At 39.5% G+C, this 72,089-nt stretch overlaps 1 protein-coding gene across 4 annotated transcripts; it reads right to left on the bottom strand.

Annotated features, from left to right (window-relative positions):
- Window positions 1-37,099: 37,099 nt before the first annotated feature.
- Ythdf3 (YTH N6-methyladenosine RNA binding protein F3) lies at window positions 37,100-71,033 on the bottom strand. 4 transcript variants are annotated; one of them, XM_052718849.1, is made up of 5 exons: window positions 70,888-71,033; window positions 70,448-70,472; window positions 64,770-64,855; window positions 49,355-50,953; window positions 37,100-40,019 (listed from the first exon to the last, which is right to left on the bottom strand). In XM_052718849.1, exons 1-5 carry the CDS (start codon window positions 70,909-70,911, stop codon window positions 39,987-39,989), a joined length of 1,767 nt encoding a protein of 588 aa, XP_052574809.1. In that variant the 5' UTR covers window positions 70,912-71,033; the 3' UTR covers window positions 37,100-39,986. The 4 variants fall into 4 exon arrangements, with proteins under 4 accessions (XP_052574809.1, XP_052574810.1, XP_052574808.1 ...); XM_052718850.1 differs by having other exon boundaries at window positions 37,100-40,154; window positions 70,888-71,032; XM_052718848.1 differs by lacking the exons at window positions 70,448-70,472; window positions 70,888-71,033 and adding an exon at window positions 67,168-67,313 and having other exon boundaries at window positions 37,100-40,154.
- Window positions 71,034-72,089: the final 1,056 nt, after the last annotated feature.

Genomic DNA, 72,089 nt, shown 5'->3' with positions numbered 1-72,089 from the left:
ATGGTGTGGGCTGTATAAAGGGGTATGGGTTATATATAGAGCATGCACATAGTGGAAACATGGCCTTTAGTGATGACTTGGCATTGGCACTGAGTCATTGAAGTCAGGAGGAACCTGGTTCTGGAATGTGGGCAGGAAGGTGGGGAGGAACCTCATTCTGGAATGTGGATGGTTCCTAACATTCCTCCCTTTTGTTTATTATAAAAGGTAAATAGGAAATGGGAAGGGGTGACTGGTGAGGTGGGAGTAAGGATGCTGTGCTCTTTAGACTGCTTCCTGATGTCTGGGGGCATTGATATCTTTAGAGACCCAAAAAAGCTAAAATTCTGACCAAGGCCTGGAAGAGCAGGCTGTTTCACATGCTGCCCAGGCTCTCTAAGACCATCGGGGGCTAGGGAAGTGCAGGCCACATTGGAGCAGTTTGCTATCTTTAATTGATTGGAAATCTGCTGGGACAGATATATATTAAGGACAGAAGGAAAAGTTAAGGAGTTTAAGGGACAATCTTTTCTTAGGTGTACATTTGAAACTTTTAGGCCCATGGTCCTCATAGTTGGGGGAGAGGAGTCCCAAGACCAGGGAAATGTGGGAAGATCCCACCCTCAGGAATAAGCAGAATAGACAGGTGGAGAAACAGGCTCTTAATTGACAGTACTTATCTGTAGTCCATTTGACCTGAGAGAGGTAGGTCAATTCAAGTCAATTCCTGAAGCTTACCAGAATTTTTTTAATTTTACAAAAGGAAATGTTTTAGACACATTAGCATTACCACTATTTGTAATCTGTACTGAAATCCACATTGTAGAAAAGGCAGTATAGTCACATCTTCAAGTCATGGTAGAAACTTAGGGACCTAAAACTGATTCTGGGGTAAAATCATTAACACTTTTTCAGAGGGCTGGATATATAGATTGGACAGAGATGTTTTTAGCACAGTGAGAAGCACATTTAAGTCTATACTTAGAAAACAACCAAAAGAAATTTAAAATCTTGAGCTTGTGACTATGATACTAGTAGTCACTACTTACCAGAGCAAGATTAATAGCTAATCAGAACTCCATTGACTAATGTTAAAACTCTGAACTTTTGAAGTCATAATATAACAATAATATAGAAAAAGGAAGAAATCTGAAACAATTTTCATTTTTACATATACCTTAAATCATTTTCTTATACCTTTACAAATTGCATTTACATATCTTAAAACACTTTCTTGGACCTTTATAACTTGCATTTACATATCAACATACTTTTTCAGACCCTTACTTCAGTTTTCATATCCTCAGACCTTACACAAACTTTCATATCTTAAAACACCTCTTTAGACCCTTACAACTTACTTAAGCTTTCAAATCCTCAAGCCTTACATAAATTTACATTGTTTTCTGTCCAATCATTTACCAAGAGACACAGATGGTTGGCTTCTGAGAGCAGTCATTGTAAAAGGAGTTTCTTTAAATAAAGGAATAGTAAAAAGTCACACTAAAATCTGTTTTGTGAGTTTATTTTCAGAGTCTGGTAGCAAGGTAAACTGTGTCTAGACCTAGTAGTAACTCTAAGAAAGTGAGGCTTGAGGGTTGATTTTTACATATGAAGAGAAGTGAGAAGACAGCTTAAGCCTTGTTTGCTGCTGTTAAACTGACAAAGCTATCAATAGCCTAGTCATCAACACCAGAGATCTGAGAAGGATAAATTTCACCAGAGTAAGCAGGAAATAGAGAGCAAGTAGCTCCCAAAGCTATTAAATGTGACAGAGACTTACCTGCTACCTTGTCAACCACCCTAGGTTCCTCCATGGTATCTGGATTTTTGGGGGGACAGAGGTTCCAGGGCAGGCAGCATCAGTCTTGGGCCACCAGACCAGAAGATCAGATTTTTCCCATGGAGTGGGAACTTGGGGGACTGACCTACCTTGTGTAGGCAAAGTGGGGCAATCAACTCCCCAGTGTCCTGTTTGTTCACAGTAATCAACAGGGTCCCAGCAGCAGGCAAGGTGAAGGGTCATTTCCCTGTGGCCAGCTTTGCCACATTTAAAGCTCCAGGTAGAGATCTTCTGTGCCCCATTATCTACCTTCTTTGGGAGAGATCTTCGGGCTGATGCCAGGAGCTGGCACTTTTCTCTGTCAAGGGAAGCTCTTTCTAACTTTTTGTAGGAGACCAGCTCTGACCTGCTCCCACCTTTCAAAGGGTTCTTGGGTGTAGGAGAGAGAAATGAGGAAACATTAGTTAGAAAGATAGAAAGAGATGATAAGAAAGACAGAGACACAGGATAGGTTTCAGAGGGCCCTGGGTCAATAACCAGTTGCCCAGAAGTTTATTCAAAGGGGCTTTTTATAATATGCCAAGGGGACAGACAAAAGACCTCCCCCTTTCAAGATCAAAGCCAAGTGTAGACCCTTCAAAACACCTGGTAACCACACCCATGGCCAAATCATCCCATTATGCAGCCCTGCTCGGTAAAACAAGCCCAGATTCTCTGACACTGAGTAAGGTCTCACTGGATAGCCCCTGTGGACCACCACAAATGTTCCTGCTCCTCCCTTCCATTAAACACTTCAAATGCTATATTCAACAGATCTCTGAAAAGTTTTAAGGACCATTATCTATTAAGTATAAACTAAACAAACTTTGCTTGCTCTTAGTTGCTTATTTTAGGCTTAACTTTGAAAACATACAAGAGGCCAAATAAATCTAGTCTTGTAACTCATTACAATAGTACTTAGCATGACTACAAGTATATTTCTGGGCACATTAAAGAATTTGATCATTTATAAGGTGACTATTAGCTTGCATGTTTTAATTGTCTTTAATAGTTTACAATAAGTTAGTAGCTTTTATAAAATTAGGATTTTAACAGCTTTATTCCTGTTAAGTTTGAGCCTTGAAATTTGAGTTGAAGATTTAACTGAAGATCTTTTAGCATAAAAATAAACCATAAATTCAGTAAACTTTTCTTTTTATTTCACTCTTATAGAAAATTACAGGATTTTTTGGTATGATTCAGCTTAACTAATAGCTAAAGTTTAACAAAGTGAGCAAAGATAAAGAAGCTAGACAAATATTACTGTGAACCTGAGTAACCTTAGGAATTTAAAATTCTTATTTATTAAATAGACCTTATTTATCAATATGATGTTACTTATCTAAATTTTCTAGAAGCTTGGTGTTGAACAGTTAGCAAAGACGTAAGTTTAGACATACAACTTAGATCAGCTTTTGTTAATCTGAATAGACCTTTATAACCTTAAATTTTTATCATCATATATAGTATATACTAAACCAGAGTTGAATCACATAGTATGTTGTGGCAAATATAATCTTAAATTTTTATCATCATAAAAAAAAATCCATACTAATTCAAAATATTCTGGAGACTTGTTGCTTCCTTAGTCTAAAAAGAGGAACAATAATAAAGAGGGAGCTCAAGTGTGTCCATTTTTTGACCATTGATCTGTACTAAGGCCAAGCTGTTTGAGGCAAGGAGGAGGGAGGGTTGCAAAAAGAAATCCAGCTGAAGGAAATTTCTATAAGCTCTATGAGGGAGCTGAGGGAGCAAACGCTGTGGGACTGCAGATGGGAGCCGAGATAGTGTAGTGGGGCTGAAAGCTCGCAATAAAGAATTGATAGGCTCTGATTTGGAGATAACTTTAATTTTTATTATGTGTATGTGTGCGTGTGCATGTGTGCATGCGTGTGTGTGTGTGTGTGTGTGTGTGTGTGTGTGTGTGTGTGTGTGTGTGTTTACATGCACCATGGTGCACATGTGGAAACCCGACGACAATTTGTAGAGTCTGTTTTTTCCTTCAACCATGTGAGTGCCAGGGATTGAACTCAGATCATTAGTTCCAACAGCACTTTTATCCACTGTGCCATCCCACCAGCTCAAGGGTAACTTTAATGTGAAAAAAAAAAAAACCTATATAGTACCCAAGAATTGAAATTATCACCAACAAAAGACCAACATGGAACCCCAAGGGTATGGCTAAGACTTCTTTGAAGACAATGTAGTTACACCCTTCTGGACAGCAGAGAAGCTTTCTGATCCACAGTCAAGGCAAGCAGGAAACAATCATATGTAGATTCTGCTCATCTACAAGATCTGAGTTCAGTTCCAAGAACCCACATTAGGTAGCTCACAAGTGCCTGTAACTCCAGGCCCAGGGGATGAGGATTTGCAATCACATAACATCTTCTCACACTAACATGCACAAATGAAAAATAAATCTGTTTTAAATAGAAAATAGAGCTGGGCATGGATGGCAGTGCACACCTATGATCCCAACACTTAGTAATTGAAAGCAGAAAGACAAGAGTTCAAAATTATCCTTAGCACTGTAGGGGCAATCCTGGGCTACATGAGACTCTATCTCAAAACAGAAACCATAAGAAAAGAAAACACATGGCTGATTTGAAAAGCACTGAAGTAATACAAGTAAAGGTATACCACACCATGGTCTTCCAATGATATTCTACCTAGGTCCCTGTCTTAGGGGTTTTATTGCTGTGAAGAAACACCATGATCATGGCCACTCTTATAAAAGAAAACATTTAATTAGGGCTGGCTTACAGTTCAGAGTTTGGTGGAAAGCATGGTGGTACCCAGGCAGCCATGGTGCTGGAGAGGTAGCTAAGAGTTCTACAGCTGGATCTACACACAGCAGGAAGTGACCATGACATAATGGCAAGACTTAAGCTTCATAGACCCCAAAGCCCACCCCACAGTGACACATTTCCTCCAGCAAAGCCACACCTACTCCAACAAGGCCATACCTCCTAATAGTGCCGCTCCCTATGGGCCTAAGAGCCATTTTTATTCAAACCACCACAGTCCCTTAGTGTCATCATAAAAATCTACTGTAATAGTTATTGGTTGCTATGCAATTATTTCAAGACTTAGTAGCCTACTATTACATTTCTCTCCCTCCATTTCTCTCTCTCTCTCTCTCTCTCTCTCTCTCTCTCTCTCTCTCTCTCTCTCTCTTCGTGTGTGTGTGTGTGTGTGTGTGTGTGTGTGTGTGTGTGTGTGTACCAGGAATCCTAGATAAGCCTCACAGCAACTTCAGTATCACAGTTTCTCATGAGGCCTCCATCAGGGTGTTGTCTAGGGCTAACTGTCTCATCTGAAGACTGAGTTGGAAAAGGATTTGTTCCCAAGATCCCTGGGGTGATTGTTGACAGGAATAGGTCCCTTAAAACCTATTGGACTTGAAAGAGACATTTTGTTTAGTAGTGTAGCTGACTGTAAGTTGTTCAAGCTCCTGTAAAAATCTGCTCATTCATGCCCCTGTAAGGAACCCTAATTAAACTCATTGGTTCACCAAAAAGGTATCAAAGCAGAAAGAGAACTCTCTGGGAAGGGGAAGATATATAATAAATATGTGCTAGTAAAAACTGTTTTAAAAAATGAACTGTTAGATGAAGGCTAACGGACTAACTCAAGTACTTGCCTAGCATCTGAAGTACAAAATAGAGCCTCAGGTGGCTGGAGTTTACCTTCAGTTCCTTGCTCCATGAGCACCTCCAGTTTATTTTCTCAGTACACACACATGAAAAGACTCAAAGGAAGTACAACACAAATGCTAGACTTTTAGTCTACTTCTATGAACTTTACAGTATCACACTCTTTAGAAGCACAGTGATGTCCAGCATACAGCTAAGTTCACAAGGATGTGAACAGCAAGAACTTGGACCAAGGTGAGACTGACAGCCGTTATCTGCCACAGTGGCTGGTGCTTTTTATTTCAATCTGGAACAATATATTTCCAAAGTCAAAATTATGTAGGAAATGACTACAAAACTAATACCAAATGAAGAAAAGCTCTTTGCAATTAATATTGGCTATGAAATGTTTCCTGGAATGTCTGTAAATTAATTTTATAGACAGATATGAATAGATAATGTGTGGTAGCATCTACCTGGTATTTATACATGTTACACATACACATTACATACAGCGAGTCCACAGCTTACAGTGGTTTGACTTATAATTTTGGTTTTGCTTTATAATAGTATAAAGGCAATATACACCCAGTAGAAGGATCAAATTTTAATTGATCTTTTCTCAGGCTAAAAATTCACAGTACAATATTCTCTCGTGATGGTCACTTCTGAGTTTCTGCAAGTGTACTATAATTCTGAGCATGTTTAAAGCAGGCTGAGCTATGAGTTCAGTAGCCTTGGAATATTAAATACAATGCTGACTTACAATATATTCAACTTAGGGTGGATTTATTGGTAGATAACTATATCATGAGTCAAAATTCATCTGTATAATATATTCCCCAATCATATGTACTTATAAATTATTTCTCAGAATTTTATATTAAATTATGTATTTCTGTAACCACACTGTTGCACTATATTGACATGATGAAAAAGTATACATCAAGTATATAGTTATGCCCACACTGCATATAGGACTATGTAAGGGCCATTCTAATATCTCACATTCTAAAAGATTTAAGCCTGATAATAATACATATCTATGGAAGCATGGTAGGACTCTATTATATTTTTTTAAGACTTATTTATTTTATTTTTGTGTGTATGGGTTTTGCTTGCAGTGAGTTCCTTTGGAGGCCAGAGGAGGAGCCATGCATCATGTCTGCCTATATGCCACCATGCTTCTGCTATGATGATGATGAACTGAACTTCTGAACTGTAAGCCACCACCTCATTTAAATGTTTTTCTTTATAAGAGTTGCTGTGGTCATGGTGTCTCTTCCCAGCAACAGACACCCTAACTAAGACAGAAGGTAAGTACACTTTGCAGCAACAAGTTTGAGTGACTGAGAAATGTAAGCGGTAGTGTGCTTGGTACATGGTGGCAAAGGAAAGAATGTGAAAAACCAGCCTGGGTGGGGGTATCAGAGATCTGAGTGTGTGGGACCCAGAACTAGAGAATGGATTTGGAATTTAGGTACAGAAATGACACAACTAATAAACATTTGTTAAATCTCTGATTCTGTGCCACAAAAGAACTATTGTCTAAGCTCAGCAGGAATAGCAGGACCAGTGAGGAAGCTGTATGGGTAGACAGAAGCTGCCCAGTGATGTCTCCAAGCAGATCTCTAGTAAGGCCATTAGAAAGAAATGGGTGGTTTCATCAATCATGTCTGAAGGGTTAGACATAAATAGAAAAAAGGAAGACTTTTTGGAAGGCAGGCATTTACTGAGTCTAGGCAGAAGGGAACAGTGCCCCTGGCCTATGAGGACTTCCTATCCAAAGTGTGACACTTCTTATTCAGCTAAATAGGATCCATAAGGTTGTATCTCAAGAGACAAAAATCTGTTGAAAATATCAAGTCTAGTGTAATCAGAAATAGGTATCATTTGAGCCAAGGGAGATTAATATGGGAAAATTTGAAATGAAGAAGTAATGGTGTCCAGGAACAAGCCCAAAGTGTTGAAACATATGAAGAGCAAGTGGGTATGGACAAGAATGAGAAACAGGAGGAGGAACTGGCAGTGAAGATTAAGTAGAAAGTAAATGTGGTGTCGGGGAGTTCAGGAGAGGAAACTCTTTGAAGAAAAGGTAACAGCATCAAATGATGCTGACCTCAACATTGAGACATGTCCTTCTCATATGGTAGGTCAGAAGTTGTTGATGACCTCAGTGTGGATAGTTTTTAAGGGAGTCTTAGAAACTGATATAGAAACTAAGTATGTTGAATAGGTAAATGCAGGCTAAAGAGGAAAAAATTGATTTGAGAAATACTGGAATGAAGGGAAACTTAGCAATGGCACTACTGTCTGAGTAATTCACCCAATAGAGCTTTCAGAAACAGTAGACAGATAAAGGACATTTCTTATGAATGATAATATACATCTACTAAATGTACATTTATTAAGTTATCTATTATATGTAAATCACTGATAATATTCTGCAAAGCAGAAGATGAACTGTTATAATTTTTACCATGTGACAGTCACTTATCTCTTCAGACAAAAGGAAACAGCCCCTTCCAAAACTGTTGTTGGTTGTTTTTTTCTCTTTTGGGGGTCCACTACCCAGCTCCCAAAAAAATCACACATAGAGGCTTATTCTTAATGATAAATGCCCAGCCTTAGCTTGGCTTGTTTCTTGCCAGCTTCCCAATTCCCTTTTGCCTCTGGGCTTTTTCCTTTTCTTACTTCTGTATATCTTACTTTCACTCTAACTCCATGGCTGGCTGTGTGGCTGTGCAGCTGGCCCCAATCATCCTCCTCTCCTTGTTCTCTTGCTCGTTCTTCTTTTCCTCCCAGATTTCTCCTTCTACTTATTCTCTCTGCCTGCCAGCCCTGCTTATCCTTTCTCCTGCCTCACTACTGCCCATTTAGTTCTTTATTAGACCATGAGATGTTTTAGACAGGCAAACTAATGCAGCTTCACAGAGTTAAACAAATGCAACATAAAAGAATGCAACATATCTTTGCATCATTAAACAAATATTCCCCAGCATAAACAAATGTAACATATCTTTAACTAAAATTCTACAACACAACACAGTACGTGACAGTCATTTGTCTCTTCAGGCATAAGGGACCAGCTCCTTCCAATGTAGCACATGACAGTCACTTGTCTCTTCAGGCATAAGGGGCCAGCCCCTTCCAACACAACATGGCATATTCTAGGACAGAGATAGTTATATGAACCCAGACAAAGGGCAGCTGTTCAGGGGTATCACTGCTACGGTAGAGCCTAAAGACAATTATTAAGCACCTACTATATGCTAGACTCCTTCAAACACTGCAGATATCCACACATTTGCTCCTGAAACAGTGAAAAAGTGGTATTATTATCTCCATTTTACAGACTATGAAATAGAGACACATAGTTTAAATCCCCCAAGATCATTCATCCACCATCTGGACACTGCAGCCAGGATTCAGAGCTGTGGGTAATACTTAGCACTATATCTTTGCCATCACAGCTTAAGGTGTGACCCCAAAGCAGTAGCAGTTTCATCACCTGAAAACTTGTGAGAAACACAAATTTAGGATCTTACAATGGCTCACCAATCTGAAATGGTAGAAAAGGCTCAATGATGCCCCTTTAATAAGCCCTCCATTTGTGATCATGGTGAAGTCAGTGAACTAATGCAGTCCTTGATATTATCTCCAACGTTATGCAAACTGACAAGTAAACTAAGGTGGTTAAGAAGTCAGAAGGCAAGAACAGCAGAGGGGCAAGAAAAAGCACAGCCTATGTGACAGCTGGGAGTCATGAACTAATCCCCTTTCTGCACCCACCAGTCACTGAGCTGGCATTCAGTTCTGCGCAGCAGCATTGGCACAGCTTGGCACAGGTGTGACTTGTCAATACCCTTTCTCCCCATGCCTTGCATTTGCTGCAGTGGGGGCCACTCTGAAAGCTTGCTATAGGATGCCCATAGAAACCACCTTGACACCCACACTCCATCTGAACACAGACCCCTTTTCCCTAACAGAGTAGGCAGGATGGATGTTGACAAGTCAGTGAATCCTCTTTTCCATTCTCTTAGCAGGTAAGTCTGGAGCATATGTCAGGAGTTGGAGTGAAGAGGGAGAATGCCAGCCAGAACCACAAAGGAAACCAATATTTAAGGGACACATATGAGACAGGGAGGCAACAAAGAAGCCTGGAATCCTGGTGCCAGCAACAGCAGAATTAACACTGCAGAATTCAACTTCATGTGAGCCAGGGGACTGAACATTTCCGGCAAAGAATGCAAACAACCCTGAAGATTCAAGGAAGGTAAGAACTGCAAAGGATGGATTTAGTAACACATTACTGGAACTGCTGACTCCACTGAATGCAGTTTCCATTGCCAGCATGAAGGGCAACCTACAGGATGCTGAGTCCTTGAAGACTACGGCAGAAGAAGAGAAAAATACAGAGGTAGCTGAAAGAAAGCAGACAAGAGAAAGTTGCTGAGTTCTCTCTTGGGGCGGGGGGGGGGGGGGGGGGGGGATCAAATACCTTTATGCTCTATTGGGCCAAAAGAAGGCATAGATTAAAGGCTGAAGCGAGGTGGGATAAGCAACAGGGTACTGTCTCTCAGCAGGGAGGACCCAGCACCCTTATGATGGAGTTCATTTTGGTAGGAGAAATTCTGGTCTCATTGCAATGGAAAACCAAGAGGGAAGGGGTGGGGAAGCAGCCACGCACGCGTGCAGACAGTGATTGGAAGGTGACTGGGGCAGCAGCCTGTGATGTCTGTGGTCTAAATGAAGCAGCAATGACAGTCATGTGCTCCAGGGAAGGGAGAGAGATGGAGACTCAGGAGAATGTGAAGTAGGAGTCGTGAAGAAGGACTGGATGAAAGACTGGAATAAACTGGAGATAGTAGAATCAAGTACCAGACACGCAAGCCTTGGGAGGATTCTCTGTTTTGTTCAAATATCTCTCTTATTGTTTCATAAGAATGAACAGAGCGAGCTTAGACTTTCCCTAGATCACAGGAGCAGGACTATCTGACTGCCTCTCAGTATGGGCTCCTGGAAGGGAGTGAACATGCCGAGCAGCTGCAGGCCCCTGTCCTGTCACTACCACTCCCCTCTGGGCTCTCCACAAAATGCTTATTTCAGCTGTAGTCCAGCTAGCTTCTCACCCTTCAAGACTGGCTCTTTAAGCAAGATAACACAAAGCTCATCCACAGACATGAAGCACGGGGCGGTGTGGGCCTCTTCCTCTGACACCTTTATTTGGGGGCAGATTGGATTTCTCTTCCTGGTTGTGATCATCTCTAAAGGGTGAGGCTGATTGTCTGGAGCGAGAATCTAGTGGGTAGAGTTTGGATCGTTAGCAGATGGGCACACACACACACACACACACACACACACACACACACACACACTTGGTTCAGGATGGGGCTGGAAAAGTCAGATGGTAAACATGGCTTCATGAACTGTGCTATCCAGGATCTGTAAGAAAATCTGCAAAATCCAGAATTAATATGAATGAAAGCTCCTGAAAAGCTGCTGCATCTGTCTGTGAAGGAAACTCCCGAAAGGAATCCTGTCTGCAGAGACTGACCACTGATCAGCACTTCAGTCCTGTGGAGGGGTTGAAATGTTACAGGTCCAGAAGCTAACCACCTTATCTTGAGCTAAGTTCTAGTCCTCTGGAACTGCCATTGCTTGGCCCCCAGGTATCTAACATCTTGATAGCTGATAAAACCCTTTTAGAATCTATTGACTTAACAGGCAATTAACCTTCTACCAATCCAAAAGCTAAGACTGCTGCCAGATAGCATCTTAAACCTATAGGAAAGCCTCCACCATTTTGATTCCTTGCCTCTCGGATGGACCCACTAATATATTTCAAAGTAGTCTTGCTTTATGACTTCCTCTGTTCTGTAAAACTACAAAAACTTGAAAGTGCTTACACGTTGGAAACATGGAATTTGGGGTAACCTAAATCTGTGTTCCCCAGGCAATGGTCACTCAGAATCATCCCAAAATAAACTATCTTTTATTCCCTTTCAGACAAGAGCTGTGCTTTTTGTGTCATTACTAACTTTGGTATGAAAACTTCGAATATGTATTTCCCAGAGCAAGAGGATAAAACATACTACAGCCTGATTTTTTTCTCCTAATTTAGGACTTTTAAATATTTAGACAATGGTTGTATAAGCATCTATTGTTCTCACACCTCAGATCTCATGCGGGTTGTAGTAAGGCTGAGTGTCCACACAGGTGGTGTAACTGCCCTGTCCCAACAGGTTTAGTTTGGGCTCCCCTAACGACCTGTGAAAAATGGTACTGCAGCTGCTGGGGCTCAAAAGTCCAAGTTCTGGTGTTTCCAGATCTGGGAAATGTTCTCTGAGGATGTGGCTTCCTACACTGTGACTGCTCCTCTCCAGGCCTTTGACACTGGGCACAGCCATCACTCTAGTTGGTGACTAGAATTGGCAACTGTTGCTTAAATGAGGTCTGGAAATAGGGTCCTTCATTCCTGGAAAAAGAGGCTATTCCAGGCTTTTCGGACCCCTCCAGCCATTAAAAAATTCAAATTCAACTCAGAAAAGGAAACTTCTTTTTTTTTTTATTTTTTTATTTTTATTTTTTTTTTTTTTATTTTTTATTTTATTTATTTTTTTTTTTTTTTGGTTTTTCGAGACAGGGTTTCTCTGTGTAGCTTTGCGCCTTTCCTGGAACTCGCTTTGGAGACCAGGCTGGCCTCGAACTCACAGAGATTCGCCTGGCTCTGCCTCCCGAGTGCTGGGATTAAAGGCGTGCGCCACCACCGCCCGGCTAATTTTTATTTTTTTAAGAAAATTTTTTATTCATTTTACATACCAATCAAAGATCCCCTCTTCCCTCCTCCCACCCCTCCAGCCTCCCTGTCCCAACCCCCCTCCCCATTCCCTCCTACAAGAAGATAAGGCCTCAAGATAAGAGGGATTCTATGAGCAAGGGCATCAAGATCATGATGGGGAAACCTACAGAGACAAACAAACCAAACTAATGGGAACTCATGAAATTTAGATCAATGGCTGTGGAGCCTGCATGGGACTTGACTAGGCCCTCTGCAAAGCGAGACAGTTGTGTAGCATGATCTGCTTCAGGGGCCCCCTGGTGTAGGATCAGAATCCATCCCTGGTGCATGAGCAGGCTTTTTGGAGCCCACCACCTATGATGGGACACCTCACACAGTCCTGAGGCAGGGGGAGGGACTTGGACCTGCCTCTACTAAATATACCTCCCCATAAAAAAAGAAACTTCTGACTCACACATTTCAATCACAAATTTCAACTATCTTCCCATTCCCCATACTTCCTACACTCCATTGCACTTTCTTTCATAATTCCTAATACAACTGGCACCATTTACTGCTCTGACAGTCTTCAGCGACTTATCCAATCATTTATCTGTAGATCCTTTAGCTTTTCCACCTATAACTTTGGTAGAAAGGATAAAACTTGCTTGGAAATATGAAATAACATCTTCATGGGTCTTGTGTTTGGAAGAATCCATACTTCAGTGCAACAACTGACTCAGGGACTTGGCTCCCAAACTCTTACTTATTGCAGATTCTGATCTTAAATGATTTTTCTATCCATCACAAATTCAACTTTCTTTTCATAGTTGGAACATGAACAGATTATTGCATTATTAAAAATGTAAACAGTGCTCCACAACGACACAATGATATTATTCCTTTCAGAGTGTCAGGAGGCTGCCACCACATCTCCCTCGCAGAAGCTTGTTGACATAGCTGCTCTGCACACAAAGATGCTTCTTCTAGGTCCTTTGTGAAATCACTCCTGAGCTTTTGGGCCAAAGGCAAGTAGGTGTTCACACTGTTAATTTAATGTCAACATTACTCAATCTACCACATCCCTCAACTAAGGGAGACAGACTTCCTCCAGGATCATACTCTTGCCATGGTACCTGTCCTCATGGTTAGTTATAAGTATGCAAAAAAAAAAAAAACCTAACTATCCACTTACTTGCAATCTGTTAAAAATACTTAAGTGTGGACAGCATTATTCCACATGCTAGGGTCCCAGACTTCATGAAAAGGGGAAAGTGAGCTGAGCCTCTTCCATCTCTCTCTGCTTCCTGACTGCAGACACAACATGACCATCCTCCTCAGTCTCCTGCCACCATGCCTTTCCACCATGAAGGACCATGCACTCAACCTGAGATCCAAAAATACACCCTACTGTTTCCAAAAGAGAAGCTGCTTAATGGCTTACTTATCGTGGCTTATTCTGCCTGCTCTCTTATAGCACCCAGGACCACCAGCGCAGGGGTGGCAGCATCCACAGTGAGCTGAACTTTCTTCCTACATCAATCATCAATCAAGAAAATGTACCACAGGCCAATCTAATGGGGACATTTTCTCAGTTGAGGCTCCCTATTCCCAAGTGACTTTAGCTTGTGTCAAGTTGACATAAAACTAGTCAGCACAACACATATACTAGAAAACAATCTTTTTCACATGTGCAAAGACTCGAAGCTTAAACAGGAACTTATGCTTCATGAAAAAAATTTACATGAAAATGTTTTTATGAAAAATTGCTTGATTGTGTTTTCTAGAAAACTGAAGAACAAATCCAAGAAAGACTAAAAACAGCAGAGCCACGGGGGAAAATGGAATTAAATAAGAGAGCAGTGAAAATAAATCTCAGTGGCCAAAATGACCAGAAATATCTGAGAAAAGGCAATCCAAATTAAAAGAGAAAGCAGAGGACAAAGAGGAGGGAGTTTCTCACATAGAAGGAATACTTCGAACAACAGATGAAAGTAGTAAGTTCTGTGAAGAGTTTGGTCATGTAGGTAAATTGGGCATAAGCCTCTTTTATCTTTTGCAGTATGCCTGGGAATGAACTCAAGACCTCAGGTGCCAAGTAAGTACTCCCCACTGAGCCATAAGCCTAACCCAAGCTTCTACCGTTCACAAAGGAAGATGTCCTTAGGCAGAGGAAGGGAATAGTGGTGTGTGAAAATTCTAACACCAAATTTTAATTGAATGTGTCGGTATGATGGAAGGAATAAATATTACACTTGACCTTGTCACTTGGGACAGAATGTAAGTGTTACCAACCTTAACTATGTAAAAATAATACTATCTCTTTACTGAAGTCCGAAACCGAAAAGGTATAGAGCAGAGTGTTGACTTTTGCTTCCTACAAAATGAGAAGCAAGAACATCCTCTAAGGATGATAATATCTGCTGTCATTTGAATTTCAAATGCTCCCTCTAAAGGTCCAAGAGATAAAGCTTTGCCCCTACACACACAGTACCATTTTTGAAAGGTGGTGGAACCTTTTCAGAAGTTGTACCTATTGAGAAGTCATCAGGCTATCTTCCCTTCGACCATGACATCAATGCATTTTGCTCTACTGCATGTATCTGTCATTTGCTACCTTGCTATTTTAAACAGCCACCCTTAGAGTAAAATGTGACCTAGAAATATTACTAGATAAACTAAGGCAAGGCTCATCTGTTTGGTGCCATCAACACAGTAAACTCAAGTCCTCTAAAGGGAGCTGTTTCACAGTTCAGCTCACACCCATTAATAGTATGAAAATTCACATATTCCAGTGGTAGAATCATATATGTGTGTTGAAAATCCAGCCAACTAAAAGCAACTGACCTTGATCACCTTTTAACAAAACAGCTTAAAGAAACAACAAATGCATCATGTGCAATTTGATCCAGCTGACAACAGTTTTGAAGCAACTTGGCCTGTAACCAGTGCATTTCATAGCAATAATACATTCCTTTGTCCTTCCCACTGGCCTCACAGAAAAGTTGTAGTGAATTGCATCTCTATACCAAGGCTGTGTTAAGCCCTGCATTGTGCCTTTGAATTCCTTTTCTCCTTCTGTAATTGTGAATCACCTTTCTGCTAACTAGCATGCCTAGGTTGTGTATTCATTTCACAATCCTCTCTTCATAAGCATATCCCCTTACTTAGGAAAACTCTAGAAACACATTGACAGCATAAGCAAAGCATCAGCACCAACAAGATGGTGGGACAGAGCCCAGTATGGTGGCGCACACCTTTAGTCCCAGCTGTCGGGAGGCAGAGGCAGGCCGCTCTCTGAAGTCCAAGGACAGCCTGGTCTACAGAGTGAGTTCCCGACAACCAGGGCTACACAGAGAAACCCTGTCTCAAAAAAAAAAACAAGACAAAAAACAGGTGGCGGGGAAGACGTGAGCAACACTTTCCAGGCATTCTACGACTTGACAGCAGATCAGCTAGAGAGTAGCTCGTCATCAAAGTGAGTGAGCCAGGAACACACTGAAGTTCAATTTTATTTTATTTTATTGAAGTTATTTATCTATTTTACATCCCGACTGTGGTTTCCTCTCCCTCCTCTCTTCCCTCCCCCCCACCTCCCCTCTGCATCCCTCTCAAATCCACTCCTCTGTTTCTGCTCAGAAAGAGGCAGTCCTCCCATGGGTATCAACAAAACATGGCATATCAAGTTTCAGTAAGACTAAGCACCTCCCCTTGTACTTAGGTTGGGCAAGACAATCCAGTATGAAGATAGGTTCCCAAGAGCCAGAGGAAGTGTTAGGGACAGTCCCTGCTCCCATTGTCAGGAGTCCCACACATAGACGAAGCTACACAACTGTGACATAGAGAGAGAGAGCTTAGGTCAGTCCCATGTGGGCTCCCTGGTTGTTGGTTGAGACTCTGTGAGTCCCTATGAGCCAGGTTAGTTGTTTCTGTGGGTTTTCTTGTGATGTCCTGGACCCCCCTGGCTCCTACAATCCTTCCTCCCTCTCTTCATCAGGATTCCCCACGCTCTGCCTAATGTTTGACTGTAGGCCTGCATCTGTATCCTTCAGTTACTGGATGAAGGCTCTCTGATGACCATTGGGGTGGTCACCAAACTTATCACAGGAGATGACAGCTCACGCTCTGTATCCACTAATGCTAGGAGTCTTAGCTGGGGTCATCCTTGTAAATTCGTGGGAGTTTCCCTTGCATCAGGTTTCTACCTGTCCCCGAAAGGCCCCTCCTTTCCAGTCATCTCTTTCAGTACTCTCCCCCTCTACCCACACCCTAACCCAGTCCCGAAATTTCCCATTCCCACCCACCCCCAGTCCACCCAGGAGATCTCCCCCTTCTTCTCCTCTTCCCAGGGAGATCCATGAGTCCCCTCTTGTGCCGTCCTTGTTACCTAGTCCCTCTGGGTCTGTGACTGTAGCATGGTTATCCTTTACTTTACAGCCAATATCCAATTATGAGTGAGTACATCCTATGTTTGTCTTTCTGGGTCTGGGTTACCTCACTCAGGATGATTTTTTTTCTAGTTCTGTCCATTTGCCTACAAATTTCCTGATGTCACTGTTTTTAACAGCTGAGTAGTACTCCATCTGAAGTTCAGTATTGACAGGCCACGAATAAGACAGTTACCTAAGAACTTTGGTGATTAGAACTGAGGATGAGAAAGAGCCTATCAGCGCAGACTCCACTGCAGCTCAACTGTGTGACACACAGGATGGCTGAGCGACACAGGCACCACAACAGGTGAAGAATGTAGGGTCCGCCTGAACTTAGCCAATGGTGCTCGACAAGTGTTCTCTGTTTCTCAGTGTCAAAGGGGGGTACCATAATGGAGAACCACACCTCCAGCTTCAGGAACCTACATCATCCTCTTCCATGAAACTCAACCAGGTCCTGCCATCCTTTCCTTGCCAGGATTACCTGGCAATATGGTGTGGTCCTGGCTGATCTTCAGTGTTGGGTCAGAGTGTTGGGTCAGAGCCACAAAATGAAGTGGAACTCCCTTTCTAAGACTGCAGCCAGACAACAGAGCTGTCACGTGTGAACTCAGTCTTCACGTTCGCACAGCAGGCACAGCACCTACAGAGCTGTGTCCCTAGTCCCTGTTTCTCGTTTTTGTTATTGATACACATATATCTGGGCATGGTGGTGTACTCCTTCAATCTCAGCATCTGAGAGGCAAAGGCTAGCAGATATCTGGGAGTTCAAGGCCAGCCTCAGCCACATAGAGATTTTAAGGTCAGCAGGGCTACCCTGTCTCAAAACTATACACACACACACACACACACACACACACACACACACACACACACACACACACACACAGAGGGAGAGAGAGAGAGAGAGAGAGAGAGAGAGAGAGAGAGAGAGAGAGAGAGAGAGAGAGAAGAGAGAGAGACTTTTTTCCTGAATGATTTTTAGGTTTATTTTGTTACTGTTTCTCTCCCTTTTCACTCTGAGAGTCAAATTCTTTCATTCTCCCATCTTTCTTCCTAAAATTACAGCCTTCACTTCCACATTTCTCCAGCTACTCCCTTTTCTCCTTTGCTTTCCGTCTCCAAATTCTTCTTTAATTTTTTGCTTGTTTATTCCCACCCTCATCACGCCTACTGTTGTTAAAATTGTGGTATTATAGTTGGCTCTTAATACTCACTTTCTTTCTATATCTGGTTCCTTGTTATCTGTAGCTGATGCTATTTATTCCCCCTTCTCTATGCAGTGTTGGGGATCAAGCATGACACCTTGAATGTGTTGTGTAGATGCCGAGATATGCTCCCGATGCAGCTAAGAGGCGATACACCTTGCTCTGTGCATAACCCCCACACACCTAAATTTCAGTGTGAACACTTGAACTCAAACTATTGGGAAGGGATGGCCAGAGAGATAGTTCTGCTCATTAAGCACCTGCTGCCACACCTGGCATGAGTTCTAGTCCCAGGACCTCCTGGCTAGAAGGAGAAAGGCGACTCTAGCAATATGATTTCTGGTCCCACAGGCATGCTGTGGCATGCTTGCAACCCCTACCCCAAAGAGTAATCAATAAAATTTAGTTTAAAAAAAAAGAGTTGAATTTTAAAAAAAAAAAAAAGAAAAAAAAGAAAGAGATGCTCTATGTGACAACCAAGATCTAAGTAAGGAGGACGAGAACCCACTCTTAGACAAGCACCCCTGCTGCACCAGCAGCGACGTAACAGAAAGGCTATGGACACTGCCTGTGAGGGACTGCAGCAAAGGCTTCTCCCATACCCTGTAAGACCCCACGGTGTTCATAGGATTACAGCAGTAACTCCAGGGGCCAGTGAGATGACTCAGTAGGTACAGACACTTGCTGCTGAGCCTGAGGACCTGAGTTCCATCCCCAGGACCTGCATATCGAAAGAGAGAACTAACAAGTTATCCTCTGACCTCTATTCACACGCTAGGGCAGGTGAGCACACACGCAGGCACGTACATGTATTACACATACACAAATAAATAGATGCCAACGTTTTTTTAAAAGACATTAGTAATCTCAGAAGGTGCGCTCAGACTCTACTACAATACATGTCCCTGAACTACTAGAAGTATCCCACTCTTGTCAAACCTACAGAAAAGTTGAACCCTTGCATATGGAAGGGAATATACTGAATCAAGCTGTATTAATCACTGCCAACGAAGTAACAGAGGCACTGGAACTCACATCGAAGTATAAACAATATCTGTAATCATCAGGGTCCTCTAGATGAACAGAATGGACAGAATGGATATAACTTAAAGGGGGCATTTATTAGATTGGCTTACGTGATATTGTCTGGGTACTCCAACAATGGCTGTCTTAGAACAGAGAAGCCAAACACTCGGTTGATCAGTTCAGAAGGCTGGTTGTCTCAGCAGTCTCAATCTGGTGTTGAAGGCCCAGATGATTCTTACAGAGCTGCTGGTCTTCAGTCCACACTGATGGCCTGAAACTGGGTCCTAAAGTTAGCACAGGAATGCAGCAACTGTAACGACAAGGTAGATGATGAACCTATCAGAGATAGCAAAAGAGTGAAAGCATGCAGGAAAAGCAAGGCATTCCTCCTTTGTCTTTATCTGAGCTGCAAGTGGAAAGTGCCCTCCAGACATCTGGATGGGTCTGCCTATTTCAAATAATCTGATCAAGGAAATCATTAATCAGGCTGGAAAGAGAGTTTCCACTCGCATGGCGGCTCACAACCATCCAACACTTCATTTCCAGAGGATCTGATGCCTCCTTTTGCCTCCACAGGCACCAGGTATGCACATGGTCCACATACATACATTCAGGCAAAATGCCATACACATAAATAAGATAGATACATCCAAAAATGTAAATAAAACAAATGAAATCATTCACAAGCATGCCCAGTAGCTTGTCTTTTAGATGATTCCTGGTCCAGTTGACAACCTACTTAAACATCACCACATCCATCCAAACAGAAGTGAAACACCAATTTAGAAATACAAGAAACATGAAAATACAAGTGTCATGACTCTCCAAAAGCTGTAATTGTCTCCAAAAATCAGTAATTGCAACTGATTCCAAGGTTAGTGCAGTAGAAAAATTCTTGATAAAGAATGATCATTGCCGGGCGGCGGTGGTGCATGCCTTTAATCCCAGCACTCGGGAGGCAGAACCAGGCGGATCTCTGTGAGTTTGAAGCCAGCCTGGTCTACAGAGCGAGATCCAGGACAGGCACCAGAACTACACAGAGAAACCCTGTCTTGAAAACCAAAAAAAAAAAAAGATTCTTTCCAAAGACCACCAGATTCTGGGAGACTTCAGAAAGACCCGAACAATACAGGTAATTCCTACCCCCACTAGTTACCGACCAGAACTAGATAAGAAGACCCTACTACTGAAGCTGCCACATGCCCTGGTAGTAGACATGGAGAAATCAATCTAGAACTCAGAAGCATTCTGATTGCTAGCCCCCAAAGTGTCCAAAGGTGCTATGTAGGCTTCTGAAGGACAACTTATCAACTGCCTTACTCTTCTGTGGGCTGGTTAGTCTGGTGCAGAAGAAGCATGTCTGTTACAGGGTATCCAACTTCTTTGCTATTGGAGTTGAGGCTCACTCCACAGGAGGAAAGTTACATCTGACATTGTAAACCTGGTAAAAAGCCTGTGTCTGTGGAGGTCATGGGCAGGAGTTGGGAAGCTATTGTTGTGATTTGTTGTTGTTACATTAGACAGGATTTATTCCATTGGTTTTTATGATATGGACTGGATAGTCCAACAGTTCGTTGCTAAGAATCTGGTAGCTGCTCAGTCGACCACAAGGCTGCATGTCTTAGCAATACACATCTGGTATTGAAGGCCTGGAGGATTCCTGGCACTGGCCTTCAGATCACATCAGAAGGTTCTGATGTAAAAAGAAAGAAGGCAGCGGCCGTGAAGTAACAGAGTAGCTGTTGTGATTAGCAAGGAGCAAAGACAATACAGCAGCCCACATTGTTATTCAGCTAAATGGACATGGTGTGCCCCTCAGCTGGCCTTCTAAATTATTAATGCATGCCCATAGATTAGTGCTGCTCTCAACTCTAGTCAGAGAAGCTTCCTTTTTGCACTGGACAGCAGTTACTGTAGAGATATAGCTAGTCAAAACGCTGAGAATAAATAAATAGGCCATCTAAATCACACCCCTCAAGAATTCAGGAGCAGTTTGTGAGATCTTTCTCCTCCTGGGGATTTAGAGACAGTTACTGGTTGCTAGCAGGAGGTGGGGGTGTGGAGGGAACACATGAGAATTCACACACCTTCCTGAGAAGCTACTGGCAGTTAACTGGTTGCTGGGAGGAGACATATTATTCAGTGATGTACCATCATTATGTTGCCCATGCATGGTTTTGTAAAGCTCCTCTCACCCATGCTCATGTAAGCAGCCTTAATCAAAGTCACTGTTGTCCTTTGATGGTCTCTGACCATCAAAAAGTAAGGAACAATCTCTTTGGCCATGATGCCCTGCCCACATGCATGAGGTCAAAAAGTGCACCTGCAACCATGAGCCCGAGTGGATTGTTCCTCCATTCAGTGCTTTTCCTCAGATGTTTAGGTCATTATGACAGATCCCATTAGTACTTTTTGTTTTACTCTAAAACCCCTTTCGCCAAAATGTGATAAAAAAAATCTATGAGTTTGCAGCCTACCAGGTACTGGGAAGGAAACTTCACTTCCTTTACTCTAAGTTATCTCACTTGCTCACAGGCATATTGATAGCACTCTTGTGGGGTTGTAAAGGGCAATGCACTGGGCACACACCAAGAGCTATTGCCGCAAGTCCACAAGATACAGTTGCTAGTTTCCGCTCCATCAAATTCCTGCCAAGCTTTCTGACCCCAGGACTGCAGATCACCCTCTTTCTTTCATCTTACGCTAATTCTCTCCCTGAGTTGACTCTTCCTCTTAACCATTTCTCTAAGTTCATCCCAAAGCCAGACCCACGTGCTGATTTTGGGTTTCTTACAGAAACAACCCACTTCAAAGAATGACTTCTTGTGGTTTCTAAGCAACAACAAAATGTAGGGACCTAAGCAAACAACCATGCTGTGTTCACTCTCACCTTTCTGTAGGCTGAGCCAACTCAGCGGGGATGTTCCGCTGTGAGTGGGGAATGACCAAGCCATTTACAGGTTCTCTAGGGTGCTGAGATGGGTCTGGCTCTATGCACGCAGCATCATGTGAGCTCCGCCATAGGATAGCAAGATTTACATATGTCCAAGTGGGTATCCTTAAACTATAAGACTGGAAGCTGAGAGACATTTTAAAACTTGGGGTCATTAGGTAAGATGATCCCATCCACTATGTTCTTTTGGTTACACAGTCCCAAGGCCTCATCAAGGGGAAGATCATCCCTATTTCCAAAAGAGGGGAGCCAGGCATGACAAAGGAACTATGGCCATTTTTATCCATTCCAAAGAGGTTTAACAAAAGCATCACAGAAAGAACTTGCTACTATATTGGCATACTGACCTTCTCAGCAAAAGCTTTGCCATGGTACCTGGGAAAAAAACTGACCTTTTCACTGCACACTGGGCCCCTACACAAATCACCTTTCAGTTTTATTCAGGCACACTTTCTTGGGCTCCATTTCCCAAGATAACTGTCTTAGATAAGAAGAGAGACGAGTAGGCAAGGTTTAAAACACGAGACACCAACTACCACTTGTCCTATTGCTGATAAAAAAGAAAAGGGGTAGCGGGGAGGGGACAACAATCTGGAAGCTAACACCAAACACATTTTCAGTTCCTTGCTGGGAGGAACTGTAGCAGCTGACACTGAATTTTTACAGCATCTATTTCTGCCATGCATTTCACTCACCTTGGGGTGGCAGTTTTTCACACTGTTGTGTGGACCAGGTTCAGGGAGCAGGTCACAGAGAAGTGAAGTATGCCAGGTCTGCTGTAGATCAAAGTGCTTCTCAAGAAGAAGGAGGACCAGCCTGACTAGATCGCGTTATGTAAATGACAACAATTAGATTCTGGCAAGTATTATCAGACTTGGACAGAAGCCATGGGTTGACTCATTTATTGTTCATTCAAAAATTCCTGTTGAGAAGATTCTGATACTGGGCATATGCAGCTTACAATTTCAAAGCCTAAGCATGATAAGAGGCAGGAGGAGAGAAGCGCATCCGAAGAGGGTAACTGGTAAAACTGCAGGACCACACATCTTCCCTGAAGCACAGCACCGCCTTGACCTCTCTGCTTTCCTTCTAGAAGATAAGTCCTCGGGGCTGCAGAGGGGGTTCAGTGGATAAGAGCACTGGCTGCTCTTCCATAGGACCTGCGTTCAATTCTCAGCACCCACATGGCAGCTCATAACTGTCAATAACTCTGGTTCCAGGGGATCTGACACCTTCACACAGATATACATGCAGGCAAAACACCAATGCACATAAAATTTAAAAAAAATTAAATTAAATTTAAAAAAGATAAATCCTCATGCCTACAAGTGGCCACAGAAAAAAGTAAATGAGAATATGGCTTCTGGATTGGTGAAATATCTTAGGAGGTAAAGGTTCCTGCCACCAAGCCTGAGTTCAATTCCCAAGGCTCACATGGTGGGAGGTAACAACCTCCTACAAGCTGTCCTCTGAGTTGTTCCACGTGTGCATCATTTTCTCAGGCCACCAGATACATACACATATAAAACAAAGAAATATCATTTTAAAAACTTTAAAAATGCCATTTCCTGCTAATTAGATTTTAAAAAAAAATACATAGTGTAAACATAACCTGAATGGCTACAACATTTTCTTTTAACTGTTTTCCCAGCAGGGTGCCTGAAGCCAACATTTAGAGTCACCTTTTAGGAAAACCACTAGAGGGCTCTGGGAGACAAGTGAGCAGGCTACAGTACCCAGCCACAGACAGGATTGCTCTTCCAAGTACTTGCCTGAAAGCATGGCTCAGAGTGAACGATGCAGAGAAAATGCGTTCACAGAAAACATGATGTTTTATATAAATGTCAAGAACATATGGAGAAAGCAATCACCATGGTCAGAAGTTGTGGTTTTTATGGGTATCCCCCAAAGGACTACATTAAAGGTCACGTTATAAGGTGGTAGGACATGTAAATTGGGCCTAATGGGAGGTCCTTGGATCACTGGAATAAGCTTTTGAAAGTCTTTCTCATGTTTCCTGGCCCTGAGGTAAGCAATTCTGTCCTACTGTGTGCCCCCTTGCCACTATGATTACTACCTCTACCGAATACATCAATAGTATCAGTTACTCAATGCTGACACAGAACAGCATGAGCTGAGGCACCAGATGCCAGCCTAGGCAAGAAAGAGAAACCCTATCCCAAACTATTAAGCCACAATTGGGAATAACGCCATAGGGATTAGCAGACTTTGATAATCCAGATTTATGCAGTGGAATCAATTCATGTCTAAAATCTGGATAAAACTATCATTACCTTTCTGACATCAATTGTGGTTATAGAAGTGATGGGGATAAGAGGGAAGATGGGGAAAGCCTTGATTTTTTTTTTTTTGCAATCTCTCAGTTTGACATAGCCAGTCTCCAATATGATAAAATGTTTCCTGAATATTGATAATTGAGATGAGAAAGCTTAAATCAAAGCATTGTATTTTGGATAGTAGATAGTGATCAAGTAGGAATGGACAGCAGAGGGAGCTGTTCAGATCCCCAGAACACCTGTTTAAAAAAAAAAATCAAACCAAAAAACATAGTGGCATGTGGTTATAATTCCACCACTGCAAACACATGCAGATCCTTGGGGCTCCCTGGCCAGCCAACCTAGAAAAAAATATGTCAGGCCAGCATTCATTCCTGTGGAATAATACCCAAGACCTTCACACACTTTGGCTTCAACAGGTGCATGCATACACATACACATTCATGTACACACACAAACAAAATTTTTAAAAAGCATAATTTGTAGCAAAAAAACAAACATAATGAAAAATGCAGTCAAGTCTCAATAGCTCCCTCTGCTGTCCATTTCTGTAATTGTTTTTGAATTATCTTTTTAAAACTAGATGCCAGATTAAGGCAATTTATAAAAGCAGAGTTAATGCAATACCTGACACTTTATCGAGTTTGAAGCCTGATCATGCATCATTTGTTCAGCCCTTTTTCTGTATGCTAGAGTACAAATGAGGAACGATTAGGTTCCCAAAAAGTGCCATCTATACTTAACTTTCAAGTTTCACTATTGTCCTCTATTTTACAATACATCAGTCAGGAACTGAAAATCAGTCTTGCTTCGAGCTGACTTTGAAGTGGGAACTAGAAAGTCTAGACTTACAGTCCTGTTGTGGTCACTATCTGGGAGATAATTAGGACTAAGGCACGTTCTGTACATGACCAAAAGTGGTGATCATGCATTTAAGTTTACTGGACTGTGCAGGAGGCAAAATTGCCCAATCTACAGATTCCTCAACCTCAGAGTGTCAAATGACAGAGAACTGCTCCCTTCGTCAGAACTAGATCCTGAGATAACTCCTGCCTGGAAGTCTATATCCACAACACCGTAAGTGGAGATGATGTTTTTTATTGTTTTGACCACTGTATAGCCATTTTGACTTTTGTTATGAAAGGAAAAGCAAGACTAAAATAGTATCTTTATTACCCTCATAAAAACCCATCTCAATATACAAATCACGATGGCAGGTATGGACCAGTAAGTCTCAGCTTTTCTCGGAGGCTGAGCTAGGAAGATCCTTTGAACTCAAGAGGTCAGAGTCAGTTTGGATAACATACTAAATCACTTCAAAACAGGAAAATCCAAATTTGCTTGTTAAATTTTTATTAAGTGTTGTGAGAATGATGGGTGATGAGATGGTAGGAAACTAAAGGAAAATCAGCAATAAAAGCTGACACTGTGAATCCATTGCAATGAATATGCTCAGTGAGAAGTACACCTGACTCTGTGTATTGAGATCAAGAGGAGACAGATGTTCACTGGTGAGATGGCCAGAGGTCCTGTGTTGGAGCTATGCCGAAGAAAATCCATCTACATTGAGGAGCATGGAAACCAAGTGGGCCACCAGTGGTCACTGAGCAGAGGTGCTCTCAAAATAAGTCCCAGTGCCAGGAAGATCAGAAGGGACACTGAATGGTTTCATGTGACAAGAGATACTGCAACAGACTGAATGCAGAAGACAACCCAGAACATTCTACTAGATGAAGCAGTGCTGTGGGGGTGGTCTTTCTCTATGCTGTGAATATATGTTGCTACCATTGATTAATAAAGAAGCTGCTTTGACCTATGACAACACAGGTTACAGCCAGGCAGGAAATCCAAGAGAGTTACAGGAAGAAGAAAGGCAGGGTCATAGGAGACACCAGTGGCTGCCCAAGAAGCAAGATGTAAAAGTACCAGTAAGCCACCAGCCATGTGGCAATACATAGATTAATAGAAATGTGTTAATTTAAGATGTAAGAACTAGCTAGTAATAAGCCTGAGCCATAGGCCGGTTATAATTAATATTAAGCCTCTGAGTGATTATTTTAGAAGCTGCTGTGGGACCACGGGACTGGGTGGGACAGAGAAAGGGCTCAGTCTATGTTTGGTGCCCAATGTGGGGCAAGAATTTCCATATAAAACCTGAGAGCTTAAAAAAAGGTTCTAAAATGGAGCCAAGAACAGCTTCCTAGTTCAGGTCTCATTACAGGCTGTGGTACAGAATGTGCCCCCTGGCTGTGGTAGGTTTCAGCAACAACATGGCAGACACCTGCAGTCCTGCAGGTGTTTATAAAATAATCACTCAGAGGCTTAATATTAATCACAAACTCTTTGGTCTATGGCTCAGGCTTATTACTAGCTAGTTCTTACATTAAGCCATTTCTATTAGTCTATGCATCGCCACCTGTCTCCTGGCTTTACCTATGCTCCATTACATCTTGTTCTCTGGCAGCTTGCAGAGTTTCCCCAGCTCTGCCTTTCTTCTCCCTGTATCTTTCTTGGATTTCCTGCTTGACTATAACCTGTCTTGCCATAGGCCAGAGCTGCTGCTTTATTAACCAATGGTAGCAACATATACTCACAGCATACAGAAAGACAGCACTTCCCCTTTACTGGCTAATCAAAAAGGAAGATTTTCATTTTAACATAGTAAAATTACATATAACAAAACAGTTATCAAGCAAGAATTACAGTTACAATATCTAGTCTATTTGTACTTGGCAAATTTAAAGAAAATATTCCATCATCTCTCCTATTTTTGTGAGTCTAAAGTTTTATATCTAATTTATCTTTTATCACAACTAAGGAAAACTGTAATTGTAACTATCTAGTCTTCAACTCCAACAAAGGCCCCAGAAGGATATAATATTATCTGAGTAAACAGGAAATACATTGCAAGCAATTTCCATAATTCTAGAAATGACAGAGACACCTGGCTGTCTGGACAGTCATCAAAATTATTTAATATTTGTTCTAACTTACAATAGGAGTAAATATCAGTACCTAACTCACATGAACAAAACACTTTTAGTTTGCTCAATGTGTAGAGAGGTCTTGAGACATATCAGTTAATATTTAAGAATATTCAACTTTACATCACCATGAATTATGTAACAGTACAAATTTGACACTACTGCTGTGGGATGTTCTGTATGGCAAATGTGTTGCTAATTAGTCAATAAATAAAACACTGATTGGCCATTGGCTAGGCAGGAAGTGTAGGTGGGACAAGGAGGAGAATAAAGCTGGGAAGTGGAAGGCTGAGTCAGAGAGACACTGCCAGCTGCCATGATGAGAAACAGCATGTGAAGATGCCGGTAAGCCACGAGCCATGTGGCAAGGTATAGATTAATGGAAATGGATTAATTTAAGCTGTAAGAACAGTTAGCAAGAAGCCTGCCACGGCCATACAGTTTGTAATCAACATAAGTCTCTGTGTTTACTTGGTCGGGTTTGAGCGGCTGTGGGACTGGCAGGTGAGAGAGATTTGTCCTGACCGTGGGCTAGGCAGGAAAACTCCAGCTACACACTACTGACAGTACTATTAGCAAATTATCTGAAAAATCAAGTAAGAACAGAGTCTAAGACAGTAATTTTAGCATCAAAGTTACTCAAAATCCAGCAGGAGGCAAAGTGTGCTGAACTGGGCTAATATAACCACTGACACACATGTCTTTTTAAACATGAATCACCATGCTATCCAAAATAACTTTTGTAAAAATCTCACTTTCTAACTTTGTTGTGATAGTTATTCTTGGTTGCCAATTTGACTGCATCTGGATTTAACTAAAACCCAAATGACTAGGCATACCTGTGAGGTGTTTTTTTTTTTATTAAATAATTTGAAGTGGGAAGATCTACTTCTAATCCAGATTGGTTGAGGTGGGAAGGTCCACTTTAAATCTGGCCCACACCTTATGCTGGCAGCCTATAAAAAATATGGAAGGAGGAGCTGTAACATGAATTCTAAATGGTCTTTTAATAAAAGTCCAGAGCCTGATATTGGGGTGAATGCTGAAAGATCAGAGAGGCAAAAGAACAAGCCACCTCTTACCTCTAGGACTCCTCAGCCTGAAAAGCTTTCCTCAGCCAGAAGACTTTAGCTCCTGTTTCCTCACGCCTTTCTCTGGGCCCCCATATCATTTCCTGTCTCAACTTTCCTAGTGCTGGGATTAAAGGCATGTGACTCCCAAGTATTGGGATTAAAGGTGTGTGCCACCACTGCCTGGCTCTGTTTCTCTCCTAGACTGAGTTAATCTCATGTAGTCCAGGATGGCTTTGAACTCACAGAGATCCAGACAGATCTCTGCCTCCCAAGTGCTAGGATTAAAGGTGTGTGCCACCACTGTCTGGCTTCTATGTTTAATCTAGTGGCTTGTTCTGTTCTCTGATCTTCAGGCAAATTTATTAGGGTACAGAATATATCACCACATTTCCCCTTTTTTGTCTAAAATAATAAAAGGTTATAACCAATATAAGAAAAACTATACACAATAAGTACAATAAGTACATACAATATATACAGTCAAGAATTACATTAACAATGTCTAGTCCATTAACATTAGGCAGGTTCAGAGAAAGTATTCCATTATTGATCCTATTTTTTGAGTCCAAAATGTTGTACCTAATTCACTTTCTATCCTAACTTGTATTACCAACCGAATACTATCTTTTGATGTCTTTCAAACTTAAACACTTTACATCAATTTAGTGAGCTTCTTTTCTGAATTTGTTAACAAGGAAAATTATAACTATCCAGTCTTCAATTCCCTCAGAGACTCAAGAAGGAAAAAATATTACCTAAGTAAGCAGGAAGTACAAGTAAGCAACTTCCAAAAAATGTGAGAAATGAAAGAAACAGCTGACTGCCAGGACAGTCACCCAAGGTTCTGACATGATACAGAGATTTTGCACTTTCTTTTAACAAGCATGCTTAGGTTTAGAGGAGAGAGCTACACTCCAATTCCAAAGCCAGCTTTAATTTTTAATTGAACTGGAACTACATAAAGACCATTTGCATTATGTGTCTGTAGAGAACAGCAGAAACATTTAGGAAGACTTATGAAATTTTATCCTGTTAGATACGCGACATACCAATAGGCCAATTTACTCTTTTTCTTGGGACATTTTTTTCTGGATGATGTCCTTTTTCTTTAAATGTTTTATTGGTCCAATGTTCTTCAGATTCCTTAGCCTTCAGTCTCATAAAAGACAAAAACAAAAAACTTTCCCCAAGCCTAACTTTAGGGAGGTTCCCAATTAAGAGGTCTCTCTTGTTCAAATTGAACCTTTATCAATTTTGATGATATCCACAGCTTATCTTCTCCTGTAGAAACAAAAGCAAAATCTCATCGCCAACATAACACATATCCTGGTTTCCATTCTGAAGTCAGCACATCCTTAAAGTATATAGGCTAATTTAATTCTGTAGTTTTTGCTATTCAATGTCTCTCTGCAGCTGTTGTTCCTTTCTCATTAGCATTGAGAAAATTAAAAGTTAACAGATCATTATATAATCTCTTTCTGGGAGATTTTGTTACCCCTTTTTGTTTATTTAGCATATCCTTTAGAGTTTGATTTGATCTTTCTATGACTGCTTGGCCTGTAGGATTATGTGGTATACCTGTAATATGCTTTATATTGTAATATGCAAAAAACTGTTTCATTTTACCAGAGACATATGCTGGAGCATTGTCAGCTTTAATTTGTGCAGGTGTACCTGTGATGGCCATAACTTCTAGCAAATGCATGATTACAGAATCAGCCTTTTCGAAACTCAGAGCAGTTGCCCATTGAAATTCTGAATAGGTATCAATGGTGTGGTGTACTTATTTCAATTTTCCAAATTCTACAAAATGAAACATATCCATCTGCCAGATTTCATTCCTCTGAGTATCCTGCTGATAGTGGAGTTTGATTGTATAAAGAACTAGTAGGACTGGTCAGTGGTGGCACATGCCTTTAATTCCAGCACTCGGGAGGCAGAGGCAGGCGGATCTCCTGTGAGTTCAAGGCCAGACTGGTGTACAGAGCAAGATCCAGGATAGGCTCCAAAACTACACAGAGAAACCCTGTCTCCAAAAAAAAAAAAAAAAAAAAAAAAAAAAAAAAAAAAAAAAAAAAAAAAAAAGAAAAAAGAAAAAAGAACAAGTAGGACGTTTCCTTATAATTGCCTTGACTTGTTGCCAGGTTGTGGAAAAATTCATTTTTAAACCCTATTGACATGTTTCTTATGAAATCCTGAGGCCTCCAGCACATTTCCTATCAATAATTGATCAATCTTGTCATTGCCTTGTGCTAGAGGGCCTGGCAGACCATATGAGATCAGATGTGAGTTATAGGTAAGGGATGATTCCTATTCCTGATTCTTTCTTGTAACTGAATAAATAATGAAGTTAATTCTGACTCATTGCCTGCTTGCTCTCACGCTGCTAAACAAGTCCATTCCTCCACTAGCATTAAAGCCTACACCTTCAGGACTCCGGAGTATACTGAAGATCAGATGAGACATCCAGCCTCATGGACTGAACAATTACTGGATTCTTGGGCCTTCCATTGGTAGACAGCCATTGTTGGACTAGCTGAACTACAGCCTGTAAATAAATTATATGTATATATAATTTATTATATGTAATTTATTATATATGAATGAGTGACATGGAAGAAAGAAGCTTCCTTCTATATGTTCTCTTCCTCTAGAGAACCCTAATACAATCATCTGAAATAATCAACACTGATCAAAAATTAGTTTATTTCTACATATTATTTATTCTATTTGTTTTTATTCCATGACCTTAAAAATAGTGCCTGAGAAGTAAGAGGGCATTAAAACAAAGCAAACTTAGCTGACAACCCAAGGCTACAGAATTTCCTGCCGTATTTAACCATTAACTCCCTCTTACACTGCCAGTTGGGGGGAGGGGATGGGTTGTTATTGAGTTTTGAGAGAGGATAGAAGGTGGTTTAATTTCTCAAGGCAGTCCTCAAAGCCTGCTATCCCAGTGGCACTAGACTGCACAACTGTTGCCGGGTACATTTCTTCTCTCCAACTTTTCATTGTAGAACATGTCACTAAGACGTCTGAAATAAGTATGCAAGGACCAAGAATGTTGTACTCTCTAAGTGGCTTAAGTACTTTTCAGTTTTTTGCATTTGAAGAAGCATAACAGTTTATGACTACATGTATACATGTGCAGCAACATGCAAAAGAAGTCAACTTATTTACTGCAAAGAAAAAGTAAGTTTCAGAATTTTAGTAATAAGTATTTTAGGTTAAAACTTTAAAAATGGACAGCATTAAAGGAAGTATGTTTGTTGAGGAATGAATTATAAAATGTGACACATACAAACCTTAAACTGGTTAAAATATAATTTACTTGCATTGGTGAACACTGGTTCAAGACATTTTTCTTTGAGTAAACAATGTGCTGAGTTCATTTCCCTGATGTCTTTCCTCTATGACCTCTAAAATACATCAAGATTTCTCAATGGGGTGAGAACTGAAAGACTCATTTTGCAAACACTATAAGCATAAACTCTTCCATTTTTATAATTTCCCCAAATACTTTTAGGGTTTCATGTCTACCTGAACAGCTCATCTTTATCAGGTATATTCAAAACAGCCAAATTATCTCATAAACAATTCTGTCATATTTGATCAATTCACATACTTAAAACTTCCAATGCAAACAAATACAATGGGAGAAACAAACTTATAAAGAAACACTAATGAGCCTTGGTAAGAACAGGAAATGTTTAGGGTATCTGCAAAGAATGACTCCAGAACTCCTCCTGGATGCTCAAATCTGCAGGTGTTTAATTAAGTCTTCCATCACACTTCCAAACACCTCCAGCTTCCTGTAATAACTAACACAATGTAAATACTGGTAAACAGCTGCTAGCCTGTAGTCTGGGAAATGATAAGGAACACACAGTACACAGACATAATTCTTCTGAATTTCAACCCATAGATGGTAGACTCCTCAGACTTAAGACCCAAACACATGGAAACAAACTGTACATCTCAGCTCAGGGCACTTCCCACACAGCACAAAACCAGTTAACCCAGTGAGTCCAAGTAAAAACAAGCTTGTGCATATTTGTTGGAGATAGTATCTCAAATACTGGCACACAATACTTTTATATTGAAGGTAACGACTTCACTTGTAAATGTTAGATATTTTCCTTAGTGTGGCACTAGAATAAAGCTGACATTTCATTTTGTGTATACCAAATGCCACTTCCTTTTAGAACTGCAGGATTCCACTGTTGACAAATGAGGTAACACATGCACATTTATTTCAGCTCTGAAATGTGACTGGTCAGTGAGGCGTTTAGTTTGCCTACATGACAGAATCAAGGGGGCATTTGTAGTAAGAAAAAGACAATTTCTACTCTCCTTTCCGGAACTTCTTCAGTTGTTTACTGGCTTATCTTAACCATTCTGCCTCCACATTTACTTTCTGTGTAGTCTATTTGACCTTGTTTTAAAGTCAGCTCCAGGAAGATAAAGTACTGCTAACACTTTCCTTAGAAAAGCTATGGGTGATTATTACTAAAAGCAGTGAAGGGCTGGAGAGATGGCTCAGAGGTTAAGAGCACTGACAGCTCTTCCAGAGGTCCTGAGTTCAATTCCCAGCAACCACATGGTGGCTCACAACCATCTGTAGTGAGATCTAGCACCCTCTTCTGTATACATAATAAATAAATAAATCTTTTTTTTTTTTAAAAAAAGTAGTGAAAGACAAAGTAGCAAAGAGACATCTGTATGGGCTCTCCCTTCTAGAGGGCAACTTTTTCATTTTATTATTATTTATTTTTTAGTTAAAAGGGAGGTTTATTTTGTGGGGTAACTTACATGTGAAGGGATTGGTTACAGGGTCTGGGAAAGTTGTAGTGCAGTCCGGAGGTGTTCTCTGAAGAACTCTGCTCTGTCTACCTCCAGTGTCCAGGGTCCAGGAACCAAGAGCGCCGGCACATCCGGATCTTGGGGCTTCAGGGAACTCTCTCGGCCCTGCCTTGTAGGCGTGACAGTTACCTCTATGAGTTAGCCTCAATGGGGGTTGGAACTTACAGATCAAAGCTGGAAGGGCTACCCACTACAATTGTATCTTGTTTTTTCCGAGACAGGGTTTCTCTGTGTAGACCTAGCTGTCCTAGAACTCACTCTGTAGTCCAGTCTGCCTGCCTCTGCTTCCCAAGCGCTGTGATTAAAGCCTTGTGCCACCGCCCAGCTTTATTTATGTCTGGAAGCCTGGCTATTCTGCATTTGGGGCTGGGGATGTTGGATTGGGAGTGCAGTTTATGACCAACATTCTAGTAATGTGTGTGTGTGTGTGTGTGTGTGTGTGTGTGTGTGTGTGTGTGTAAAGGCTAAGCAGCCAAAATACCACCTTGCCAGACAGCCTCCTCACCCCACCCCCACACACAAAGAAACAAACAAAGGATACATAATTAACAAAGCTTTATTACTACAGTGATTGTTCTGGGTTCTCAATAAAGCAGTAAGAAAGTAGTCCATTTTCACTGCAACCTCTAAGCTGCACTCAAGCAGTAAAGATCACCCTAAAGTAACCTTTAAGGGCACAACAGACCCTACATTCTTCATCAACAAAAGAGGACAGTTCATATTTGAGGGCTCAAAGTAAGCCCAGGGATAGAAATAAACACACGATGGTATTACCTCATTTAACCATTTTGAAATAAATCTTATTATCATTATTGTACTATTTTGCTCTCTTAACCCACCAGAAAATATAGACTGACTTAGGTAGGGGTTTCAGATTCCAGGAACAGTTACCCACCTCCAAAACTCATGTTCTTGGCCACTATATTAAAAATCACCTTACAATGTTCAAAAGAAGTTCATCAACATTATGTCAAGCAAAGCCAGCCAGGCACAGAAAAGTAAATACTGCATAATCTCACATGACCTCTGAGAGCATAGGACAGTGGTTATCAGAACCTGGGAAGAGTGGGGGAGGGGTGGTCAGTAGGGACAGCCTTATCACATAGCAAAGCTACAAGTGACAGCAATTAATGCTTACGTCTGGGTGACAGACATGACTATTTTCACCTGACCGGTACATGTTGCACACAGTATCATTGAACCCCACAAAATATATACAAATGCCATGTTGATTTTTAAAAGTATATATAAAAAGACTCAATTACAAAAGATGCTACACTGTTTCAAACATCGTTCTCTTTTAAAGGAACACACCAGTCTAATCATAGCATACATCTACCTCAGATTTTTCTCCAGCAAAAGCTCAATGACTATCAGTTCCTACTCACACACAACAGCCAGAATTTCCCCCATGACCTAAAATTTGCTTATCTTTTACCCCTTTATTAGAATCATTGCTTCTTCATACAATTATGCTTGAAATAGGTCAGTCCTATTAGAAGTCCTTCAAGATCTCCGCTGTCCCCCTGAAAAAGGTATAGAAAGTGAGATGTATCTTTCTAAAGGGGAAGTATTGACATACAAGCATTCAGGAATTGAGGGTGAATAATTAAATTTCTCTATTTTATAATTATAAATCTTTGTTAAATACAAGAATTACAGTATTAATTCTCCCCTCAAATGTGGACTAGAACTTCCTTTGAATACACTGGAGGAGTAACCTGCAGGGCATTGTGGTGATGTACATTTGCAATGCTAGCAGAGGCGGCAAAGGGCAGATTATAAATTTGAGGCCAGAATGAGTCACAGAAAGAACCTATGCTTTAGACATTTTCTAACACTAACCAAATACCTTGGGGAAACAGATTTTTTAGTTCCTGGTTTTATCATGGCAGAAGGGTGGCACATCATAGTGGCCAGGAAGCAGAGATGTTTACATTTCTTTCTTCTCCTTTTATTCCCTCTGAGCCCTCAGTCTATTAGATGATGCTACTTCCACATTCAGGGTCCTCACCTATTTAATGGTCCCTGGAAAAGTCTTCACTCTCACAGAAGCAACCCAGAAGCACTTCTCAGTTTAAACAAGCTGACATTCATGATTAGCCATCATACCCTTGTCTCATAGGACAAAGGGAAGCTAAGTGGGCCAGCAGTAGAGTACTTAGAATGTGCCAGACTCCAGGTTTAACCTCGGGCATCGTACACAAGAGTAAATATAAGAAACCTGACATTCGCCACCTCAGCCAGTCATCACCAGTCACATTATTGACGTGACAGAAAAAAAGCCCTTCATGTGTGTAGTCCTCCTCCCTAAAACTTATAACCCAAATAAACAGAATTACCTACCAGCTACATTCCAAAGGAGGAATATTCTCCACATTATCAATCATTATCATCAAACAGAAGCCCAAGAAACCACTACAACCAAGGAGATGTGAAAACTAGAAGTGCCACGGTACTCTTGGGAGAACCTGACAAAAGAACATTGGGTAAAAACTAAGAGAAATTTTAAAGTGTACATTGAGGAAATGAAGGATCCATACTCATTAATTTCTAAGGTATCAGGAACTCGGGGAGCTGGGTACAAAGTAGGTAAGAACTCTAAATATTCTTTTCAGATTTTCTGTAAAATTGCTCTAACCTGATTTATGAAGAATAAAAAGATACTATGAAATGGTAGAAGAAAAAAATTTGGATGTCTTTGGGACACGTTTAATACTCTTGACACACAAAAATCACATGGTTGGCCAAACTTACTTTCAAAGGGAAAACATTTGACATCATTAGACACTACCATAGCCTACAAATCTAATTGTCTAAATAAATCCCGTTACAAAATCTCAGAAATGCACAATCTTAGCTGTATTCTATTTGCACACTAACAACTAAGAGACTGGTTCGGTGTCATCCCATCAGTTAGATGTAACTCAACTGACTTATTCCTACATCCCCTAAATGCAATTCCATCATCCAGTGTTTCCGAATGCACAGTATGTAAAAATCCAACTTTAATATATGAACTCTTCAAATATATGTTCTCTGAAGGACCAAGTAAGATGGCAGAAGAGGTGGGGATCCAACCTGGGCAGTTACTCTGAATCCCTATCTTCATTTTACGTTTTCATGGGAATAGTTTTTCACTTAAATTTAGCTCCAATGTTACACAGATAACCAACATTAAATCAATTCTGGATTTAGTGCACTACTTACGAATAAACTGTACCTAGCCTACTACCACTACATACAGGTACTACACAAGAATTCTGTCTGTCATTTTAGCAGGGGAAAACTCTACTACATTTTGAGATTATATACTGGTAAGTACTATAGAAGTAGAAAGTAAAGTTAACCACCTTGATCAGCTAACTTTTGGAATATCTTAGTTCCTAGAACAGAAATCCCCAAATCCAGCACTGAGAAGCAAGATCAGTGAAGAATACTTAGGTTCTAACTACAGGTGACTAATGACTACCCTCAATTCTATGTACACTAATGAAACACATACTTTCTCTTGGGGAGACCAAAAGGAGGCTCCTGCTGCTACTGCAGTGGGTGCACTGGACACAGCCAGTGATTTTTGTATACACACAACTGGTTTTGAGAACACAAAACTAAAATGTTAAGTTTTCTCACCCAAACAAATGCTTTATAGAGAGCTAAGTTAATGATGAACATACCATCCAGATAAATTCCATGAATTCTAAAAGATAATGTAAAAACTGTTAGAAAAGCATTCCTTGGGGCCAAGAAAGAGATAGGCTCTTAGACAGCTGGCATTACTACTTCCTCCTGCTACATTTAAAAAAAAAAAAAAAAAGGCCTTCTCTTCCTCTTTTCTCTTAAGTATTAAGAACATGTAAGCCAACAGGCTGGTTAGATTGAATAAAGGGATCTTCCCTGTCTTTAATTCACTCAATCTAAATGACCAACTAAAATGAGTAACTTACATGCATTTGCCAATCAGGAAAATCATAATAGGCAAAAGATATTTCCTAGCAAGCAGCATATATTTATAAAGATAGATAAAAAGGAAAGAACACAGATATGAGTGAACAATTTTTATTGAAACCCTCAAAGATTAAAGAGGACCAAATGGTGAGTTCGGTACCATAACAACAAAAAAAAAAATCTCACCTACTGTACCATCATTCACAGGAATGAACAAACCCAAACACGACAAAATTCAAATTCTCATTTTTAACTGCTACAAGTGAAATGTAAATGAACTAATCATTTCATCATACCCTTCCTTTAATCATATGAAAAAGGGAATTTACATGGCATAACAAAAGATATGCAAAACTTAATGAAAACACAATTCTCTTAAAATCTCACAAACTTACTTGTAAAGGATGCAGAATGCACTTGAAATGATTGAATGACTTAAGCTGATTGAGTTTTTTTTATTGCAAACTGTTTGAACATCAGCTTAACCTTCATGCATGGTACTCAAAAATAACACAGCTTTTCAATTAGAAAGATCACGTTAAAATGAGGAATTAAGCACTAAAAGGCTGAGTTTTTTGTTTTTTTTTAAGGAATTTTCAAGTACCAATATGTATAGTGAGAGAATACTAATTTTGGTTACACTTTCCCCCTTACTGTTAAATATACAAACTATAATACCTTTAAAAATAAAATACCCACATAAGATAACTTTAATAAGAATCATTCAAATGACAAATTGGAAAAACATTAAGCAAGAAATCACGGGACCAATAATGTCTTAATTTAAGATTATTCAAACATTTTATTATATATCTACTCTTGTAGAGCCCAGGCTCTCTCCCTTTTGGTCCCCCCAGTTAAGAAACATTCTGTTGGTTGTGCTATAGAGACAACCTGTAATGATTTCATTTAATGGAAAAATAATCTTGCAATATACTGACTGACCAAGAAGGAAGAGAAGGCTGGTGCTTTGGGGAATACTTAGGTGAGAAAAACACAAAGTTACCAAGTGGAAGCTTTTTTCCCAAAGGAATGCTGCACCCATTTCACTTAAGATTAGAAATTCAGGTTAAAGGCACTGGGATGTTCTTCTCACCACGAACAGACTCTCAGCTACACTGGCCCTGTCTGAGTCTACTGCAGTCAGCCTGCTCATTGGGTATCTGATGACATTTCTTACATAAAACCTAATGTAAATTAAACAAGACTGAATTAGTTTATAATGTAACTAGTTTTATAAAAATATCCAGAGTTGCTAATAAAGCACCAAGAAAAAGAGAACCTCAGGGGGAGGACTCAGCTCCTTCCTACAAGGTCACCCTTTTACAGTTTTCTCTAGTAGGAGCTCCAGAATGACATGAGTCATCTTTGAAATGTCCTACCTATACAATCTTAAGGATATAGAACATTGCTGTGCTGACTATACCCAAATGCCAATTTTCATTATAAATAGTTAAGAGACATGTTACTAGATTTCATGGCTTAGTCTCAAAAAGGTAAAATAGGTGCAATTTTCCTTTATGAAAGTTCATTCTTTAATATACCATTAATATTTTGATGTTCCCTTCAGTAAACACTGACATAACTACACTGGGACTACCAAGTAACTGTGAAGTAGCTATGGTTATCTACAAATACTGTATTCTAACAAAAAATACAATATTTGCATTCTAAAACATTGTACAAAAAATTATATAAATCAAAGTTTCAAAGAAATATCCATCACGAGGCTTTTGAGTTGAAGTGAGCAAAGACGAGAGCAAATGAAAGTATCTCTAAACACGATGTAAACATAAATGGAGTAATGCAAAACATCAAGGTATTCAAATCTACTGTATTGCTATTTTCACCTTTAACATATCATTCTACATAGCTTTCTCCTTTCAAAACAGTAATATAAGGGGCAGGACATTATTTTCATAACCTTATGCCATCAAATCACTCAATACAGATGCACAACACATTCAATTATACAAAATCAATTTGTTTCAAGATACAAAATTAATGTTGATATGAAAAAAATAGGATGTTAAAAAGATAACTATAAGAATACCCAGATATATGCTGTATTCCCACTTATATAGATCTGATCAATAAAACATCAACACATTCACTTAGATACTGATTTAATTCATGGATCAAGGCCATATTTTCAAAGTATTTTAAGAATGCCAGGACACTGCAAAAGCTGGAGAAGAGTTGAGGAACATTATATGCTTGCTAAAGAAGAACTATGTTTATTTAGCTAGTGAGTACCTAGAGTAATAAATTTTTACTTCATGATAGCAATCCGCTCGCAAACACCCAGAAACAGGATTGAAGGGTTTTAAACGTAGTTATAAAGGTCATAAAAAGTCTGAGTAGACTGAGGTACATTTACTCAAAATGTTGAGATTCAGTTAAGTGGTAGAAACAAAAATCATCCCTCAAACCAATGTACATATAATTGGGGAGGGGGGTGTGCATTAATTGAGTCCACCAAGCTGCATATCAATATTCTGTTACACCAATAGTTTGAAGACAAGGGCAATGTTCTAATATAATTTTAGATTATGTTTCTTTTGGCTAAAATAGAGCATAAGGTTGCTTTGCCATATTAAAAGTTTGCTACAATAATTTTTCACATAAACATTCAGACTTGAACTCCAGGACTAAATATGGCATGATTATTTTGCTTTTAATCTGTCAAATAGCTAACAATGGACAATTTAAAAACTACAACAAAGAAAAGGTTGAAGCAGTGAGACTCTTACATCATTGAACCACTTCTAATGGTTAACTGTTAGTACTTAACAAATTCAAAAGTTAATGAATCCTTGCATTCATTCAGTCTTCTGTGCCTTAGCTAGGATGCATAATTACAAAAGACAGCAGGTACTGGTCAAAGCTTCAGGACAGAAAGTGCTTGATGAAGTTACAGTTCTCAAGTGTGTTTGGTGAGAGTATAAGGGCAGATGCGCTGATGAAAACCATTACAAGAAGAGTCAGTTTCGTGTTAAAGTGTTCAAAGATGTCACCTTAAGCAGAAAAAAAAAAAAGCTTTAATAACGTCTTCTTTGACTTATTAGGCATTTCCAGAGTCTACATCATTAGTGTTGTCATTTTAATAGGACATCTCCACACGGTGGTTATTGCTTGTTTCTATTTCTCTCCTGAAAGAAAAATATAAATATTATAACATAATACAATCACCATGTAGTGATTTTAACTGCAGGTACATATAATGCAAATCATCTCTAGACACAGCTCTTCAATTACTAATTATTATCTCTATCACAGTAAGATGATTGATACAAACCTTTTAAATAAGCAACTCCAAAAACAAAGGCCTATTTTAAGACAGTTTATATCCTCTTTACATTCCTATTTTAAGGTAAGAAGATTATGCTCTTTTGAGTCCTTCCAAGTGAAGTTTAAATAGTGTAGTATATCAATTTAAAAGCTTTTTATTGGCTGAGATGGAGACAACACTGCATTAAAGGTATATTAAGAGGTCAGTATAATTTTTAAATGACTCTGATTAAAAAGTGTCCACCACTTATTCTCAAATTTAGTATATTGCAACTTTTTATGTAAAGAATAAAGAAGACCCAAGACTGTCTCCTGAGGGGTATTATTTGCTGTTTTAGAGGAAGAGGGAACAGGGATCAGAGGGGGGAGGCGAAGAGGTAACTACTTAAGGCTACATTAGACAGGAAGGTGAGAATCAGCTACAACAATGAGAATAATGTATTTTAAAAAAAAGAAATAGAATGTTTTAGTTTGAACTGTAATTAACTTTTTTAAAAAGATTTATTTATTTATTTATTACGTATACAGTATTCTGCCTGCATGCATGCCTGCAAGCCAGAAGAGGGCACCAGATCTCATTATAGATGGTTGTGAGCCACCATGTGGTTGCTGGGAATTGAACTCAGGACCTCTAGAAGCAGCGCTCTTAACCTCTGGACCATTCCTCCAGCTCCTGTAATCAACTTTTACAAAAATCACTAAAATACACAGATTATATACTTAATTCATCTCTCTTTATAAAACATAACTTTCAAGTCAAGGGGCAGAAAAGGAGATAGTAAAGAAAACTATAAAAGAAAACTCCATTAATCTAAAAGATGAGAAGACTAAAAAATCTTAGATTAGAAAATAAGAGGGAAAACAAATATTTAATTTTTATAACATGAGTCATAATAAATGTACATTGATCCGTGAAAATGAAAACCAAAAGCATTTTTAAATCTCATATTACATATTTATGAGAAATAAATCCAAAACACACGGACAAAGAAAAGTTAAGATAACAGATACACATTACAACATAGACCAAATCATGTCAGACAAAATATTCAATAATCAGAGATGAAAGCTACTGCTATATAGACAGACATTTGAATGGTATAATGGTACATTCAAGTTTCCAAAAGCTGTAACAATAGTTAGCAAATTCATAATAGGAGAATGTAACAAGTTTTCCTTAGTAAAACAAGTACATCGAAAGTTAAACATAAAAATCACAGAAAACTGAATTCAGAGTTCTAACTAGGACACAAGGATATGACCACATGACAGCCCAGAATGCAAGTTCCGATAATGCCAGAGTTCAATTGTTTTTACTTTTCTAAAAACCTCTGTATTGGGGCGGGGGCGGGTGTGTGTGTGTAATTAGTCTACTTGTTGCAGTCACTTTCCTCATTCCATCTGGTAGGTTCCAGAGTTCAGACTCAGCTCATTACACTTGGCAATAAGCACCTTTACCTACTAAGCCATTTTGCTGGCCCAAAGAATCAATTCTATACACACTGTTTCTGAACATCAATTTCAGAAGCAAAACAGATAAGCAAGCAAACACGCAAACACACACACACACACACACCTAAAAATTCTTACACCTCTAAAACTCTTCAAAAAATATCTGATGTTAGAACATTTTTCTATGAATAAAATGTTAATTATAGCCTACCAAAGAACTAAAAATTTACATCAGTAGAGTTTCAAAAAATATTCAAATGTGCAACAAAACAAAAATTAAAATCTAATTTTTAGTAACCAGTGAATGACTGCTTTGAGAACTGAACCAAAGCCGCCAGTCTTGGTAGCACACCACCTGTAATCTCAGCACCTGAGAGGCTGAGGCAGGTGACATAGGGCTGCATAGGAGAGCTTGTGTCATAAATAAATAATTGTTAGGATGAAATAAAAGCACCAAGAATGGCAATATGCCAGTAAGTCGAGAAGGTTAAGACAAAATGAACAACTTTTAAAAGGGCAGAGCCAGAGAGAAACTCAGAACAAATATTAAAGTGTAGCCACGAGACTTACTGATGGATTAGATCAGAAGCAAGGAAGAGAAGTATTGGGTTGGCAAGGTTGCGCAGTGAGGAAAGATACTTGCTGAGAAGACCTGAATCTGATCCACAGAACCCACCAATTTCTAAGTTGTCCCCCCTAACCTGCACAGGCATGTTGTGAAATGCATGTTTCCCTCCCCAAACTTCATGCACAGGCACACAACAACTATACCTATATGATTTTTTAAAAGAGGAACATTATAGTGCCCTGCCATCTAAAGGGTAGAGAAAAAGTCAGGGGCATGCAAAGAAATAGGGATTATATTGGATTTAAGATGTTTATAAGTGAGGACCTCAAACAGAGATCAAAATAGATGCTCCTGGATATAATAAGACCATTCAGGATGGGAATGCAAATTTGGAAATTGTCAGTGTATAGTAAATGTCCACCAAGAAAACTTGAGTCCCCAGAAATATATAATCCATTTCTTTCAAAACAGTAATAAGGCTGAGAGATGGCTCAATGACTCATGACTCAGACATGAGGACCTCAGTTCTGATCCCCAGTATGCACTAAAAGCCGGACAGGTAATGCACATCTGGAATTCCTGGAGGCTCTCAGGCCAACTAGCCTAGCATATGCACTATTAGTGAACAACAAGAGACCCTGTCTCAAACAAGATGCAAGGTGAGAACTGATAAGCATACCTACACCTACCTACACATGAACAGAGAGAGAGAGAACAAAAATCCACATCTACACTTCCAAAAGGTAGGGTTGTGTCTCAAATTAAGTATATATTCACAATGAAGTATTTATAGGCTATCAGCTACAGATCAGAAAAAAAATGAGACTTAGAAATGGATTGCCAGTGATCTCATCGACTTGTTACAAAATGAGAAATTTTTCTCACAGTTGGCATCACAATTACATGTGCTGTTAAAGCTAAGAGAGATGAGGGAAACATGATTTACATACAAAGGGTTACCATTCAGTGCAACCTAGGAAAAGATTAATTATGCAGAAAGTCACTAGACATTCTTTTATATTATAATCCAGATGATTCAGAAAACTAGATTTTTACTTTAATAACTAACTGATACTTTAAAAACTAATTGAGGAGAAAAATCCTTCCTCCATTTTCCATCCATAGCAAAATGCCTCCACTGAGCTGACAGTGAGATAGGAGAGCTACTGAGTCTTCGAGGAAAACAACCATGTAATAGAAGAGGTCTTCCCTACCCAAACTAAGCATAAAACACTAGAGAGATGAATGAAGAGCACAGGACCAGGACCAGAAATATGCCCATGGAGATGAACTCTTGGCACATTTACTATCTTCTATTCTTTTGACAGAGCTAAGACTATCTCCTTCAAACTAGAAAGGAGTTAGAAAACAAGACTTCCAATATCCTAAGAAGGCCTTGTGGCATATCATAGGCAAATTGCCAATTTTCCTTCTAATGACCTGAGGTTTATTATCATTAGTATCATTTCTATAACCAGACCTAAGACTGCAAATGAGCCACAAAGGTATTTAAGAACCATAGCACCCAGTAAGAAAATGAGCTGAAGCTCTGAGCTGAAGGAGGTGGTGAATGCCTGGAAAAGGCAAAGCAAAACACTCAAAAGTCAAATGCAACAAACAAATGAAGTATTTTTTGTAGATAAGAGCCACTAATTTGCCCCCCAGATAGAGTTTCTCTGTGTAGCCCTGGCTACCATGGAATGCACTCTGTAGACCAGGCTGGCCTCAAATTCAGAGATCCATGCCTGCCTCTGCCTCCCAAGCGCTGGAATTAAAGGCACAGGCCACCACCTGGCAAAATCTAATTTTTTAATTTAGGAAAAAAAAAGTAGTTTATATACTAAAGGGGTAAGTGATCACTCACTCCCTAATAATATCTGAGTTAGGGGGAAAAAAAACAGTATAGTACAAAAAAAAAATAAAATAAAAAACAAACGACTAAACAGACACAAGAAACCTAAGAGGCACTAACATAAACAAGTAATCAAAGTTAAAATCACCAATACTAAGTGACATATGATAAATTGAACACATTTGTTATAGCCATGCCAAAATTCATAACCTCAATCTAATGAATGCTTGAAGCAACCTGAAATTAAGGGACATTAAAAAAAAATAAATAACACCTGAGCAGGTGTTTGGAGAGATGGCTTAGTGGTTAAGAGCACTGGTTGCTCTTCCAGAGGACCCAGGTTTGATTCTCAGCATTCACTTGGCATCTAGCAATCATTCTGTAACTCATGTTCCAGGGGATTTAACAACCTCTTCCAGACTCCACCGCCACTTCATGCACATGGTGCAGACATACATGCAGGCAAAACACTCAAACACATAAATAACAACAAAATTAACAACAAAAAACCCACCTAGTCAGTAATCTTTAAAAATGAAAGGAGAAACAAAGACAGAGAAACCATAATAGACTGGAGGTAATTTAAGAAACATAACAAAATCCAGACTGGGTTTTGAAACAGAAAAGGGTATTACTGAGAAAATACAAGGATGTAGGAAAAGCCTGTACTATATATTTAATTAAGATGGACCATGACCGAAGTTAAAATAGCTCATAGATTCAATGCTTCAGGAAACTTGATGGCTTATATGAAAGAACATCTGCAAATGTTAGAAAGATCTATGCTCCAGAGTAGGGATGCACAAGGATGGTGCCGTGCCTCAGTGGGTTAGGCAAGTGTAGCACAAACTGATGAAACCACTCCAGAATCCATGTGGAAGAACTAACTGCACAAAACTCCCCTCTGACCACCACACGTCTTATGACGTGCACATATTCTATGCATGCACACGCACACACACAGACACACCAATACTAAATAGTGTTAAAAGAATATGTAGGATAAGGACAGTTACAGTAGGTTAACAACCCTATCCATTCAGAAGCCAGAGCATGTGTGGTATAGCCTTTCATTCTGTACAAGCCTGAGCTAAGTTTCTGGTATAATCTGCCCCAACAAAGGTAGCTCCGTTTTTGTTAGAAAGCAAAAGAAAACAGAGGAAGTCTGCAGTACACAACAAATTCTAAATTAGAGCCACTAGGGAAAAGGCAATGAGTATGCTTTGAACAAAGAGGTTGTTTTAAATTTCTATTCCTATTCTAATTCTACCTTTGCCCTTCTCTGCCCAGCCACAGTTTGATCTACACCTACACTAACAGGTCCCAGTGATGAAGTCTGCACTTACACAGTAAGTATTTCGGTGGCTCGTGAGATGGCTCACCGGTTTAAAGCACTTGCAGCACACATATTAACTGTCTAACTTCACAACCCAAGATGCAAGGAGAGACAGACTCAAGTTGTCCTCTAACCTGTGCGCTGTGCAACTCTGAATACGACCACACCCATGTAACTATTTTTTAATATTTCAGACTTGAAAAACATACTCTACTGAAATATAAACCTATCTTTTTTTTTGCCAAAGTCAAATAACTAAATGTGTACTACAAAAAAACAGGAAAAATGAAGAAATTAACAGAAAAAAATTATTTTATTAAGTGTTTCCTAAATGCTGGGCAAGCACTCTACCAAGAATGTTGCTTCTTCAGTCTGGTAGAAAGTAGCTTATCGTCAAAAGGAAACAAGGCCCTTGGTCTGGCAAGCTTTGAACTCAATTCTGCCAAAAATGACTTAGATTCTAAAAGCAAATCTCTCATACCAATCAGGGCTTCAGGTGTGACTCTAGGCCCAGCTTGAGGCTGCCACTTGTAAATAAGTTGGGCCTAGAGTATCAGTGTTATATCTCGGGGCTTTAAATAATATGCCTAAGGCACTAGTTCCTAAATTACCATAGTATTTGAATAAACTGTGCTAACCTCAGAAAGATAAAAATGTGCATGTGTCCCCTACCCCATCTCCTAATGTTCTACCTAGCACTGAACTTTTATAACTTACTGTTTGTACAAATGGAGAAATCATATCAACAGGCAGCATTTATTATATATACCGAACAACCAGTAAATAAATACTAGAGATTAGACCAATGAGGAAGAAAAATTCGGAGACACCAACTTTGAAAGTGTTTAGAGCAGTAGTTCTCAACCTTTGGGTCACGACCCTTTTAGGGGTGAAAGACCCACAGAAGTGGTTTACAACCATCAGAGAACAGAGATATTTACATTATAATGCATAAGAGTAGCAAAATCACAGTTACAAAGAAACAAAGAAAATCATTTTGAAAATCATTTTAAGGTTGGGGGTCACAATACCATGAAGAACTGTATTAAAAGGTCACAGCATTAGGAAGGTTGAAAACCACTGCTTTCAAGCATTTACTCACTTGGCAGTATCTTCTTAAAGGCTCTGTGACAGTCCTTCTACCTGATAATAAGAAATGAACAAAGAGCAAACTCTCTTGCTCTCAATCAGCTTATACACCTGTGTCAACAAAGATTATCTGCAGGTTTTTGGGTTTTTTTTCCCTTCTTCCCATATTCCTCTCCCTGCCAAGGATAGTGGCTCCCAATCATAAGCCCATTTTGTTTGTTAGGCTTAAAGACTCTTTCTGCTCTTGAGAAACCAATCTGTTTAACTGAAAATGTGTTCAGGGTCCCTGTGAGAGGGTATTTATTCCAGTATAACCAATAGCTATATCAGCATTTTTTTGATTCTTTTTTTCATTGTGTTGAAATGCCTCTTTCAACCTTTCTTTAAAAAACCAGAGGAAGCCAGGCAGTGGTGGCATATGCCTTTAACCCCAGTACTAGGGAGGCAGTGGCAGGCAGATCTCTGTGTGTTCGAGGCTATCCTGATCTACAGAGCAAGTTCCAGGACAGCTAAGGCTACATAGAGAAACCCTATCTCAAAAAACAAAAACTATGGAGGCTAAGTTCTTACAAGCCTGGACTTCATTGCTTTACCTACCTGAGGGATGCAATTCTATACTCCCCTCTACTGCACCTTGAAATATTTCACTTTTCATACCTAGGGTTAGAGAGGGCAGGAAACATTTTTGATTAACCTGCTTATCCTTCCTTTGCAGTGTCTTTTGCTTAGGAAGTCTTAAGATTTTCCTGCTTTCATGTCTTTTATTATTTTAAACTAATCTGCTAATCATTTGTTAAGCCCATTATTATTCCATCTGAAAACATGGGATTCTGGAAAGGTTCCTGTAATTATCCTTCCCACTGTTTTTTTCCTGCTGCTTAAAAAACTCAGACCACTTCTCTTTCCACTTTGTCTTTTCCCTTTTATATTTTCATGTCAACTGCTCTGCATTGGTTAGTGTTTTCAATTTGAACTTCTAAAGCTTTAAAAGATCTATCATGGAAATATATTCCCATTAATTTGCTGGCTCACCTATTTTTTATTCTGATAATCATGTTTTAAGTTTTCAGAAACACTTTTGAGTATTCTGCTCCAATCATGTAGGAATAGGAATCCCTCCTACAAGACAAATTTTTTTACATGTAGATTTGCGCCTTTCCTGGAACTCGCTTTGGAGACCAGGCTGGCCTCGAACTCACAGAGATCTGCCTGGCTCTGCCTCCCAAGTGCTGGGATTAAAGGCGTGCGCCTGCGCCACCACCGCCCGGCCCCCTGGCAACTTCTGATCCTATTATTTCTCTCACTTCCCACATTTAACTAGGGGAAAACTCTATTTAGCAATTCATTTGAACAGCTCTGAATCACCCCAAAGCCAAGTTTCCAACAGTTCAGCACAGCAAAGACTGGCACCAGAATCACCTAGGGTGCTTGTCAGAAATGTAACTGAAGTCCTTACCAAATCCATAAAGTATGTTTTACAAACACTCCAATAAATACTTCTGAGCCTTCAGGTTTGGAAACTACTACAGATCCTTATCTCAACAAAATTCACCAGAGTGCTCATTCAATGTTAGCTGAAGCCATTTCCTCTTCTGCACACATGTAAGAAGCCATGATATACTTGAGATCATACATCGAAATGAATCACTGCTGTTTTCATGAAGACAGAAGTGTGTGCCTTAACATTAAGTTTCCCACAAATATGTCCACAGTGAATGTATTTACTCTTGCCTGTTTTCAAAAGAACCTTAAATGTACTTTTTATGGAAAAAACCATTCATTTCCTACCCTCCCCATTCTCTTTACATCTAAAATCAGGCCCCCAAATTGATGTTTAGTTCTGAAGAGACAGCAACTCAAGCCTGTCTTACCTTGGGACCACATTCCAGTCGAATGCAAATATATGTAAATTCAGAAAGTCTCCCTGAGTCTCACAGAAAGTGTTAACATGAGAAAATCAAATACTACAGATCTAATTCTAAAGGTCATGACCTTCGAATCTCCTGTGGTGGTATTTTACTTGTACTGAAATGTGATTTTAATTGTATGTTAATAAATAAAGTTGTCTGGGGGTCAGAGCTATTAGAGCCATAGCAAGTGCATGGCGGCGGCGCACGCCTTTAAGGACCTGGAGGGCGGTACATTCAGGCAGTGATGAGGCAGTCACATGTTTGGGTTTACAACCAATGAGAAGGCAGAACAGCTAGACTATATAAAGACACACACAGGAAGTAGGTCCCCTTTTCGGAGAGCTCTCTTGACTGAAGAGGATCCCTGAATCAGGAAGGGTGAGGCTCTTAGCTCTGACCTCTTGGCTTTCTTCTCTGAATCGGCTCTGTGTTTCTTATTTAATAAGACCGTTGGTTACATCTACAATCTCCCTTCCTAATTCTTGCTCTATTTTGTTACACATTTTGGTCCTATAAAATATATACTATAGTTTTACATAAAACACACACACACACACACACACACACACACACACACACACCACCTTTCTCATAAAACAAAGCAATAGCAAACATTTATTTGAAAATAGTGCTCTAAATTTTAAATGTATTTTCTCATAAAACTAACATTTAAGAACAGTGACTAGAAGGGCTGTGGATTTGAGGTAGTTTAGAGTTATGTTTCTTAAGCTTTTGATTTCTCTCAGAATAAAGTGCATAAACTATAATATTAAGAGGTATAAAAAGGATGCCATTCCATGCACTCCACCCATGAGGATGAATCCTCACACAAAAATGACTGGATTCTTACTTACCCTTCGCATGGCTTCCTCCTCCTCTTGACGCTTTTCATAATGTGCAAAGTCATCAAAGATTGAGGTGGTATGCTTGAAAGTAGCAATTATTTTAAGCACTTGCTTTGCTTTTTCTAGGGGTACTTCTTGAGTGTCCCTTGAATTGGTTACTGGTTTGTTGTCATTATTTTCTAAGCGAATATGTCGTAATTGGTTATTGGGAACATCTTTGACAAAGATCCATTTAACTTCAAATTTACCCTTCCACTTATCCTGAGACCAGACACCAGCATATGCATTATAGTCCACAACAGACTTCATTTCAGCCACTCCACAAAAATGTCCACTGCCATTCACACTGAAGAGTAAATAGAGTGGGCCTTTACCATTCAGAGAACGGTAAGCTGCATCCAAACGCTTATTACCATGCTCGGTACTACACCAGATAGAGTACTTGATAGAACGATGGATATCATCCTCAGAATAGCTCTTAATTATAAACACACGTCCATTCTTCAGGTTCCAATCAAAGTCTTTGGGATTATAGTTGTTTATGGCCTTTAGTTTTTCCAGCACTGGATGCACCTCTACACTAGAAGGTGAAGCACTAACAGGTACAACACCTAAACCAAAGTTTTCACTGCCCGCTCCATTGTTCTGGTTGAAGCCGGTTCCCCTATTCCGAGGAGCTACCCAGCGATTCTGCAGCTGTGGCTGTTGAGACTGCACTTGGTGAGGCTGAGCCTGTGGCTGAGGTCCTTGTTGCTGCTGTGGTTGTGGTGGCTGAGGCTGCTGTTGAGGCAGTTGGCTTTGCACCAATGGTGGTGGTTGAATTAATGGCTGAGGCTGCTGGATTATAGTTTGAGGAGGCAGAACTGGTTGGGTTGGTGGAGCCTTTACTACTGACCCCTTTTCATCCCAAGTTCCAATATTCATGTTGTGTTTTATAGGAGGTGGTGGCACAGCAGAACCCCCAATTCCCACATTGCCCTTGGGTTTAAGTTTCGGTTGAGGTTTGGCAGGCTTTCTGGCAATAGCAGCCCAAGAAGTTGGTTTAGGTGCTGCACTGCTCACAGGGGGCACATTATTGGTTGCAATGCTAGTCATACCACTGCTGCTCAAGGCTGTACCTACAGTTTTTGTCACTGCAGCCGTCAGGTCACCACCAATTTTCAGTCCTGTCATGCCTTGCTCAATACTACTAATGCCAGGCACCTTACTCAAAGTATCATTGCCAAATCCAGCCTGTCCATCAGTAATAGCTCTCCCAAGAGAACTAGGTGGATAGCCATAACTGCTACTATAAGCAGAATTTTGTGTTGATTGTCCCTGAGATCCACTTGTCCCCCATGTAGAGAAATCAGCATTACCAGGAAAAAAGTTAAATCCATGTTGACCAAGAAATGGAGGGGTATTTCCTAATGCCCCTGGTTGACTAAAAACACCATCTGGTATGTAATGATGTTCTCCATTACTCATTTGTCCATAGGTTGTCAGATACGGCATTGGCTGGTCTCCAGCCGTGGACCATGCTGCTTCTCCAAGAGAATATGGAAATCCAATGGATGGAGCATAGTAACTAGGCATATATGGATCTGACATTGGTGGATAGCTGTTATTCTGCAAAACAGAAAACCACAATCAGTAGTGAAATGTTCACTTAAAGGGAAAAGAGAAAAAGGTTAGATGAAAAACTGAGAGCAGTTTTAGGTAAATGGAAAAGAGATGTATTTGTTCCACACAATTAAAATTCCAAATCAATATTATCAGCAGAAATATTACAGATGAGTACCATCACCCTTAAGACAGTCTTGCTGCCCAGCTGGCCTCAATCTTACAATCCTCCTGTTTCTGCTAAGTGCTAGGATTATGTGCCACCATGTCAGCAGTGAATAATTTTAAAATATTAAAAATTATAGCATTTTTAGGCAGAAGGTATAGGAGTAAAATAAAGATTGGGTTTTTGTCCCAGTTTTAAAATTCTGAAATTTCTACAAAATGCTAATAAGCTTTATAGGCACTAAATTATAATGTACACACTAGACTTAAACAAATCCGGAATGTATGTCAAATAGAGGAATTAAACTGGAATCTTTATGATGGAATCAAGTTTGGCCACTTAAACTTTGTACTTAAGAAAAAACAAAATGTAGAAATGCTGTATCTGAGAAGAAAATAAAAATCAAGATTATGCTTACACCATGAAACACAATTAACTGTTTTACTCTCCTCTATTTTTAAAACGAAATACAATAAAATATCCTCTTTATCTTATTGCTGCTCCCAGAAGTCACAGATTTTTTAAAAGAAAATCCCATTGCCAATCAGGGAGACTCCAGAGGCCCTCAAAACAATACAGGCTATTGCTATAGCTCTTTGGTTGCCCACCAGAACTAGATGGTAAGACCCCACTACTGAAGAGACTATACACTTTTAGTTGCAGTAATCAAGAAATCAAGAGGGAAATAAATTAGAAGCTTTCTCTCTTCCTCTCTGCTTGACAGCTTTCATAGGTGTCAGAAGACACTGGATCTTACGGGAGAAAAGGCATTAAGTGTGCAACCATCTGTGGACCTTTCAAGCTACAATACCAACCTGCCAAGCAAGAAGCACTCAATGGTGCAATACTGGCATGACTGTTATGAGGGGTAACCAACAGCTTGCTGCTTGGGTAGATTTTAGGTCTGCACCACAGCAAGAATTTATATGTAGTACTGTAAACCTGGTCAAAAGACCACGGCAGGGGAGGTCATAGACCCTAAAGAGGAACCTACTATTGTTCCTTTTCTAAATGGATATGGTGTCAAAATGTTTATACTCATAAATTAATAATGCTTTCAGCATTGGTCAGAGAAGCTTGTATGCAGCAGGTGGCAGTTAACACAGGGAATTCCTAACTGGTCCAAGTGCTAAGAAGTGAAGCGAGCTTAGCACTAAATGGGTTATCTGTATCACCCTCTTTAAGGCTCAGAGAATACTATGAACAGGCAATGCAGAGAGTCTAATAGCCAGAGGATAAAAAATACTGGGAAAAAGTTATCTTCTAGACATGGTATAGCTGTTATACTTAGGAACTCTCAGAAACAGTGGCTATCTAAACAAGAGCTGCACAAGACTTAGGCCCAGAGCATTATATCATGTATGGGGAAGGGACCATTCACAAGGCCTCATAACTCTCAAAAGGAGTTATAGGAAGATAATGGCTGCTGGGGGAGAGGAATCCTCTACCCAAGCTCATGCAAGCAACTCTAAATGAAGTAGGTCTTACACACAAAAGGACATGAAAGGAGGGGAGCTTGTTAAGAGGAGACTGGATAGGAGAGGAAGGGGATAAGAAGATAACAGGGGGAAATATCCTCAAAGTAGTGTGTGTGTGTGTGTGTGTGTGTGTGTGTGTACACGCATACACAAGAGAAGAAGAGAGAACAAAAGAATGATTGGAAAAGAATAAATTTTTTTAAATCTTGGCTTAAGGATATGATACTAAGAAATCCATTACTTTTATGCTGTTCACTACTTACCAAATTCTGACTACCCATTTAAAACGTGAGACAAGGTCTTGCTATGTGTATGTTGCCAAAGCTGGCTTCTAACTCTTTATGCTCTCAGACTGGCCTCAATACCATGATTTTCCCTTCACCCCTTAAGTGCTGAGACAATAGCTATGCTTTTAACTTTATGGATCAGAAATTTTTCACTACAGAAACAGCAATTTTTTCATTACTACAATAAAAAAAAATCAAACTTCAGTTTGCATATTAAATAACTGTACATTTAAATTTTCCCAAAATTAAAAACAGCAAGTTTTACTAATGAGAAAAACACCCCAAACTGTTACAAATCAATATAAAAAAAACTCTAAAATTTCCCTAAAAATAAGGTATTTCCCCAAAAATGTCTTTAAGGCAGATCTTTGCCTCTTAATATGTTTTTCTAGACCCAACCCCCCAGTCTCACAACAGCTCTACAACAAAACACCTTCAAAAGCAGCCTTCTCTGCCTCCCCACCTCTCCTCCGACAAAATCATCTCTGGTAGATCTCACAAATTTTCCCCTTCTAACCTCTCCCTCCTAAAATGTTCCCCTCTGAATCCCACCCCCTACTTTACCCAATAGGCACCTCCTGCTAACCCAAAGGCCACTCCTGCCAGGAAAGCTGACTTTCACCTCTCTTTCTGCTCCTCCAGATCCAATCCCCCACTCTCATCTCCAGCTCTGTAACGACCTGCTGCAGTCTCCCTTTCCTCTGATTCCATTCCCAAAGGATCACAAAATATCTACTCCTCCAACCTTCCTTACCCCAACTCATCCAATTATCCCAGCTTCCAACACCAACAAGCATTTCCTGGGAACACAACTGAGCAGGCAAAGAAACAGAAAATTTCCTACCAAGCAACACGCAGGTATCACCACACTCTCCTAAAATCCAGAAAGGAAACAGAAACCAAGGGAACAAAACACCCACCCAACAAAGACAAAACCAGATATCAGCACCAGATAGATCTGTAATCATCCCAATAGCAGATGCCTAGATGCCAGGGTAAAAACACAATTACAGTCAGGAAAATACGTCTTCACTAGAGCCCAGAACCCTACCACAGCAGACCCTAAATATTCCAACACAGCTGAAAAAAAGAACTCAAAATAGCCGATGTGACTAGGAATAGAAGTCCTTAAAGGAGAAATGAATAAATCTCTTTTAAAAAATCCAGGAAAACAATAACAAACAGAAAGAAAGAAATAAAACTGTTCAAGACCTGAAAATGGAAAGAGAGTAAAGAAAACCCAAACTGAGGGAATTCTGGAAATGAAAAATTTAGGGATTTGAATAGAACTACAAATGCAAGCTTCACCAACAGAATACAAGAGCTGGAACACAGAATCTCAGGCATTAAGGTATGGCAGAAAAAAATGGATACATTAGTCAAAACATATATTAAATCTAAAAAACTCCTTCCTAACACAAAACATCCAGGAAATCTGGACACCATGCAAAGACCAAATCTAAGAAAAATAGGAAGACTAAGAAGAAGAAACCCAGCTAAAAGGAACAGAAAATATTTTCAACAAAATCTAGTTTCCTAACCTAAAGGAAGTGATGTCTATAAAGGTATAAGCATACAGAACACCAAATAGAGTAGGCCAGAAAAAAAAAGCCCCCTCAGCACATAATCATCAAAACACTAAACATACAGAACAAAGAAATAAACCTATTAGAATTGCACCTAACTTCTTAATGAAGCCTCTAAAAGCCAGAGGACCTGGACAGATGTGCTGCAGACTCTTAAGAAACCAGAGGCCAGCCTAGACTATTATGCCCAGCAAAACTTTCAATTACCATGGGTGGAGGAAATAAGATATTCCATGATAAAGCCAAATTTTAGTAGTACTTATCAACAAATCTAGCACTACAGAAGGTACTAGAAGGAAAACTCCAAGCTAAGGACGCTAACTACAACCATGAAAACACAGGAAATAATCTCAGACTAGCAAAATCAAAAGGGAAACTCCTCCACCACCAACAACAAAAACAAGAATAAGAAAATAACTAGAATCAACAACCATTTGTCATTAATCTCTCTCAATATCAATGAACTGATATCCCCCAATAAAAAGACACACACTAACAGAATGGATGAAAAACAGGATACAACCTCCTGCTGCATCCAAGAAACACACCTGAACACCAAGGACAGACACTACCTCAGAGTAAAGCATTGGGATATACCAAGATATATCAAGAAAATGGACCTGAGAGTCAAGCTGGTGTAGTCATTTTAGTATCTTACAAAATAGACTTCAAACCAAAACTAATCAAAAAAGATAGGAAAGGACACTACATACTCAATGGAAAAAAACCACCAAGATGGCATTTGAATTCTTAACATACATACCCTAAACACAAGAGCACCCAAATCTGTAAAAGAAGCACAACCAGAGCTTAAATCACATATTGACCCTCACACATTGATGTTGGGAGACTTTAATACCCCACTCTCACTAATGGACAGGTCATCCAGACAAAAAGTAGAGAAATGCTGGAGCTGACAGACTTTCTAAACCAAATGAACCTAACAGATATCTACAGAACATTTCACCCAAACTCAAAAGAATATACCTTCTTTTCTGCACCTTATAGAGCTTACTGCAAAATTGACCACATACTCAGATACAAAGCAAGTCTCAACAGATTCAAGAACATCGAAATGACCCCCTGCATCCTATCAGACTACCATGGATTAAAGCTGGATTTCAATAACAGAAACAAAAGTCTATAAACTCATGGAAACTAAACAACTCTCTACTAAAGGAAAAAATGGATCAAAACAGAAAAAAGAAATTAAAGACTTTCTAGAATTGAATGAAAATGAATACACAACATAGTCAAACTTTTGGGACACAATGAAAGGAAAGTTCATAGCACTAAATGCCTAGGGTTTTTTTTTTTTTTTTTTTTTGGTTTTTTTGAGACAGGGTTTCTTTGTGTAGCTTTGCGCCTTTCCTGGAACTCGCTTTGGAGACCAGGCTGGCCTCGAACTCACAGAGATCTGCCTGGCTCTGCCTCCCAAGTGCTGGGATTAAAAGCGTACGCCACCACCGCCCGGCGCCTAGGTTTAAAAAAAAAAAAAAAAAGTGGAGAGATTGTAGCCAGAAGTTTTCTGTGTCCCGCAGCTGCTCAGTCCCAAATAAACACACAGAGGCTTATTATTAATTACAAACTGTTTGGTCTATGGCTCAGGCATATTGCTAGCTAGCTCTGACATCTTAAATTAACCATTCCTATTAATCTATATTTTGCCACGTGGTCATGGCGTTACCAGTCTGCTGGCATCTTGTTCTTTGGGCAGCTGGATGGTGTCTCCTGACTCTGCCCTTCTTCTCCCTGTCTCTGCTTGGATTTCCCTCCTGGCTCTATCCTACCTTACCATAGGCCAAAGCAGCTGTATTTATTAACCAATGGGAGCAACATATAATCACAGAGTACAGAAAGACTGTCCCACAGAGCAAGAGATCTCATACTAGCAACTTAACAGAGCACCAAAAGCTCTAGAACAAATGAAATCACACCCAAAAGGAGAAGACTGTTAGATATTCTCAAACCCAGGGCTGAAATCAATAAAACAGAAACATACAAAGAGAAAAATAAAGAATCAAAGAGACAAAGAGTTGGTTCTTTGAGAAAATTAGTTAAGACTGACAAACTTACCCTGATAAAATTTTGTTTCTCATAAAATTAGAAAAAGGGGGGGTTATAACAACAGACACCAAGAAAATTTAGAGAATCACAAGGACACACTTTAAAAAGGCACCACTTACCAAAGTTAAATCAAGATCAGGTAAACACTGGTACAGAGAAAAATGTTCTGAACAGAATTAGCACAGGCAGTAAAACTAACCATTAGTAAACAGTACCTCATGAAACTGATGAGCTTCTGCATAGCAAAGGACACTGTTAATAGGACAAAATGGCAGCCTACAGAATGGGAAAGATTTTACCAACTCCACAGCTGAGAGAGCACTAATACCCAAAGTATATAAAGAACTCATGAAACTAGATATCAAAACAAATAATTCAATTAAAAAATGGGGAATAGATATATACAAAGAATTCTCAATAGAGCAATCTCAAATGGCTGAGAAACACTTAAAAGTAATGTTCAACATCCTTAGCCATCAGCAAAATGCAACTCAAAACTACTTTGAGTTTCCATCTTATACCTGTCAGAATGGCTAAGATCAGTAACACAAGTGACAGCTCATGCTGGCAAAGATGTGGATCAAGGGGAACACTCCCCCACTGCTGGTGGGAGTGCAAACTTGTACAGCCCTCATGGAAATCAATAAGGCAGTTCCTCAAAAAGTTGAGAAATGATCTACCTCAAGATCCACCATACCACTCTTAGGCACATACTGAAAAGATGCTCCAGCACACCACAAGAACATTTGCTCAAGTACGTTCACTGCTGCTCTATTCATAATAGCCAGAAACTGGAAATGACCTAGACATCCCTCAACAAAAGAATAAATAGAGAAAATGTGGTATATTTATACAAGGAGTATTACTCAGCTGTTAAAATAAAATGACATCATGCAGTTTGCACGCAACTGGGTGGAACTAGAAAAAAAAGATCACCAAGTGAGGTAACCTAGAACAAAAAAGATAAATATAGTGTATTGACTTATATATAGATATTAGTCATTAAATAAGCAATAATCAAGCTACAATCCATAGACCCAGCGAGGTTAGGTATAGACAAAGGGTCCAGAGGGAACATACCTCCCTAAAGGTAGAAACAGGATGGATTTTATGGGTAGACTGGGGGGTGAGGGTAGAATGGGAGGATCAGTTGGTGAGGGGAAGGGGATATGGGGCTGAGGGAGAGAATGTAGGGAAAGACAGCTAGAACTGAGGGGCATTTGAGAAGAGGTAGGGAAACCTAGTGCAGTGGAAACTTCCTAAAATATATTAAGCCAATTCTAATGAAGTTTCCAAATAATGAAGACAGAGTCCCAACTGGCCATCTCTTGTCACCACAAAGTTTCCAATACCAGGACTGGGTTTCATCCAATTGAGTTGTTGGCCATAAGGGTCCCATGGAAATCCCCAAACAACCCAGGCTGTTGCCAAGACAATAGGTTGCTCTCCACAAACTAACAACAAGGCCCCATTGATGAAGACAACACCCACACAACTCACTGAACATAGAAAGGCGAGCTGGTGCCTACATAGAACCTTAACCCTTATGTTCCAGGGTCTTTGGTATGGAAAGATACTCTCCAGGCTACCAAAAGTGAAACGTAAACACCAAACCAGCCACAAAACTTTACAATCTTTCTGCCTGAAAAATATGCTAGGGCAATTGTGGAACAAAGCTTGTGGGAGTAACCAACGAATGTTTGAGTTAAGGCCTACTCCATAAGCTGGAACCCATACTTGACACTGCTTAGGTAACCAAGAACCAGAGACTAGATAGCCCAGAGACCAAAGGTAAAACCAAACACTACTAGTCTAAGCAACAACAACAAAAAGTAACAATAAAATGACTCCTATGATAGTATGCTATACTCATAGATCGATGCCTTATTCAGCCATCATCAGGGAGGTGTCTGTCTTCCTGTAGCAGATGGGAACAAATACCCACAGCCAGACATAATGCATAGAGAGAGACCTTGGAACACACAGTCCTAAATGGTATGTCTCCATCAATTCTCTCCCCTCAGAGCTCAGGGAACCCCAAGGAAGAGTAGATGGAAAGAGTATGGGAGCCAGTGGTGATTGAAGACAAAAGAACAAGGCCTTCTAAATCAACTAAGCAAGGCTCCTATCAACTCAAGAGACTGAAGCAGCATGCACAGGGCCTAAATGGGTCCTCTGCATATAAATTAAAGCTTTCACTTTAGTATTTTTATGGGATTCCTAAGTGTGTGACCGAGTGGGTCTTTGATTCTTGTGCCTTCTCTTGGAGCTCTTTTCCTTCTGCTGGTTTCTTGTCCAACTTCAATATAATGATTTTGTTTTCTCTTATTATATTTTATATTGCTAAAAAAAAAATAAAATGTTTTCTTAGAAAGACACATCAATAAAAAAGGAAATGTCTTTGAAGTGATTCCCTGATTCTCATCAGAGTCTCTATAGATGAAAAATAAATAAATACATTTAATGACAGATTTCTCAGTCTTTATGTTCGATATCTGAAGCTCAGAACAAAGTTTTAGGATTTGTAAAATCATGAAAGGTGGGGGGGAAAAAACCTACCTCATCAGTCAGTAGTTTCTCTCAGGGGTCAGTACCATTGATCTTTCACTTATATAGAAAGATATAAAGTCCAAGATCTTATATTAAAAGCTGGGGGACATTGTTCAATGGCATAGCACTAACTAGAGTACAAGAGGCCCTGGTGCTCAAGTCCTAACCCCACAAAAAGAAATGCCAATATAAACTTATCACAGTAACATCGCAGATACTATCTGGAACAAATTTCCAGTTTTTTAAAGAGCTTATTATTGAAAACTTAGATATTTTAGTACTACTATGTCGTCTGTCCCTCCCTCCCTCCCCCAACCCCACGCCCCACCCCCCGCGCCTCTCTCTCTCTCTCTCTCTCTCTCTCTCTCTCTCTCTCTCTCTCTCTCTCCACACACACACACACACACACACACACACACACACACACACACACACTAAGTGAGTGGGGGTAGACTGTAGACTGACTGACCTTTTATCACAAAGAAAACCAACGAGGACAAAAAGAAATAGAAGAGGTAAAGGAATGTGTGTAAATGGGAAAGCAGAACAGAAAGGGGGGAAAGGAAAAAACAGGAGGAAAACAATGAGAACAGAATATAGTGACACCAATGTACAAGAAAGTCAAAGCATGATAAATATAGTTACTATCTAGTGCATTCCAAAACACGTAATAGTAAAAGTTTCAAGTGTCCACAGCATAAAGAAATTGTTAGAACTATTTAAGGTATAGTTTAACTACCTTGATATAATCATTCCATGTTATATATCCATGAATCATAACCTTATAAATATGTGTAACTCTAAACATCTGATTCATGTAAGAAAAAAATCCTCAAAATGTCCCTGGAGGTCAATACAAAATTAAACTCAAGAACTGAAATTTTTTAATGAAAGATGGTCTATATTTGGACACTGGCTTCGGTCACAGGTGCACTTGGATTTTGCACCTTTTATATAAATTTTACTTCTAAAAGAAAACTAAAATATTTTAGAATACTTATAAATGAGAATGCTGATCCACTTAAAAATAAATTATAAAAGTCTGTAACATTTTTAAATGAATAAAAAAAATTTTAAACAAGACATAAGATTCAATTTTAAAACAAGAGAAGGAGGTTGAACCTAAGAAGAGTTGAGGGACGAAGCTAAAAAACGATAAAAAAAATCCTACGAAATTCTCAGAGAATATAAATATTTATTAAAAAGAAAAACATTAAGAAATTGAGATGTTGCCCAGGCAGTGGTAGTACACACCTTTAATCCCAGCACTCAAGAGGCAGGCAGATCTCTGAGTTCGAGGCCAGCCTGATCTACAGAAGAAGTTCCAGGACAGCCAGGGAAACATGGTGAGACCCTGTCTCAGAAAATGAACAGGTAAACAAAAAAAGTACCTTAAGTACTTCAAAGACTGACTCCCAATTTCCAAGCCCAGAATTGTAGCACGCTTCTATGATCCTAATACATGTGGAAACTGATGGGTTCAGAGCCAAGCCTAATGTGAGCTACATATACCACCAAACCCAATCTCAAACACACACACACAAAAAGCTCTCCTGATTCTGGAATTAATGAATGGGTTAGTGATTTTCACTGTATCTATAATGATAATATTTACTCTCTTCTATTGTTCATTGCAAAAACTGAGATTTTTGCAATGCAATGCAGTGCAAAAGCACTGTCAAGGCAATAATCTCAGTACCTGGGAGACTAAGGCAGGAGAGTCTTAAGGTTAAAGCCAGCCAGGGCTATATAGTGAGAGTGTCAAAACACAATCATAAAATTGTTAAATATAATAAAATCTGTGTTTCATCAACTGTAATTCTTCATTCTGTAATTCTACCAAATATCCTAACACATTCATCAACTTAATATATATTTCATGAATCCCTTGTCCTTCTAGATACCATCACACCAGTGACTAGAAATAGAAAGATAAAGAATTCATTCTTTGTACTGGAGCACTCCACAATACAGCAACAAGAACTAACCCTCCAACTTAACTGGTATTATACTCAGGTATAGAAAGTAAAACAAAACACATCAGCAAATAACTAACTCAGAAATATAATACTTCATGGGGTGATGACTCTGAGGCTTTTCATAAAAAACATGCATGACAAATACAAAGATTAGGGTAATTTTTTTTTTTAAGAAATCAAGAAAACATTTGCATCTCCAGAAAATAAGTCTTATTTAACAAGGATGGGCAATGTTAACTAAAGAGGAGATCACGTATACAAGTCATTTTAAATGCACTCATATGACAAATATAACCACTTCTATGAAACTGTAGTAGTGATTTTATGTGGGCTTTATTTTTTGTTTTGATTTTTAGGAGACAATCTTGCTATGCAGTGCAGGCTAAACTCAACTTCACTATGTATCCCAGTCAGCCTTAAATTTGAGATCCTCTTGCCTCTTCCTAAGTGCTAAGTACACCATCACATCTGGCAGGTAATTTTTTTTTAGTTAGTATTGACAATCACACAATCAGACAAGTCTGTGGCTTGGTAGTTACTGAAACGCCAGTGGAAAAATCACATCAATGGCACATGATGCCAAAACAGAATAAAACTCAAATGTAATTATTTTCCCAAGCCTCCACTGGAAAAGCACAGGGGCTGGCTGAATGACTTAGGATTCCACTTGATTTGTGGTACGTATATATACCCCTCTTCTAGTAATGTACATATGTACACACTCCTCTCCAATCAATTCAATCAGAAACCTCAGAGCCCACCCACAGGGGCCTACATGAAGATATCTCTCTGAACAAGGGGACAAGTTTTTACTCTAACAATTAAACTCAGAAAGTTTGTATTCAAAAGTATTCTCAATGCATTCTAGTCTGAAGATCAGAGGATGGATCCAGCCAGGGTTGGTTTGGTGTACATGAACAGTAAAACAAAACTGCATCTTTTTAGGAATTATACTCTAAATCCACTTTATTCCTCTGTATATGACTAAAATTAGATGTACATGGGAAGGAATATGCACAATGGAAAAATTATTTGATTGACCTAATCTATCAATCAAAATAGAGAACCATTCAAACTACAACCTTAGCAATCAGCCCATCTTTCCTTTAGACCTCCTGAAGAGAGAACTCAGGCAGCAACTTGAGGCCTTGAATATTTTCACTCACGTGGCTGGCTGCTCCCTTGAAGTATATGCTAAATTTTCCTACCGCTTTGCCTTAAATGAAATTTCCTTGCTACTTTTACAAATCAGTGTGGGTTTTAATTTCTCTGAATAAATGGCCAAGAATCTGGAAACACAAAACGCCAACACTGACCACAGGTAACATCAGTATTCCAACTTCCTCTTTAAATGTATTTGCAAGTTACATGGCATCTTCAACAAAAAGGCAGCTGAAACACGAAACCTGGACTCAAGGAATCAATGATCTGTTTCCTTCCTCCTTTACAAAATAAAACACTATAAAATGGAAGAAGTATGCTGCCAGAGGAGTAAAGCCAACAACATTTTTAGCACAATCCTAGAGTTAGCTGCTATGAATTAGATCTAAGCATATAAAACAATTTAAATCAGTCAAAAGTATTAAAACACCTTTCCCACCAGATGATTCATCTTTGTTATTTAAAACTTTTGAAATTGCACAGAGATTAATTTTAAAAACACATTTAAAAATGCGTAGAGCTGGAGAGGTGGCTCAGCAGTTAAGAGCCTTCCTGTTCTTCCTGTCCCAGAACCCAGCTTGGACAACTCACAACTTACAAATCCCAGGTCCAGAAGATCCAACACCCTCTTGTGGCCTCTGCAGGACCCACATACACACATGCAACTTATAATCACACACATACACATAAAAATAAATCTTAACAAGAACCTCACAATTTATCAAGTTGAATTTTAACTGAATAACTACTTTAGTTAGATCAGCACTGCAAGGAACTAATTCATTAAATATTTGAATATTTGCACAACTTTATAAAGTCTGTCAATCACGATTACTTGAGATATTCCAGCAATATATTCAGTTTCCAGTAAACTGACAATACTCGAGTTATTTTAATTTTATAGTTCAGCTAAGAAATTCTGAATTATTTAAAACCTTATTTATATAACTTACCTTTAAGATTTTAGACAAATTTCCACTTTTTTCTGTACAATAAACCTAGTTTCCAACATTCTAAATTGTTATTGCTCTTAAAATGCAAGTCTTGTTAGAAGGAATCATTTTTGGTACTGTGGAAAGGCAAATGCTGACTTTTTTTCTACTCCTTCCTGCCAAGCATTCACAAATTCTACCACTTGTTTTCATTCCTCCTCACTTATTTATTCCTCTCCAATGTATGCTAAGAATCTGAGCCAGCACACAAAGGAAAGCGGATAAAGAGAAATGACCAACAGGTAGATGAGGCTGAGCAAAGCCATCACTTCTAGAAGCTACAAATCAAGTCTACATTCCACAAAGCAGAAACTTTTTGTTCAAATTGCTAACTGCGCAGTTCAATGAGAACACTTAGTGCCTTTTCCTCTTATACTTTTAAAAACCTAGGTTAAAGTTTCAGAGTACATTTTTCATATATCTTTTTACAAGTGAAAGAAACAGCACTAGAAACTTCATTCCAGAATATTCTCATGAACTGGTAGAGGCTGAAATTGTGTTTTCAAAATTTGATTCAACCAATGACACAAATTTAACAATAAACATGACAGCAAAAATTTTGTCTAAATACCAAATACCATTCTGCTTCTTAGCATTTAAATTATCCTTATAAACAACTTCTCAGAAGCTACTAGGGGCTAGGCATGTAGCTTAATTGTGGAACATGACTTAGCATATACTACATCATAGATTCCAATCCCAGAATTGGGAGGGGGAGCACTAATGATATGTATTAAATCTCCATGTCCACAATAAAAAAGTATTTATAAAATCCTTAATTCTATTCTCTAGTACTGCAAAATGAAAAACTGCAGTAACTTAAATTCATGTCTTAAAAGAAAATACATTTAACTAAAGTTATAAAACACAAACTAATTCTTATCTAGTAAAACTTTCCAGTAAATTAAGTTTAATTTGCTTTAGTTAAAAATACATGGCTGTACTGGGCGATAGTAGACCACTCCTTTAATCCCAGCACTTGGGAAGCAGAGGCAGATGGATTTCTGAGTTCAAGGCCAGCCTGATGGGCAAAGTGAGTTTCAGGACAGGCAAGGCTACATAGAGAAACCCTGTCTTGAGAAAAAAAAAAAAAAAGAGGAAAAGAAAAAACAAGCAAACAAAAAAAAAAAAAAAGAAAGAAAGAAAGAAAGGAACATGGCTGCAAAAGTAAAAGATTAAACTACCTTAATATTAAAAAATTCTAAGGGGTTAGGGATTTAGCTCAGTGGTAGAGTGCTTGCCTACCAAGCACAAGGTCCTGGGTTTGGTCCTCAGCTCAAACAAAACAAAACAAACAAACAAACAAAAAATCTAAGCATAATATATAAAAATGATGTTCATCTTTAAATAAGTTAGAACCCCATTCAGTTACCTATAATCTCAAAAGTAGTCTCCTATGCCATAAACCTGCAAGTGTTATTTACCACACATAGGCAAACTACATGGATTAATTCACATTATATTAGTCTTGTATTCAATTCGATGTCTATTTGGAAAAATCAGCAAAACCTAATAGAAGTTTAACTTCTTAAAATCTTAATTTACAAAAAACTTACCTGATTTGTCTGGCTACTTAAGTATGGCTCAAAATCATCATCATTTACAGCATCTTTTTGATGAATCGAACCATTTTGTACTGAAACTAAAAAACATACTTGTATTAGAAATGTAATCCTTATAAAATTTATAGCACAATCTAACATTTAAAAAATTTTTCAAGTCAACTCCGAAAAAAATAATCCTGAATTCCTTGCTGTTTTAAGAACCCTCTTAAGGATAACCTTTAGAAATAAATATTTAATGTGTGCCACAGAAAACTTAAAAATCCTGTGATTCATAAGTCCAACATTATATAAGCCAGATCTATACACCCCCCCCAATCAAAATCTTAAATACCCCAATTTCAACATTGTAGTGAACAAAGAAACACAGAAATGTTGGAAAGGGCTTCCTAAAATTTTGTGTGACTTTAAAATAACTTTAAGTAATGATGCAGACAATATATTTGAACATGTGACCTAACTTTGTAAAAGTCTAATAATCTGATAAAGGTAAGAATTTTTTTCTTACCAAAACTGGGTCTTCCTATGTTACCCAGGCTAACCTTGAATTCTCAATCCTCCCACTTCAGCTTGTGAAGCAATGGGCACACAGGCATGTATACAGCATCAGGCCCAGCCTTCTAGTAACCAGTTATGACCTAAAGTTCCAGTAATTACTTAAATGTCTCGAGTCAAAGTGGTTAAAATTCATGATTATGAAAAATCTAGAAAGGACTGGTCTGATGCCACATACTGGTTATCACAACACTTGAGAAGCAGAAGCAAAAGGATCGTAAGGTTAAAAACCAGTGTGGACTATGGCCTTATGTTGTTTTGGTTTGGTTTTTGTCAGTACTGGGGGTGCCAACCCAGGCCCAGTGTATGCTATTTACGTACTCTAGTTCAAATATGTAAGACTGATTCTCTAATTCATGTGTGTGCACATACCTCGATTCCCAAAGGCTAACTGAGGGTAACAACTCACTGGTGAAGCTAACATGCACTGAGGCTTTGAATTCAAATCCAAACACCAATAAATAAGACTTTCACATGAAAGTAAAACAATTAAGACACCAAAGATGATGATGATTACTCATGAAACACATGAGAAAACAAATTAGAGGATAAATCAGAATGTCACACTAGTTCAAAAGCTATTTCATAAACACTGTAAAAAATACATTTGTAGTCAAGAAAAAAATATATTTGGACACTGTCCTAGCAGTGACTGAGTACAACATATAAAGCCACCTCCTGGATTTCAATTTCAGGTCTACTACCAAGGAGGCTGGTGGTCTCCATTTGAGCTCACTAATCTGATGACTATTCAGGTTATTCAGTGCCTACTTCATTTCATCTTCGTATTAAATGACCATATTCAATTATCTTTATTAATACTGAATACTGCAACACCCCAAATAAAACTAAAATTTTTCTGAACCAGAAAAACAGACAAAGGTTACTGGGATAATATCTGATATGGTATCAATATTTATTATTGGAACATGAAATGAAAAAAAAAAAGCAATTTCTGAGGGATATCAATCTCTTAGAACTACTGCTCAAAACTATAATATCACAAAGTAGTGCCAACTAATGTGGGGTTAATTTTATCCAGAGCATCATCAACTCTAATTTTGCCCTAAGTGTACATCTCCTAAAATGTAATGTTAGTGAGCAGTGGCTTATAAGCAAAGATCTGTAAAATCCCTTCATTCTTTCCATCCAGTGATGATCAGGGATGGCTCAAAAAGTAAAGCTACTCTGAACATGAAGCCTTCAAAGCTGATCTCTGACCCAAAGATCAAATGGATCTTGACTCCACTTATAAGATTTAACTTATTTCATAAGGTCTTCGTTAGAGCTAGACTTAAGCTAAATGTGCCCCAGAATTAAAATCTGTTGTCACCACTAACAAAGTAAAAAGGAGGGTGCCACAGGATATACCCAATGCCATCTGAGGGCTGAGGTAACCACTGCAGTCCCAGTCTGCTACACCTGTGCTTCCCACTGGTTTGACTATTCCTTTCTCAACAGCGGCGATGCACCATCTTTTACTTCTTGAAGAACAAAAATAAATAAATAAATAAAAGTTTCTTACTTCTGGACTACTAAACTGGTATGCCTATCAGCCAGTATCTAAAACAATCATTTCTATCTCTTGCATCCACTAGTTCTAATCCATACTGCTATATAATCAAAAAATTATGCACTAAAAGGCTCCTAATAAGATATTAACTGTTTCTTTAATTTCAGAAGCGTATTTTTCTTAAAATAACTGTTTTTTTGTTGATCATTGTTTAAGGGCAATCTAATGTCTTGGAGACTGAAAGTCACTGAACAGTTAATGAAATCTAAGCCACTTCTATATTGTGTAAAAGTTCTTCAGGGGAAAAAAGAACAGATGACTTACATGATTCTTCGCCTGTTTCCTCTGCCCTATGAAGCAAAGTCAAATCAAGATAGAACATGGGCCTTAGAAGCCAGGTGATTCTCTGCTCTGGTCCTGACTACATCAAGTTAGGAAAGTCAACAGATGTGTGCATCATGTTTTCCCACCTACAAAAACAGCGACAATACCATATACCCTCTATGTCCTTACAGGAATGTTGTGAGGATTAATAATATGAAGCCAAATAATGATAGTATGGTGCTTTGAAATCATTTCTTGGGGGGACAGAGAGAAGGGATACAACATAATATTGCCAAAATATACTACTTTTCTGAAGCATTCAAACAACCAACTTCAACCTAATTCTTTTAAACTGCAGTTGTATAAAATGGTGGACATGTCCCTCCTACAGAAGGAAAGAGGAGGAGAAAGAAAACCGATTTCCACGTGTTGCTTACTTATATAAACTTAAGGGACAAAAGAAAGGAGGAAGGCCCAAGAGGACATCCGACACACAAATGAAAACACAGCAAGCAAAGTTCTTATTAATAAAGAAAATTATGGGCCAACAAATAAATAATTATCCTTAAATTTTAACTATCCTTTGGTGCTATCTTGCCAAGTATAACAAGCAATTCCGACATTTTATATAGGAAAAAAATTTTAGTTAAAAAAAGAAAATAAAAATGTAAAAATAAGTAAACCAAAAAATTATAGGGATTATATTTCAGAAGCTTTTTTGTCTTCCCAAACAGACTGAACAGAACTCCTTTTTGTTCCTTTACTACAATAAGCCTGAAGGATATGCTTGAAAACTCTGCAGAAAAACAGACACTAAGGCCAGGTGTTAGGCCAACAACATCAGCTAAAGGTAACTCAAAAAAGAAACACAGCATCTCAGAAATCATACTACGTCAACTAGTTTCAAAATTTTTTTTTCTTTTCTTTTTTTTTTTTTTTTTTTTTTTTTTTTGGTTTTTCGAGACAGGGTTTCTCTGTGTAGCTTTGCGCCTTTCCTGGAACTCACTTGGTAGTCCAGGCAGTTTCAAAATTTTAACTGATACCAACTTCTTAGAACATAAAGTTCTTAAGCTCTGAATTCAAAATTACTAACCGTATCTTTACAGTTGTAAAGCAGGAAGAAGTTGTACTTTCTACTTGATAATAGTATACAGACTTACTATAAGACAATTTCACTAATTAAAATTAAGTCAGCTAAGGCAGAAGCTTTTCTCAAACACACAAAAGCTCCTACCGCCACTTGCTAGTCACCTTGACTTGGCCTGTAAAGTATTTATAAGCTTACTATGGTTTCTATCATTTTAAATCAACTTACATGATTTTAAATATACCAATACTTTTGGACCAGTAGCTTTTCTTCTCCTCCTCAAAAGAGGATAAAAAATAATTCAACAAATAGCAACTAGAGCAATAAGCTATTATAATTACAATAATCCTAATAATAATAGTCACTGGCTTTTTTTGTTTATAGAAGAGAAATTTAACAAAAAGGTACAATATGCTCAGCAAACTTAGTAAATCAGTAGCTATATGTAGTATTAGAACCCAGGACTTTAAGAAATCCCAGTCTCATCCTAGGATAAAATTATAAACTGAACAAAAAGAGTAAAAGAAAAACTGGGAGAATAAAGAACTATCCCAAAACCACAATGTGTATGTGTATCTAAATATTAAATCAGAAGTGATACTAATAATTAAAAATTCTCATATAAAAAATTTAGTCACCAGGTAATGCAGTCTGTGGCTCGCTTCTATCTGTAAGGTGATTTATAAATAAGTGATGTATAACAACAAAGAAGTCATTTGGCAAAATGAAGTGATTCTTGAGTAAACCTAACTTTGATAATATAGGACAAGCTTACAATACCCAATCTAGATGGTCTATATTTCTATATAAAAAAAAAAAACTTCACGGAAGTCACTTACCTTAAAACAGGTAACACAAAGCACCTAGCACTTCAAATAGCCTTGCAAAGTGCCATTCCCCATAGTTCTAGGATAAAATAGTTTACACTAGGCAATAATGACCATAGATTTCACAGATGGTCAGATAAGCCAAAAAAGAAAAAGAAATTCCTTTTAAATTTGCAAATGTTTAATAACTAATTTTAAATTAACCTCTAATTCTGAAGTTTATAATTATAACTGAAATTCTATGAATTAAAAATTCCTAAATATTTATATGCTGAAAGAAAACATCATTAATTAAAATAAAGCAGTAAGTTTGTTACCTACACACTACAATGCATCTGGTATATACAAATTCTTATATAAAATGTAGCACAACATGAAGGAAATTATTTTGCGAAGAACACAATTATTTTCTAATTAACCAGCATCTCAACATAAAAACCCCAAGGAAAAAAATTAAAATCATCAATAGAAACACAAAACTTACAACTAAAGGGCTATTATAGATCTTATTTTCTAAGCAGTATTTGATTACTGGGGGGTAAAAACAGGAAGTGTAATTGTATTTAGTGTCATTTCCGGCACTACAAAACGTTATAAATACATAGTTCATTGTAATGTTCTTTAATTGGCACCATCCCAAGAAAGGAGTTATTGTTCTACACTAATATCACATGATTTATGTCATAATGTTTCAATCAGCTGACTACTTAGCTCCACAGGCATAAATACAAGCTACATTTATGTTTTAAATGCCTTACTTTTAGTGGTAGTTTTTAAATAGTAAATCATATAATACTAGCAATAACTGCACAAATAGTTTCCTTCTCGGGCTTTTGTAAGATACCAGATTGAGACACACCTTGCAATCAGGGCTATACAGTAAGATTACATACTTGCTGTTAGGAGTTCTGTACTGTTGCTGCCTCTTTGCAAGCAACTTCTATGGAATCAGTGATTAACTGTATGATTCTCATTAATGGGACATAGAACACCATGAGAATTTCAAGTTTAAATGTAAACCAGACATTTCAAACAGAATGTTCACTTTAAAAACGTACTTAACTATACACAAATGCAGAAAATTGTGTGACCTAAGTTATGTAACGAAGAGAAAACAGAAAACTAAAGAAATACCATTACGTTAATTGAAATACAACCAAGACAGCTGTTTATTCTTGCAGTACCTCGGTTTCTACAAACGTAGCTTCAAACCCAGAAACTACCTAAATGTTGGCTGTCTCAGCTGCGATGGATGTTTTCCTAACCTTTACTATTTAAGAAGAAGAGCAAAAACAAGAAAGAAACCTCTCGCCGTTTAAAAATAACATCCAGGCAACCTCTAAGAAAAAAAAAACAAACAACTCACCTTTGTTTCCTTGCCCTTTAGGTCTCTGGAGCAAGACGAAAGATGTGGTGAAGTGGGGTGGGGGGAGGAGAGGAAAGAAAAGTGTGTTAATCAGAGACATTCTCGGAGACAAGTTATTCCGAACAATCCGCGTAGGAGTGAACCCCACCAGCTCCTCCGCAGCCTGTTGGCCTCCCGCCGCCCCTCCGCATCGCCTCCAGCGCCCGCCTGCTCGGGGCCCCGCCGCGGCCGCCGGGACATCCGGCCCTCGGAGCGGTCCCGGGCCCCGGCCGCAGGCTCAGCCGCCCAGCGCGCACGCCGGACCTGGGCGGCAGCCCCGACCCCCGGCAGCCGCGGCGCCGTTACAGGGCCGGCCAGCGGCGGCCGGAGGAGCCGCGCCGGCCGCGAGGGTGGAGCTCTGCGGCTCGGGCCTTCGCCGAGCCCGGGCCCTGCTCCCTCACCTGATCCACGCTAGTGGCTGACATTCTTCACCGCAACCCGAGAGGAGGAGCCGCCGCTGCCGCTGCCGCCGCCGCCGCCGCCGCCGCCGCCTGGGCCTCTCCGCGAGCACTCACAGCAGCTGCCGCCCTCGCGAAGCTCTGCTCCAGCCGCCGCCGCCGCCGCCGCCGATCGCGGGGACTCGGGAAAGCGGGCTCGCGCTCGGGAATCGCGGAAGGGGGCCCGAGCTCGCCGCCTGCACGCTGCTCGTCCCCGCTCGCCCTCCGCTCCTCGGGCCCACAATGGCGGACAAGCTCCCGAGCCCCACTTCCGCTCCGGGCCGCCCTGACCTTCCGCTATCCAGTCTGACGTCCACGCACACCTCGCAGTTCCTCCCCCACTCCCGCCACAGACCCTGGCTCCGCCCTCGCCTCGCACGTCATCTGAGCGGGTGGGGGGAAGAGGAGGGGGAGGACCAGCGGGACGCATGCGTGGGACGGAACGCGTCGGGGTCGGGCGGCGTCGGCCTTGGGGCTCCAGCACCGGAACGCAGCGCGAGGTGACCCGGGCATCCTCCGGTGCCGATCCCGCAAAGCCAGCGCGGGGTCCGGGACCACGAGCTCAGTCGCCACTTTGTGCCTCTCGGCTCGCGTCCGTTTGGTTTTTGTGAATAAAGTAGCCTTCCGGGAGAGAAACAGTTGCAAGACTGCCGCCCCACGCCTCACGCCCCGACAACACAATAATAATGTTAAAATTCCACTAGAAACTAGTAGTTACTTTCTTACCAGTTGGCAAAACACAAAGGAGGTCGGTCCATTTGTACTTTTGACATTTTTATTGAATTCCCTTCCCAAGAAAGATTGCTCGGCACTTGTAGCGTGGACTCTTTGTAAAGAAATGACATAGCTAGTCAAATCCTTTCAAAACTTCAAAACCACCTAGTTTAAGTGCTAACATAGAAAATTAGAAAAAAAAAATCCATCTTCTGTCATAGTAGTATGACAATAGTTTAGAAGCACTGGATGAAGACTGCTTTTCGTGTAAATCCTCAGATGGCATTTTTAAGGTGTGGGCAGTCCAAATCCCTTTCTCTTCTGTTCTAATCTCAAACTGCGAATCCTTCCATTTCCCAAGGTTTCTCTTACTCTCCATTGTTGCGCCTATCTTCCACTCCCCAGACAGTTGGGAGTTTTTAGGGAGATTGTTGGAAGAGGCACTAGGGCTG

The sequence above is a fragment of the Peromyscus californicus genome, unplaced genomic scaffold (genome assembly GCF_007827085.1).
Source record: "Peromyscus californicus insignis strain IS unplaced genomic scaffold, ASM782708v3 Scaffold_5__1_contigs__length_169319896, whole genome shotgun sequence".
In the NCBI taxonomy this organism is placed as follows: domain Eukaryota; kingdom Metazoa; phylum Chordata; class Mammalia; order Rodentia; family Cricetidae; genus Peromyscus; species Peromyscus californicus.
The sequence above is the reverse complement of the archived record's forward strand: the minus strand, read 5'-3'. Positions and strand labels throughout refer to the sequence as shown.

Bases quoted from the DNA above. Each gene is read 5' to 3' on its own strand.
- Ythdf3 (XM_052718847.1), bottom strand. From the start codon at position 67,225: ATGTTCTATCTTGATTTGACTTTGCTTCATAGGGCAGAGGAAACAGGC. The intron at 64,856-67,167 runs GTAAGTCATCTG...TATGTTTTTTAG, and splicing joins GGAAACAGGCGAAGAATCAT to TTTCAGTACAAAATGGTTCG. The intron at 40,020-49,354 runs GTAAGTAAGAAT...TTTCTGCTTAAG, and splicing joins AGGAGGAAGCCATGCGAAGG to GTGACATCTTTGAACACTTT.